This window comes from Micromys minutus (assembly GCF_963924665.1).
Source record: "Micromys minutus genome assembly, chromosome: 1".
In the NCBI taxonomy this organism is placed as follows: domain Eukaryota; kingdom Metazoa; phylum Chordata; class Mammalia; order Rodentia; family Muridae; genus Micromys; species Micromys minutus.
In genome coordinates, this window is record NC_137969.1 from 230,691,971 (window position 1) to 230,764,059 (window position 72,089).

Sequence of the window (72,089 nt, forward strand, 5' to 3'; positions counted from 1 at the left end):
TCCACATGCGAACACAGCTGAGCGTGGGAATGCTGGCCTCAAGTTAAACAGCTTAGGAGTCCGGTGTGAGCAATGCTGTGGTAGCACCAGATCGTGGTGATAGGACATATGCTTGTGGTGCTTTTTGTTCTTCTATGCGAAGGTTGAGGTTGCTCTCCCACGGGTGCAAGCAAAAAGGAAAAACTGGGTAGAAGGAAACTGACTTCACCCATCACTGAAATACTTCGTACCTGAAGCGCAGCCACCTTGGGAGAAAAACATGGTGGCGGCGCTTCACGGTCACCTGACTAAGAGCCTTGAGTTTGGTGCTAACTCAGAAGGAAATAGGCTGTCACTAAGAGCCCCCCCTACAGCACCTGAGCACTCACAGCCAAGTCTGGGCTTAGACCCAACAAACATATGAGAAAAGATGACCACCAGAGCCACCAAAAGGGTGGGAGGCTTGCTGTTGCCAGGTCCACCCTCGTGGATCACAATGACTGCATGAGATCATGGAATGTTGAAGATAAAAGGAAAGTGTCTCTTATGTCACAAAGTCATAAGTGGGTGGGCATCCTTTCTGACCAGGGTCCAAGGAATTGAGCTCTACTGTTGTCCCTGATGAGCCCCAGGCCTAGCTGGTGACTAATCCATACATGCCGGATTCCCATCAAAGCTGGCTCTCCACCAAGCTTGCTGGGATGAGAAAATAGTTACAGGTTCCCTTGGGATTCGCCCTCAAGAGAGCAGTGCTCATAGTTTGAAACAGAGCCTAATGGACAGGTGTGCATCTTAGGGAAGCAGCTACCAGGGGACAAGAAGCTGTCACCAGCCCCCAAGGGAGTCCTGGCAGCATGGACGACGATGATAATGAGCCTCTTGAGTACGAGACCAAAGGTGAAAAGGCTCCCAACTGTCACCCTTCCCTGAGTTGTGTCCAGTGATTTGTAGACTCCAAGCGCCCTTCTCTTTCTGCCCAAGTCTCTACAATGGGGATGGTGTGTGACATTAGGGACAGGGTTTAGAAATCAGGCAAATAGTGAGATGTGATGCTGGACTTGGCTTTGATGAGCTCTCACCAGTCTTAATTTTCATTTTGTGGACTGGTTGACATCACACTGTTAGAAACCAGCCACGTTAGAATTGTTTACATGACACAGATTGGCCGACGGTTTCTAATTTGCTAGCGTCCCCCAGCTGAGTGGAATTCTACAACTGTTTGAGGGGCTGGAAATTTTTCCACTTCTCCAGAGGAATTTAATTCAGTCCATATTGACTCAATAACCTGTAATGCCAACTCCATGGGACTTGATCAGTCTTCTGGCTTCCATGGGCACTACAAACACACGCACTTTGTTCTCTCTCTCTCTCTCTCTCTCTCTCTCTCTCTCATTGTTTGACATATAAAGAAACTGAGAGTTGGGAATTCACCCCTTTTCTCAGAGCACAGAGCCACAGACTGGGCTGCTCAGTAGCTGCGTCCTTCCTGACTCCTAAGCTGCTTCTTCTCAAATTTCCATGGAAATTCAAATGTTACATGGAAGCTTGTCACAGAGGCTTGGAAATGAATATTGGGACCTGACTCGGAGGAAAAACTAAGACAAACACCTATTTGATGTCATTAAGGAGTCCACCATCTAGAATCTGAATTGCGAAGGCGGGGGTATGTGATAATAGCCCACTCAACAAACAGACCGGCATACATGTATGAAATCCTCAAAGAATAAAAATAAAACAAATAGGCAAGGAGAAAAAGGAAGAGAAAGGAAGGAAAGAAATGGGCCTATCTGCTAGGCCTTCCAGAAGCACAAATATGACTTCTCAAAGCACTTAAGGCCTGTTGGTGCTGGAGGAATCATCTTTGTTATGTGTGGCTTTCAGGGGCCCATCACTCAGTGGCCCTATGAACAAACCACATCTCACAAGTGTAGGGACCAGTGTGAAGGACACTGTTGCTCTCAGCAGAGCCTCATTCAGTGAAGACAAGCATGCTTAACCATAGCAATGAACTTTAGCTCAGGAGACATCTTCAAACCTCTCCCTCTTGTCCCAGGAACAGTCCTGGACTTGAAGAGAAGCCAGGCCAACTTCCTAGAGATGTGATCATCTCCCTTGCTCTCCAGGACACATATCCATCTGTTTTTTTCCTTTGCATCTGGTCCCAGTTTCGACCTGTTCTGCCCTTCACCTACCTCCCAATGGCACAGTGTGTGACTATGAATAAGTCCAGGCTTTAGGATACACCCTTTCACCAGAAAGAGTAGCAGGCTCAACAGCAGATGCCAAAATCCTTCCATGTGAATGATGAGGGAGAAATGCTGGCAAGGATCCCACCAAAATTGGACAGATCAGAAAAGGGGACTTGGATGGAGCAGCCAGTTGACAAGAGGACACAAGGACTCCAGCAATTCAGTCATAAGAAGGTCTTAGAGAAGGGGACTTCTATGTGAAGCTATGGGACAAAGACAGCAGGCAAGACATGGGAGGCTGAAGAGAGAGGCAGAGACTAATGGAGTCAGTGGTAGGTGTCACTTAATAGACTGCAGGTTTAATTCCCAGAATGGGATATTCTTTTTGTTCCAGATGAGACTGAAGCCTCATTGGCACCTCAGAGCAGCGATGACACCCTCTACTGTGAAGCTGAAGCCCCTCTAAGTGTTGAGAAAGAGAAACCTACCCGGGAGGATTCAGAGACCGATCTGGAAATTGAAGGTGGGGTGACATCTGAGGAGAGGTGGGTGGCAAACCAGCTTCCTCAGAAACTGGAGAGATTGGGTTCCACCAGAATATTCCTGTCTGTCCTGCTGGAAGATTGTAGCTAGAAGGCTGTGCTCAGTTCTAGACCACCTGTCCTCCTGACTGACTGGAGACAGCAGACATGGCATCTTCTGGGCAGGACCCATATCAGGTTGTTGTTAAGATCTAAATCAACATGCAAAGGTTTATGATCCTCAAATCTCTCTCTCACGTGATTTTCTTTTAAAGTGTATGTGTGTGTGTGTGTGTGTGTGTGTGTGTGTGTGTATGCAAGAGTTCAGGTACTTTAAGAAGCCAGAAGCATCAGATCCCCACCTGGAACTGGAGTTACAGGCAATTTCGAGCCTCTTCACATAGGTTCTGGCAGTTAAATTCGGGTCCTCAGGAAGAGCAGTATGTGCTTTTAACCTCTGAGCTACCTCTTCAACACCACCTCGCCCGGCCCCACACAACTTGCATGATTTCCGTAGTCCCAGAAGGCAGACTTCATTACATCTTTTCTAGTGAGGGAACAGAGGCTTGGAGATTGTGAGAGTCACCCAAGGCCATCAAGGAGTTGGCCAGGACTACATAAGCTAATGCCATGTTTGATCTGTCTTTGGCATTCAGTGTTCCATGCTGTGCCCTAGAGTGTCTCCGTAGACCCCAATTCAGTGAATGTCTGGTCACCTGAGAGTTCTTATTTCTCCTACTTCAGAGTTCCAAGTTTTGTCTCAACAAATCAAGCATTCCTGGTTACCCTGAGCTGATGGAGTTCAAGCAGACACTGTTCTTGCAAACAACACCTTCAGCATCCCCTTCTTCTTAATATCCCTAAGGTGGGGGATGCCAAAAAGATCATTAGTGAGCATCTGTGAAGGGAGGGAGAATGATGCTGGTTCCATTGGATGAGAATAGCCTCCAGCTTTGCAAGCTTAAGCTAGCCCACACCACCCTTCTTTTGTTGGTTCTGTTTTATTGAGAGAGGGTTTCGTGTAGTCCAGAGTAGACTTGACTCATTACATCACCAAGGATGACCTTGAATTCTTGATTCCCCCATCTCCAAGTGCTGAGATTACTTCTATGCATTATTAACCCCCTCCTCTTGTGTGCTCTTAAACACAAATGGCAGGCAGTGATTCCTAGGCCAAAGGAACGGGGAGATGGAACAATGTGAATCTTACCCACAATATCAGTTAATAAGACCTTCCCACAAGTCAACATGTAAATTTCCTCTTCTACTCAGATCTCCTCCCCACTTGTGGTAGTTTGAATAAAAATGACCCCCATAGGTCCATAAGTCATCACACTGTTAGGAGGTGTGACCTAGTTGGAGTAAGTGTGTCACTGGGTGTGGGCTTTGAGATCTCAGATGCTCAAACCAGGCCCAGTTGTGTCTCATTCTCTTCCTGCTGCCTGATGATCTGGATGTAGAACTCTCGGCTCCTTCTCTGGCACCATGTCTGCCTGTGTGCTGCCATGCTTTCTAACATGAAGATAATGGACTGAACCTCTGAACTGTAAGCCAGCCCCAATTAAAGGTTTTCCTTTATAATGATTTCTGTGGTCATGGTGTCTCTTCACAGCAACAGAAACCCTAACTGCTCCCCAGAAATCCTTTCTTGCTTCTTCTGAACTTTAAGGCTGTTGTTAATTTTCGTTTTAAGATCTCATTTTACTAAATTGAAAAACATGACAGTGGATGTTTTGCCTGAGGTGCCTGGGTCTATCTTATTCCCTACCATCCAGGAAGGCTTGGTGCCCACTGACCATGGGCCAGGCTGGATTGAAGTCTAAGGATCAAGGAGCCCAAGGGCTTGCAATAGAGAGACAGGGTTCTCCTTCTGTTAGTAGGGATCAGCTATGTAGAATCTGTGTCTCCATTTCTCACTGGGGAAGTAGAATCAAAAGTGGGAAGTCCACCAGGATAGGAAAGTCCATTATGGTGCAAGCTTGCTTATTCTCAAACAATCTCCTGTTTTATACCTTGGGTTAATTTGTTGTCTTGAGACCGCTACCAGAGTTTTTAGGGTCAGAACCCTGGTCATTGGCAGCCCTGACCCTGATGACCTTAACAAGTGGGGGGGGGGGCGCTTAGCCACCCATCTTCAGTAGGTTAATTAAAGACACACTAATAGAAAAGAGCAGAAAAAGGGAAATGTGTTCAATGTGGCCACATTATTGAGAAGAGTAAATATAGAAATCTGATGGCCTACCCTTGCCAAATCTATTTTCAAGATCCTGGCTTAAGGTTTGGGTTTAAATAGAGAACAGGGGGTATGCACAGCTGGGTGATCCAAGGCCAGGTGTGGTCCAGCTACTCATCAATGTCTCTGCTCCTCTTTCCTACAAGGTGGTCTGACTACTGGTCAGAACTCTGTGACCTCTCCTTCCAACTTCTATTCCAGCTGGCTCCAGCTTCAACCTTTTCCTGATCCTTGCATGAGACTCCTGGAGAAAACGAATCCCACGGGGTTCAATGTTTAAATAATCTGATGGCTAAAGGGGAGGGGGTACAAGTGTCTCTTTAAACAACCAACTAGCTATCCATTTAAGCAGGTGCTTGCCCTGAATCTTTGACAACGCTCTATTCACAGCGCATGCTTTTTGTGGTGCTGGGGAATCAAGCCAAGGCCTCACACAGCCATGAGCCCACCCTAAGGCTGAGTTGCACCATGGCTTATGTTCTGTCAGTCCTAGCTGGAGCTAAAGAGATGGCTCAGTGGCTTAGGAGTCTGATTGCTCTTCCAGGGGATCCGGGCTCAGTTCCTAGCACCAACATGGTGGCTTACAGTTATCTATAACTCTAATGAAAGGGAATCCAACAGCTTCTGGACACCAGTACGCATGCAGTACACAGACATACATGCAGAAAAAAAATACCTATACACATAAATTAAATAGTAATAGTAAAACAAACGAACAATGCTAATCCAGGTGGTGGTGGCACATACCTTTAATCCCAGAACTTGGGAGGCAGAGGCAGGTGGATCTCTGAGTTCAAAGTCAGCCTGGTCTACAGAGAGAGTTTCAGGACAGTCAGGGCTACACAGAGAAACTCTACCTTGAAAAACAAAAAATAAAAATAAATTAAAAAAAAACATGCTAGTGAAACTAAAATGATAAATTCCTTCAGCCAACAAAAGTTAACAGTTCTGGGCCCCCTCCTTTGGCCTTCAGTGTTGCCTCAAGCACACAGAAACACACTGGATTCATCACATGTGTGATTATCTGTGACCATCACACCTTCGGAAACATTTACTGAGGTCAGTTTCTGGTGACCCCAGTGTTTCGTCACACTCCTGTATACACATCATCATCCACAGCTGGAAAAGTTGGGTTCTAGAGCACATACCCACAAGCCCAGATCCCAGGCAGAAGAGCACATCCCCTGGCACTAGAGTGGAAACCTGATTTCATTCTGCTTTTCTATGCAGACACAGAGAGATTCTTCAGCATCGGACAGAAGGAGCTGTACCTGGAGGCCTGCAAACTAGTGGGTGTAGTGCCTATCTCCTACTTCATCCGGAACATGGAGGAGTCCTACTTGAACCTCAACCACCATGGTCTGGGCCCCATGGGGACCAAAGCTATTGCTATAACTCTGGTGGTGAGCATGCTGGCCAGGAAAACACATTGAGCCTGACAGAGGATGATTAACAGGGTGGCTGGTTTGAGATTCAGAGGGAACCCTCTTTGGTGTCTAAAGAACAACCTACCCTGGACCTTTCTCAGTCATTGGACATTTTAGTCATTTTCCCTGTTAGCTCATGGAAGATGCTATGGTTTGAAGACTTTCCTAGTTGCAAAGCAAGTCATCGGACTGTGGGTCCTAGAAAAAATGTATGGGCTAGAACCAGACCCAAGAGTTACTGCAATTACAAAATGTAGGCCTGGGTCTCCATTCCAAAGCTGACTTTGGCCATGCATTGAGCCACTACTGAGCCACTCCATTTAATGTGTGCCTTTCACACTAACATTTTTAGACGTCCTAGTACAGAATAAGTCACATTTGTTTCCTCCTGGATAACATTATCTCTTGCCTTGCCATGATCAGACAAGGACCTGACCTTGACCTTATCACAGATTTTCTATAGTCGATTGTGTAAAACTGCCTACGCCACGGAGACTTTGACAGCTGCACGTCACTGCCTCCGTGTTTGTTCCCTTAAGAGGGTGAAGAGAAAGTCTGACTTCAGAGAAGCCCAGCAAAGTAAATAGGCAGATGTCCTTAGGAGGGGATACTTTAAAACCAGTAAGAGAGATGGCTCAGTTGGTAGAGTGTATGTCACACAAACATGAGCAGTGCAGGTTAGACTCCCCAATGCTCATTAAAAGCCAGGCTTGGTGGCATCTATCCGTAACACTGGCCTGGGTGGTACAGGGACCTGCAGATTTCTGAATCTCGCTGTATGCTCTGCAAGTCTAGCCAGTCATGAGCTCGGGATTCTGTGAGAGACTGTCAAGAGTATAGTGGCAGCTTTGCATGGTAGGGATCGCCTTTAATCTCAACATTTGGAAGGCAGAGGCTGACAGAGCTCTGTGATTTGAAGACCAGACTGGTCTCCATCATAAGTGCCAAGCCAACCAGGGATATACAATGAGCCCCTGTCTCAAATTGGGAAGAGGTGTGTTGAGCGATAGAGTAAGACATCTTGATGTCAACCTCTGGCTTCCTCGTGCTGTGGACACAGGAATGTGCACAACGTGTGTGTTCATACACGCACATGCATGCACATATATATGTACACACACTGGGCAGTGGTAGCACATGCCTTTAGTCCCAGTGCTCAGGAGACAGAGGCAGGTGGATCTCTGTGAGTTTCAGGCCAGCATGTTCTACAGAGGGAGTTCCAGGACAGCCAGTGCTACACAGAGAAACCCTGTCCCCAAAACCCTGCCTTTTCCCCCTACTGCCACCAAAAATACGCATACACACACTTTTTTAAATTATTAATAACACTGTATGGCAGCATAGTGCTGGTATAGTGGCACATGTCAGTAATCCAAGCACTTAGCAGGCAGAAGTGTAGAGATCAGGACTTAAAGGTCAATTTGGCTTAACAGTGAGTTCCAGGCAAGCCTGGGTCTATATGAGACCCTGCCTTAAAATAAAAATCAGTAATATCTCCACTGGCCATAGAAAGAACAAAAAAAATCAAAAGAGACTGAAAAGAAGAAATTCTTACAACATTCTGTTTACAAATTATCTGGGAGGAGAAATAAATCACAAGTTCATCAGGAACAAATTGTAGGGCAGTGGGGACAGAGAGTCTGACCAGTGAGATCGGTGTCAAGAGGGTGGGGTTAGCTGGATCAGTGATAGAGTCTAAGCGGGTGGTAGGGAAAGAAAGTAACTCTGGGCTTTGATGTCTATCACACTGCAAAACAACTGGCAGTTTTCAAAGTTTTGCAATGCACCATCCTTGTTTCTTGTGGGAATGGCACCACTGCTGAAAGCTACTGTGAAAGAAAACCACTCTAGCAGAGTTTAAAGGGACAGCATACCCTCTACACTGCTGCCCTCCTCACCCTCTGAACTCCTCAGAAGCCTAATTGACATGTTCGTGCCCTTTCCACTAGTCCTTACCCATTACTATAATACCTGAGGCTTGGTGATTTCATGTTTTTTAAAAAAGGGGGCAGAGGCAGGTGATCTCTATAAGTTTAAGGCCAGCAGGGTCTACAGAACAAATTCCAGGGCAGCGGATATATGAAGAAACCCTGTCTCAAACAAACAGAAAGAAAGGAGAAAGAAAGGAAGGAAGGAAGGGAGGAAGGGAGGAAGGGAGGGAGGGAGGGAGGGAGGGGGAAGAAAAGAGGTTTCTTTAGCTAACTAGGTTCAAGGGCTGGTGCCAGCTCTCAGACAATGACCTCATAGTATTCCTAATGTAGGAAATTAACTTGAGAGGAAGAAAGGAAAAGAGACAGGAAGGCCAGATGAGGCACGTACAGGAAGACCACCTTCCCCTGGGCCCCATTCCTTACTGCAGATTATTTTTGTTTTTAATTATGTGCACATGGAGAGGCAAGGAGCATGTGCGTGTCCATGCCTGCAGAGAGCAGAGGAGTCACATCCCGTGGAGCTGCAGCCACAGGCATCTGTGAGCCATCCACTGTGGTCCTGAGAATCCAGCTGAGGTCCTCTGCAAAAGCAGTGTACACTCCTAACACAAAGTCATTTCTCTGTCTCCTGGGTCCCACTTCTTAAAGTTCTCTGTGTGTGTATGTGTGTGTGTGTGTGTGTGTGTGCACGCGTGTGTGTGTGTGTGTGTGTGTGTGTGTCTGTGTGTCTGTGTCTATGTGTGTGTCTGTCTGTGTCTATGTCTCTGTGTGTCTGTGTGTCTGTGTCTGTCCGTGTCTATGTCTATCTGTATCTGTCTGTGTGTCTGTGTGTGTGAATGTGTCTGTGTGTCTGTGTCTGTCTGTGTGTCTATGTCTGTCTGTGTGTCTGTGTCTGTCTGTGTGTATGTGTTTACAGAGATTAATGTCAGATGTCTTCCTATATAGCTCTTACTGAACATGAACAGATTCAGCTAGACTTGGCTGGCCAGTAAGCCTCGGGGATCCACAGTCTCCTCCTTCCTCATACTATGATTACAGGCATGCACCAGTACATGAGGTTGACTGGGAGGATCTGAACTCAGGTCCTCTGCTTGCCTGGCAAGCACATTATCTATAGAGTCCTCTTTTATAGACACCATGGTCTCACTAACTCTTAAATATTGCCACACTGGAAACCAGGCCTCTAATGCAGCACCCTCTTGCATGGCTGGGATGTTCTATAGAGAAGTCAAACTCAACCAGAGGGGGCAGAGAACCAACGTAGCCACTAAGCACTTCCTTATCTTTCTTCCTCTCCCATTGTGATGACCAAAGTCCAATACCACGGTCATCAAACTGGAGCTAGAAGACAACTGCATCCAGAAGGAGGGCATCATGAGTCTGATGGAGATGCTGCATGAGAACTACTACCTACAGGAGCTGGTAGGGTACCCTGCTCCACGCGGAACCACTCAAGCCAAGCCAGAAACCCACCCCACCCCCATGCCCAGGTCAGCTTTGAGCAATCTCTAACCAGTCTGTGGGGGCCCTCCTCTCTAGATACAACTTCTCAGAGGAGTGCCATGCTTCAGAGGCTGGCTAAGGCACTGTACCGGGTGGCTGTGGGAAAAGCTGGAGAGCTATTTCCGGCTGTATAAGTCTCCACAAGGAATAATTTACCTGTGCTAACAGAAGTGAGCTTTCTTCTCTGGAAAACAGGGACCTGATGAGATGGCTCGTTTTCAGATTCTCCAAATGAATCTGCCTTAAGTTTCTAAACAACCAACACGCTTATCTGAAGTACCAAGGCTAAACTGAGGGAGAAGGGTGTCAGTAACAACAGTATTAGAGGGGGAAAAATGAGATATTGTGAGACACGTTAGAGAGTCCATATTGGGAACATGCTTTGTTTCCTTCTCTCTGTCCTTTGCATTGCCTAAGCCTTTCACACCAATCCTACTCTCTCCATCACCCCCTGACCAGCCCCAACTGGTTCTGAGAGTCTTTGTGTGAGTCTTTCCTGCACGTGTGTGTGTTCTTACCTCTCAGGACATTTCTGACAATGGCCTTGGTTTGGAAGGAGCCAGGATCATCTCGGACTTCCTCCAGGAGAATAACTCTTCACTCTGGAAACTGAAACTCTCAGGTGAGCCCATGGACGGGGAAGAGAGAACACTGAGAGTGAAAGGAGAGAACAGAGGTTTCCTAGGGTCCAGATGTACTAGGCCAACTTCTTTTGGTCTCAGAACAGGGTACTGTATCTTTTCCTTGCTGGAACAGGCAGCCTTCCCTTGGTAGGGCCACACCAGCTCCCTGCTCTCTTTGAAAGCATCTCTTTGTAGCACTCTAATTGGTCTTGGGCATCTCCGCCTGCCAGGGTCAGCCTATAGTATGTGCCTTCCTTTCTTACACCATTCATGTTTCACTCTCGAGACATCTTTTGTTTTGTAGATTTTTGAGACAGGGTCTCTCTACAGAGCCCTGGTTGTCCTAGAACTAGAGAACCTCTGCATCTGCCTCCTGAGTGCTGGGAATAAAGGCATATGCCACCACCACCTGGCTCATGTCATCCTTTAAAGAGACTTCTCTGATCCCTATCATGACAGCACTGTTCTGCCATCATTACTCCCCATCCTGGTTCTCCAGTTGCCATAACATTCATCAACTGCTTGATTGCTACACGTATACTTTGGAAACAGTGATAACCTATCCGTTATTGGGCTAACGGGGTCACTTGGATATTCCAGTACGAGACACACCCTCACTTAGGTTTGCAGATCTATGCTATCTGAAGGGCTTTTGAACTTCTGTGCCAAGAAAAGATTATAAGGAGTGGCCTTGTGCTGAACAATAGGACCTCTTTGGAGGACAAGTCTTTACCCAGATGATTTGGGATTCTCATAGATAAGTCCCAGTCCAGACATCCTGCAAAATTCCAAAGTTGACAAGGAAAAACTTTTAAAGTAGACCCTTGCACCAAGTGGTGGCAGTGCATGCCTTTAGTCCCAGCACTCAGGAGACAGAGGCAGGTGGATCTGTGAGTTTGAGGCCAGCCTGGTCTACAGAGTGAGGTACAGGACAGCTGGGGATACACAGAGCAAATCCTGTCTCAAAATCAAACAAGTTTGTTTCAGAAAGTAGAGCTCTCAGACACAGACTAGGTATCTTTTACATTTCTGTTGCTGTGAAAAAATATAGAAGAAAAATCCCCAAGTACCTGCTCACAAAGCATGAGGACCTGGGGTCAGCCCCCAGCTCCCAGGTGAAAGCTAGATACAGGTCGCATGCATCTGGAACTTCAGAAGGAGCGAAAGAGATGAGGGAATCCAGGGATCTTCCCAGCCAGCCTGGCCAAAATGGCTGGCTCTGAAGTGTTGTGAGACATCATATCTCAAAAGACAGATAAAGACCTTCAGACACTGCCCAAGTATGTTCACAAACATACACACATACTTACACACATTCATACACATCCATGTGCATACACATACACACAAATACACATATAAACACAAACATATGCACATGCATAATCATACGCACAAAATACCAAAATAAAATTCAAAAAGGAAATTCACACCTAAATTTGTCAGTGAAAAAAAAAAATCTTTTGAGGTACAAAGAAGTAGCTTAAAACATCCACATCTTAAAAGTATCCAGAAAAATTAGGATGCTTATTTTTAATACAAATCCTATCATGTGTCTGTTAATCCTTTCCCTTGTTTCCATCTAAATGCATCTTCCCTGTGACAGAACACACAGACCACTCTCATTCTCTGAATGGCACTTCATGTTGTAGAGAGACATCATATCTTATTAGCACCCTGATACTGGAGGGACTGTGATAAGTCCTGTCTGGTTTTCAAGCTCCCCATTAATGTCTCAAAGGACATTCTTGCATGCACATCTTTTGGGCATACCTTGGTACATCTAGATGGATACCCTATGGTGTAATGAGTGATGTACCCATGTTTGTGAAACTCAGTTTCTGCATTTCTCCTTAAGAAGCCTACAGCAGGTTACAGTTCGACCATGAACTATCTATCACCCTACTCTACTGGAAGAGGATTAACCAAGAGTTTTGTGAACCACATAGTCAAATGAGTAGGCATTAAAGTCACAGTGCATGGTTCTGAGTCTGGTACCTATCTACCCCTTTGTTCAGTTGGCCTCATTCTTCTCATGCATAAACCATGAACAACTATGTACGTCAGTGTAGACAGTGGTTCTGAGGACTAAGTGAATTACAATCTAACGTGTCTACAACAGCAGCTGGGATATTGAGATGCACTCATCTCTGGTAGTTCACATTGACATTAAGATGAAACATCTTTTTAGATGTCTGTTACTTTCTGTATTTCTTCTTCTAAGAAATGTCAGTAGATGGGGCTCCTATATAATTGTTAGGCATTCAGTTTTTGGGGGGTTGTTTTTTTTTTAACTTTTGTGTGTGGGTATTGTGCCCACATATATGTCTGTACACTACTTATGTGACTAGTGCCTGTGGAAGTCAGAAGAAGACATTGGATCCCCTAGAACAAGAGTCACAGATAGCTGTGAGCTGCCATGCTCAGAAATGAACCTGGCTCTTATGGAAGAACAGCCAGTGCTCTTCACCATTGAGCCATCTCTCTGGGCTAAACACTAGGCACTTTTAATACACTACAGATATTCATATTTGATATCAGATAGGAGGAAGGAGATGGACAACAGACTCCCCTTAGTCCTTGTGTCTACCTAGTTGTTTTAAGTACTTCAGTGCGTGTGTGTGTGTGTGTGTGTGTGTGTGTGTGTGTGTGTTTTCCATCAAAGGGAAAGGCTCTGGCAGACATGGGAGGACAAGGGAGCATGGTCATAAATACACTGCTAATAAAGCACCCTCACTACAGGAAACTGCTTCAAAGAAGAATGCGCTGCCCTTTTATGCCAAGCCATGTCGGTAAGGAGCATGTGGGAATGTCCCTTCAGAAGTCTGGGTGACCTGGGGATGCTCTGGGAAACTAATGTATAGTTTTGGAAACTAATGTATGTTTGGTCTCTGCAAAGACTTCAGCAAGTCATTGAGCTTGCTAGGTAGCAACAATTCTCCCAGAAACCATTAACAGCTAAATTTTAAAAAGCCATATGGGAACTCGTTTGCTTAGAACCCGAGCCCACTCAGCTTCAGGTCCCTAGGAGCCTTCTATCATTCTGCACCAAGGTTAATGGAAGGACTTGAGGTCAACCACTTGCTTGGACATGATGGCCCATGTTTGTAATCCCAGAACTAAGGAGGCTGGGACAGAAGGGTGGAGAGTTAATCCAAAGCCAGCCTGTACTACATAGTGATATCCTGTCTCAAGTTAAATAAAGTAGATGAAATTAACCTTTTCTTTCTACGATTTGTCCCTCTAGTCCAATTACCGAATTAGGTCACTGAACCTCAGCCACAATGAATTCTCTGATACCGGAGGGGAACACCTGGGACAGATGCTAGGTATGTCCCCATGGAGGGAAGAGGACTAGTCAAGGGGACAGGAAGGGACTGTGATGAAGGACTGGGAAGGAGACCACTTAGAGCTGGATTTCTCTTTTAATTATTTACTAATTTTTAATATGTACAGGTGTTTTGCCAGTGTGTGTGTCTGTGTGAGGTTGTTGGATCCCCTGTGACTTCCATAGCTCTTTCCCTTCATTTTTAACTCAGACTTGAATATTTCCTTTGTGGGGTTTGTTTTGTTGCTCAAAGTAATAAAGCAAAGCAGCTATCTGGATGTGAGAAGCAAAGCTCGCCAGGGATTAGCAGATCATATAGAGAGCAGCTTACATGAGGGCCGGAGAGATGACTCAGCAGATGTTCGCCTGCGCTCTTGTCAAGAACCATAGTTCTGTTCCCAGCACCCAAGTCAGGCAACCCCCCTATGACTCCAACTCTCGAAGATCAACACCCTCTTCTGGCCTCCCTGGTCAGCCACACACAAGGCACACACACACACACACACACATAAATAAGGAAAAAATAAATCTTTGGGCTGGAGAGATGACTCGGCAGTTAAGAGCACTTGCTGCTCTTGCAGAGGATCCAAGTTGAATTCCCAGCCCCCACAAGGTGGCTCAAAGCCACCTGTAACTCTGCTTCTGGGGCATTGGATGCCCTCTCTGACCTCCACAGCCACCAAGCGCACATGTGGTACACATACATGCATGCAGGCAAAACATTCAAAAGAAAAAAAAAACTAAAATGAATATGTCAATAAAAATTGTAAATTATATTCATAAAAAATAAATTAAAAGTTTCTGTAAGGCAAAGGACACTGTCAGTAGGACAAAACAGCAACCAACAAATTTGGAAAAGATCTTTACCAATCCTACATCCGATAGAGGGCTAATATCCAATATATACAAAGAACTCAAGAAGTTTGACTTCAGGGGCTGGAGAGATGGCTCAGTGGTTAAGAGCACTGACTGTACTTCCAACAGTCCTGAGTTCAATTCCCAGCAACCACATGATGGCTCACAACCATCTGTAATGGGATCCAACACCCTCTTCAGGTGTGTCTGAAGACAGTGTACTCATATACATTAAATAAATAAATCTTAAAACATATAAAAATAGTGTTTTTGCTGAACAAACCTCCAATTCCTATCCATCTTTAGGTAACTGGATCCACAAGTCTCTCCTCTCCTCTGAAACATCTGAAAATCTTATATAACCCAAGCTGGCCTAGAAGTTGCTATATATCTGAGGATGAACTTGCATTTCTGATTCTCTTACAGCCATTCACCACCATGCCCACTTTACGTGGTACTGAGGATCAAACCCAAGGCCTCATGCATGCTAGGCAAGCACTCTACCCATCGAGTCAGTGCCCTTAGGGTCCTAAACGACACTTAAGATACCTCACTGTATTTGTGACATCAGGGTAAACATCTGTGAGAAACGTCCTATGTGGTTCTTTTAGGTAGCGTCTCAGAGTACACACCTCTTTGTGGGAGAACATCAGTGCTCACTTAATATTTACTAGGTAGACCATGTCACCTACCCTCTGCACTGTGTCATCTTTCCCAGAATTAGAGGTCATTGTGTACCTAAGTAACCTGGCCGTGCATGATGGCATGTGGTTAATACCGGCACTTGGAGGGCACAGATGAACCTCTGTGAGTTGCCGGCCAGCCAGGGCTACATAGTGAGACTCTGTCTTTAAAATAATTTTTTCTTAAGCTATCAGCTGAGGGGGGTTCTAGCTTGCATACCCACCTCCAATGCTGGGGTGGGGGTCTGAGGCTGGGTCTTGGGGTAGTGGGGGATGCCAGGCTGACTCACTGTCCCTCCCAGCCCTCAACGTAGGGCTCCAGTCACTGAACCTGAGCTGGAATCACTTCAGCATTCGTGGAGCTGTGGCCCTTTGCAATGGTCTCCGGGTAAGTCCCCCTGAGAGGCAAGCGAAGCGCTTTCTTGTGGTCCCCATGGATTTGGGTCTACAGAGCACTCGGCAAGGGTCTTTTGAGTTGTTGGGCTTCCTTCTGTGATTCCTGGTTGTGCGCTGTTATTTTAGGATCGTCCCTACTGAGACCTGAGTACCGCCATTAGGGGCTCTTTCAGATGATGGTTTAGCTAAAGGGCTGGGAGATGAGACCTGCCTTGAGGACAATAATAACTCCAGAGATGTCTCTGCAGAAAATTCCTGAGCTCTGGGTTAAGGGAGGAGGAGGCTGAAGGTGAAAGTCAGGGTTAGGCTTGGGCTGGGCTGGATTAGGGTAAGAGTTATGGAGGGTGACGATAAGAGTTATGGTAGGGATGGAGATAAGGGTGGGGTTTAGATCAGTTAGGACCGGGGTAAGGGTTGGGGCTGAGCTGGTAGTCCCAGCGTTTTCCTGGGTAAGCCTCACTCCATCTTGACGCTAGTGTTCTCCCCCCCCCCCCCGGAGTCCAACGTGACCCTGAAGAAACTGGACGTGTCCATGAATGGCTTTGGGAATGAAGGTGCTCTGGCCCTGGGGGACGCCCTCAGACTCAACAGCTGCCTGGTCTATGTAGATGTCAGCGGGAATGGCATCACCAATGAGGGGGCCTCCAGAATCAGCAAGGGCCTAGAAAACAACGAGTGTCTCCAAGTTCTGAAGGTAGGCTCACCGTGCTGGCACCGGCCCCAAGCATATTTGTGTCTGTACGTCACGTGTATCTGCTTTCACGTCTGTGAGTGTGTGCTCATGAATGTGTGTGTTCATATATTTGTATGTATGTGACCCATCTGCCCAGCTGTGTGGTGGGGAAACGGGGTGATAAACCTGGACATGATACTGCTGGGGAGAATCACCAGCCCTCCAGTACTTCTGTGTGCACACGTTGGTGCTTGTGCTAGAGACCCGGGGCTGCCCCAGCTTTCTGGCAACACAAGTGCTTCTAAACATGTCTTCCCTCATGCCATCTAGGTCTCCCTCTAAACATGTCTTCCCTCATGCCATCTAGGCCTCCCTCGGGATTGTCTTCATGCTAAGGCCATAGTATGCTTTGGGGATACTAATCCTAGATCCCAGTGGTTTCTTGCACTGCAAGCCTCAGCTCACCCCTGTTCTCCATTGCTCTCCCTGGCCTCCAACTCCTCTTCTTCTTAGCACTGGCTTTTGTGCCTGCTCTGCTGAAGAGCATAGCACACAAAAGGTCTGTGACAACCTACAACCTCCTGAATGAGGGCACTGCTACCAAAACTACTCTCCTCTCCCTGCAGAACCCACTGTGATTCCCAACTATACTCCCATCTGAATGTGAAGTCTTCCCAAGGACATGGATGTTCAGTGATCATTGGCCATGATCATACCCTCATGCCCAGCATGGTGCTGGACACACAGTGAATTTATAGGAAGTGGATGGATGGATGGATGGATGGATATTTCATTATAAATTAGGTTACTTTGTGGAAACTATTTACAACACAGGCTTTTTGGATAGAAAACAGATGCAAGAAGACTTCTGTTCCTGGATCCTCTCTCTGGGCTCTTTCAAGGCACACCCTACATCAGATGATGTGGTAATTCGTCCATCAGTACCCAGTGTGGCCAGTTACCTCTGCCAGCTTCACTTTCCAAATGGGAGGGCAGAGGCTAAGTAACTCATTCAGACCACATTACTATGAAGAGAGTGGCCACTTGTATCTGGCTTTCTAAGGCCATTCTAACACTACCCCGCAAAGGGACAATGGCATGAGGCATGAGTAAGACATTAGGATCCTTACTTATAGAGGAACAGACATGAGAAAACTGAAGATGAGCCCTGCTGCTGAGGTGCTGGTAAGGGGACAAGAGGTTGCTGGATTCTGGCAGAGGGAGTATGGACATAGCTAATAGAGCCAAGCCGGCTGTCTAGGATCCATGGAAACCAGAGGTCCCAGCTGGGGTGGAACGGGACTGCTCAGCTCAGAGAGGTGGTCCACGCTGTAACTCAGCATCCAGGTGCAGTGGAACCTAGGATGGTTGTACAAACCTGAACCTTTTTAAAGGTTCTTTTGGCTAAGAAGTCAGGCTGGTAAGATGGCTCAGTGGGTAATGCCACTTCCTTCCAGGCCTAACGACCTGAGTTCAATCCCTAGAACCACAAGTTGAAAGGAAAAAAACTGACTCCCCCAAGATGTCCTCTGACCTCTACATGCACAGCATGGGATACGTGTATACATGTACCCACACAAACATACCTACACCCACACAGACATATACATACACACAATCACACACACGAACACAAATACACACATACATACATATATATGCAAACACACATATATACACAAACACAAATACACATACACAAATACACATATACACCCATGCGCAGAGACACATACATACACATACACACACAAATACATACATGCATACAAACGCACATACATACACATATACATATACATAAACATACGAAAAAAATTTTAATGTTTTAAATGAAAGAAAAGACTTAGAAAATTCCCACAGGGAATATCTACCGTTCTCCACACCCATTCCCCTCAATCCTTGGTCTTGGGAAATTGAGAAATTTCCCTGGGAAATGAGTCTCACAAAGGCCACATGCCAAGCTGCGCAAGCACAGGATTTTTCTCATCAGAGAGCAGCAGAGCCTGGGAAACTGGCCCACAGTAAATGCTCACTGAGACCTGTGGCTTCCCTCCTAATACCACCTGAAGTGGCTTTCAGTAGCAACAGCCACCACTCGTACACTGCTGCTGGCACTGGGTACCTCCTTGAATGCCTGGGATGAATTATAAGGTTGGGCCCTTGGAACAGTGAGTCAGACCCAAGGCCAATGCTTCCTCTTTCTAACTTCCATACATGCTGCAATGGCTCACTCACCCTCGCAATAACAACCTAAGCCCACAGGTCTGCCATGGTACCACCTTTTGTGGCTCTGCGGCCTCCTCTCTGATTCTGCTTACAGAATGTATGCTATTGTCCAACCCCCGTGCTGTTCCCACTTTCATCCTTTTCTGCTTTTTATCTCCTTTGCTGAATCTTTTCCTGGCTCTGCTCCTGCCCCCCCTTCAGCTATGATTAATACTCCCCTGCATCCCAGCAAGGCTTCCTCTAAGGGTCCCCTACTTGTGATAGATCTTTCTTTCTTGATTCTTACAGTATATCTGTCTGTCACTGATATATCATCCTATATTCGATGTCCTTTGCTTGTTTATCTGTGTCCTCTAACTAGAGTGACATTATCTGAGGGCAGACCCTTGTCATGTCTCCCTGGACTTAGTTCACTGGCCAATACACAGCAGGCCTCAATAGTTGCTGGAGTGTGGGTGTGAGTGGTGGGTGAGATGGATTGATTAGTAGGTTGATGGATGGGTGAATAGTAAGTAATATGGATAGATGCATGGGTAGATAGATGCGTAGGTAGGTGGATAGATGGATAGGTGCATGGATGGACATGGATGGATGGATGCACGGATGGATGCATGGGTGGATGGATGCATGAGGAAGATAGATGGGTAAGTGGGTAGATGAATGATAGATGCATGGATGGATGGGTAAATGGATAGATGGATGCACAGATGGATGCATGGATAGATGGATGGTTATGAAGGCATATATTTTCTACAACCTAATAAGGGTTCATCCTCCCCACTAGGCCACCACCCACCAGAGGCAGTGGGAAAGAAAGGGTATTAGGATATGGGAGAAGTGGACCAGTTTAGAAATAGTTCTTTAGGGTGATTCCAACCTTCATTGTTCTCAGTCCAGTCAACTAGCAAACACCAAACATGAATCAGCAGCTACAGTTCAGTTCACTCAGCAGACACCACACATGAATCAGCAAGGGTAGTTCAATCCAGAAGAAACTGAGAGGCTTGCCAATTAGCCTGAGTCTGAGGAAGCAGTAAGAAGCCACAGGAATCTCACAAGTTCTTTGGTAAATTTCTCTCTATGAAGTCACCACAAGCGAAGCTCAGAACACAATATAAGGCAAACCAATACATGCATGTCATCAGCAGAGACTAGTGAGGCCGAGCAAGGCAAACCAATGCTGGAACTCCCACTGTCTGTGGGGTCATATTTATATTCTTTCTAAACCTTACTCATCCTTTCACCTTTGCTATAGCAAAACATCCTTTCACCTGTGTCTGCTTCAGCAAAATATTTTTTCACATGAACGCATTAGTAAAATACCCTTCCAGCTGTCACGAGCAAAACATCGTTTGATACAGCTGACTTTCCAAAGAAACCAGAAGTCTCCACTTCATGGGTGGATGAATGATGAGAGAGAGACTGGTGTGTGGTGGGTGAATGAGTGGACAGACAGATGGAGAGATTAATTAGTGGATGCAGGGGCTGATGGATGGAAGGTGAGGTAGATTGATGAGTAGATGAGTGGGTGGGTGATAGATGGAGAAGGATGGATTTATAGATTACAGGTAAATAGATAAATGAGTGCTGAGTATTGATTGGAAAGACAGAAGGACCTATGGACAGACAGATGGACAGGAATAGATGGAGAACGTGAAGTTGCGAGCTAACAAAGCCTCTCCTGCCCCTACCTCAGTATCCTCCTCCTGATGTGCTCTTCTCCCACAGCTTTTCCTGAACCCCATGAGCTTGGAAGGAGCATATTCTCTTATCCTGGCGATCAAGAGGAACCCCAAATCCAGGATGGAAGACCTTGACATTTCTGTAAGTGATCAAATGCCAGTCACTTGCACCTGGCTCAGGCTAGTTGCTATTCTGCCACCAGCGCCACCAGTGCCACCAGCTGTGTCCTTCCCAGGCCCTCACACAAGAGGCAAGGGGCTGGGTGATAGAAGCAGCTCTTTAGTCAGTTTCACCACAATGTGAGATAATTTACTCCACCCTGGGAATCCAGCATATGAGCTCTCAAGAGTGTCAGTGAGGAAAAACCAAAGAGAGAGGTGGGGTGACTGCAGAACAGAGTCCATTCACTGCCCAAATCCATAATAAATGGACTGAGTCTCGGGATGTTCCAGGATCCCAGGATTATTTTTCCAGCTCTGGCTGGCCTGAAACTGCCTGCCTCTGCCTCCAGAATGCTGGGACTAAAGGTGTGCACCACATACCCAGCCAGAATCCCAGGAATTTTAGGACCCACCTCACAAATGTTCTTTGTTTCACAACTTGTGACCTGTTGTGCTCAAAGCTGCACCTATAAGTGATCCTTTCCTGAGCTTCTGCCAGGGACTTGCCAGATCACAAGGATGGCAGCTGGTAGTAACAACATCCTGTACTTTTGGTGCTTTTTGTTTCAAAGTGACTTTACTATCCCAGCTCCTTGAATGCTACTCTAGGAAGCTGGTAGGGTACTGTGATTATTTCCATGATGACTATACCAAAGTAACACAAATCACATGACTTACATAGCAGCAATGTGTTGCCTTCAGCTCTGGAGACCAGAAATCTAGGTGTGGGCTGGTGGGTTCCTTCTCTGGACTTGAGGCATTTGCCCTTGAATTCTCTCCTAGCTTCTGCAGTTTCTGGCCATCATTGACACCCCTTGGCTTGCAGACTTCTCACCCCAAATCCGGCCTTTTTCTTCTCTGAGCATTTTCCTTGAGTGTATGTCTATCTTGTTGTATTAGGTCAGGGTCCAGCCTAATGACAACATTCACCCCAGTGATGTCATTTTATTCAATGATGTCATTTTGTCCAGGTGACATTATTTTGCCCTAATGACTTGATTATCTATAGCAAAGAGACAATTTCCAGATGAGGTCATATCTACAGGGCTAAGACTTCGAACTCACTTAGCATAGTGTTGTACACCTTTAATTCTAGCACTTTGGAGGCAGAGGCAGGTAGATCTCTGGGAGTTCAAGGCCAGCTCTGTCTACAAGTGAGACCCAGTCTCAAAAACAAAACAAAAAGAAAAGGACTTGAAGCACTCTTGGGTGTGTTCTATTTGTTGCTGTTGCTATGATACACTATTCTGACAAAAAGCAATGAAAGAAAGGCTTGTTCCAGGTTACAGCTCAGGGTAGCACTGTCACAGTGGAAGGAGCTTGAAGCAGTTGGTCACATCACATCACAGTCAAGAGCAGAGAGAAATGACCACAGGAAAGTTTGGTGTTTGGCTAACCCTCTCTCCTCTTACATAGCCCAGAGCCCCAAAGCAGGGAATGTTCTGGGTCTTCCCATGTCAATTAAGGACAGGCAATCATGTACAGCCATGCTTATAAGCCAGTCTGACCTAGCCCGTCCCTCCTTCAGACCCTCTTCCCCAGTGAGTCTCAGGTTGTGGCAGGTTGGCATTTAAAACTTACCATCATGAGGACAGGAGCACAAACTCACTCCATAGTGCATACTTTACCAAGTTGCCCACTTTACCTACAAGGAAATCAGAAGCATGGCCATTAGGCCATTTGCCCAGGACCCATTAGCAAACTAGAAACATCTAGGTGTAAGCCAGGCCCCTGCCTCCTCCTCTAGTTCTGTGAAGGCAGTGCTGTGAGAATCCCTTTCTTTCCCTAAAGCTTCTCAGCGCTGTTTTGTGAGATTGCCCTGATGCTTGCTTGCAGTGATCTGAGTCATGCGTTGAATATCCAAAGCTAAATGCCTCTCCTCCGGAAGGCTCTGATGCTCTTCCCATTGCTCCCTCACCCAACCCTCCCTGCTCCTCCCACTCCCCAGTCTTTCTCCTCAGAGGCCCCATCTCCCCATACTCACACTATAGGACACAAAGCCCCCCTGTTTCCACCCACACTGCCCCAGCATCTCGGCCACAATCAGATTTCATAGTCATTTGCCCAGCTGACCGTGGCGGGTGGAAAGCATGGACCCAGGCTTGGTACACTTGAGAGAACCGTATAAATGCATTCTTAGGGCTTAGATGGCACCTTAGATGGCACAGGGGTCTATGAGCCATGGCCTAACTACCATTAAACAAGCCTGCCACACCAGTAGATAGTTAGCCAGGTACTGTCTTTCCTTATGCTGAGATGAAACAATTGGAACCAGTATGTTATAAAGACAGCAGTCCTATTTAGTTCACATTGCTGGAGGCTGAATGGCCCAGTAGCATGGCACCAGCTCTGGTGAGGGCCCTCTTGATCACCTAACCCTATGGCAGATGACATCATAATGGTCTTGCATACAGGAAGAAACGGATGCCGCATGGAAAGACAGGAAGCCAAAGACTCAGTGTTGTGTGCTGACGACTCCTCCTTTTTTATTTTATATTTAGTTAGTTTGGAGGGATGGTGCTTGTTTATTTGTTTGTTTGTTTTTGAGACAGGGTTTCTCTGTGTTGCTTTGGCTGTCTTGGAACTCACTCTGTAGACCAGATTGGCCTCAAACTCAGAGATCTGCCTGCCTCTGCCTCCCAAGTGTTGGGATTAAAGGTGTGTGTGTTCCACCACTACCTGGCCTGACAATCCTCAAACAGGTTCCCTGAGTATGATGCCTGTTCCTGTGAGGGTGGTAACCCCCATGTCCCAATCTCCTTCCTCTAAGCTCCACTCCTGAAAGGTCCCACTATTCCTGCTTCACGCTGCCACCCTGGGCACCAAGCTCTTGTCAACAATGCAGCTAGAACTCTAAAGAGCCCTGGAATCCCAGCTTTGTAGATGCTCCTGGGACCAGAGTCTCTGCAAAACCTTCAGCCCTTAAACTTAAGTCCGGTCCTTTGAAAAGGCAAAGGGTACTCAGAACCACACCTGAAGAAACCAAGGGTCACCCAGCAGACAGAGAGCACACTGAATCACTCTTCCAAAGCACACATTCTTCGGACCATGCTCCGAGTTCTTCCAAAAGAGTAGTTTCTTGTTCACTGTGAGCCATAGCAGGATGGTCGGCACCAGGGGTCCTGGGTACCAACTGAGTAACAGCATCCATCAGATGGGGGCACATACAGTCACCGTCTCAGAGAAAGTTGAGTTGACTGCATATGACAAGCCACCAGAACACAATGAAAATATTTAATCAAAATCTCCTAGGAGACCTGAGCATATGACACATGTCTACTGTCCTAGTGCTCGGGCATAAAGCAGAATGATCGCCATGAGTTCATATGCCCCTGTTCCATAGAGAGTTCAAGGCCAGCTCAGGCTACAGAAACAGGTCCTATCTTTATATACATATTCAAATATTTTGTGCATATTTGTATTTAATATATGTATACATATGTTTATTATTAATATGTTATGTATAATATATATTAAGCCTGGGAAACTTACAAGTCAAGTCACAAGATACATAACAGCAGATTGGTGCTGAGGATGTGGCTAAATTTGGTAGACTGCTTATCATGCACAGAGCCTTGGATTCTGCACCCAGCACCCCATAAAACTGGCCATAATGACACATGCCTGTAATTTCCTCACTTTCGAGGTGTAGACAGGAGGATCGTCATGAGTCTAAAGCTATATTCGATGACTTTTATGAATCAGTCACAAGGTAGAAAACACCAGCCACACCAGTTCAGAAGCAGAACAAACCAGAAAGGACCAAAGTGCCTGAACGTGGGTTGGCAGGGAGGGACGGGTACTCTGGTCATCAGGCAAATGGCTCGGTGACAGCACCCCCACCGTGCTCTTCTCTCCCTGCTGCAGAATGTTCTGGTATCAGAGCAGTTTGTCAAAGTCCTGGATGGGGTGTGCACCATTCACCCCCAGCTGGATGTGGTGTACAAAGGACTGCAGGGTCTTTCCGCCAAGAAAAGCATCCCCTTGGGGACCAACCCCATAAAGCTGATCCAGGTGAGGTCTGGCTCCCCCTTAGAGCTTCAGAGAGGCCTGGAAGACGCTGCCACATGGCCCAAATCATCTATCCAGCACTGGGTCTGAGTGTCTATGTGACCCTTTCTAAATCATCTATCCAGCACTGGGTCTGAGTGTCTATGTGACCCTTTCTAAATCATCTATCCAGCACTGGGTCTGAGTGTCTATGTGACCCTTTCTAAATCATCTATCCAGCACTGGGTCTGAGTGTCTATGTGACCCTTTCTAAATCATCTATCCAGCACTGGGTCTCTCTGAGTATCTATGTGACCCTTCCTTTACTTATTTATTTTTGTTGTTGGGGTTTTTTGTTGTTGTTGTTTTGTTTTGTTTTTGAGACAGGGTTTCTCTGTGTAGCCTTGGCTGTCCTGGAACTCATTCTGTAGACCAGGTTGACCTTAAACTCAAAGAGATCCACCTGCCTGTGCCTCCCAGTAATGGGATTAAAGGTGCTCGCCACCACCACCTGGGTGGATGAAATCCTTTCTAATAAGGTTCCTTGACATGGAGACCTGAAATATTTCCCCAACATATGGGGGTCCCTAAATACTGCTTCTCACCCAATATAGGCAAGTGCTGAGATCTGGTGGAAACAGGGGACGGAGACATAGGATGGAACCCGCTACTTGAGATCTGCCTTTGACTAGTGCGCCAACAAAGGCCGTCTCCGAGGCCTTCTGTGCCTTGTGTTAAATACAAATACATTCCCAACCATCTCTGCCCACTGCGGTTATAGTCACAAATCCCCCTAATGCGGTAAAATCAAAACTCTAGAGGCTTGTGATTTATCAACCAGCTTTATATCAGTAAATTCTCAATCCACAAAACGTCCACACAATAAACTCAGAGCCAGTTGGTATTAACTGTCCACCTAGATAAGACAAATTGTCCTGTAATAAGTCTCTTATAAGATAGTCATGGCTACCTGTGACTATTTAAAGCCACAGGGATCTGGGTTGTCCTCCTCTTCTTCCATCTTCCTTCCTCCTCCCTCTCGGTACTCCCTCCCGCCTCTCAAAGACTCTCAGCCCGCCCTCCTTTCCTACTGTCCAATCGTAGGTTCTAGCCTTGTCTTTCACCTGCCCGCACCTGCTTACAGACCGCAATCTACAGTGCCTCAGTAATTACATTCACCTGTAAAATGGGAACACAGTATAAGGGTGTCTGTGAAAGACCAAATTTCTTAATAGGTGTGAGGCGTTCAGAGCAACGCCTGGATCCAATAAATACCTACTGCTTGCAGCTTCTTTCTAAGGCTGGATCAGTCCACGCGTAACAGGGTCCTTTCTTTCTCAAAACACACATGGCTTGACTCCTTTCTTAGTTTGCCCCCATAAAATCCACAGTAAATAGGTACGATCATGAAATTTTAGGAAGCTAGTGAGTTTTGAAGCCAAAAGTAGCCCTGGGGGGGGGGGGGGTTCCCCTCGGGTATGGCTGCAGTTCCATTGGCTGCCACCTGGGGGCGCTGCGCAAATGCAGGAGCGCTGTGCAAATACAGTTCCCTGCGTTACACCCCCCCTTCCCCCCCCCCCCCGCTCAGGCTGCCTCTGGCCTCTGGTTGGTCTGCTCTGTGCCTCAGTTTCCAAAACTAAGTCTAAAAAGGTCGTGCATGAAATGTATTATGTGCAAAATTCTAGATGAAAGGCGTGGGGTTTGTTTAGGAAGGAGACGACTCCGTGGGAACCAGCGGAACTGAAAAGCTGGGTTCAGACTGAGAGTCCCACCCCTTGCCTTAAAAAAATGTGAATGAGCAGCCACAGAAGAGTCAGAGCCAGACTGACAGACCTCACGGGGTGACTCAGTCCCGCGATGTACTCAGGATACCTCTCTGGACTACAGAGCGGGCTCAAGGCCGGTATGGGCAACTTAATGAGACCCTGTCTCAAAAATAATAGTAAAAAGAAGGCCAACTAGGTGCATAGCTCCGTGGAAACACGTTTGTTTAACACGTCTATCAAGTCCCAGGTTCAATCCCCAACACCACAAAGAGAATAGAGAGTGTAGAAAAAATAATCTTTAGGTAGAAAGCAAATAAGACATCGTATTAAACTCTAGTTGGGAAGAGGCAGCCATGTGGGTGGAAAGATGGGACAGATTTAGTAATGACCAAAAGATAATGTCACAGGAGAAATATTACAAAAGCAAAGATGGCCACAAGCTTCAGAATCTGAAATATAGAGACATCGCAGGATAAACAAAAAGAGAGGGAAGACTTTCTGGCAGAGGTGGGACTTGGGGAAGGCCCCAGAAGAATCGGAAGGGTTAGAGTGAGCATGGGGCATCGAAGATGGTACTAGCAAGATGGTTTCTGCCGTCTTAGATCAGTGTAGGCAGCCTTCAGGGAAACGGGTGGGGGAGGGAGTAAACCACGTGAGTCGAGCTGAGGAACCCTGGGACTCCAGACTCATAAAGGAGCCTGGAAGGCAAAGCTGGCCAGAAAGCCTGGGCCAGATGTGGAATCCTCAAATTTCAGACCTCGAGCTGGGGGGGAGTGGGGAGGGAGCGTTGATTCCATCTGACATAGGGAGTCACGGGAACCGATGAGCCATCAAAGTGATTAACATCCACCAGGACCTTTCAGACAATGGGCAGTGACTCTGAAATACTACTAAATGCATGCATAAAATAGTAGTAAATAAAAATACTACTGTTAAGGTTTCCAAGCAAATGTCCCTGTGGACATTCGTGGGGAACTCTGAGAACCCTAGGAGTGCCTAGAGCCTGTCCAAGCATCATGCTGCAGAACTGTGGTTTAGTCATATGATCTCTCAGCTGAAAGAAGCCATACACACACACACACACACACACACACACACACACACACACACACACACACACACCATCCACAGAGCAGCAACTTCAAGAGTGTTAACAGAGGCCGTTTCAAAGCTGAATCACAGACTTAGATCTGGTCACCGCCCATACTCCTGTGATAGTGAGGCAGCCTAGCAACTTCGGTTGGTGTCCCTCTATGAAGTCAGGCAGCGGATGGAAGGAGTGAAGCCTCTGTTGGGTCGGGCTGAGGTTGCTGGGAACTGGGGAGAAAGAGGAACCCTCATCACCCCGCTGTCTGCACTTGGTACTTGCTCTAAAGCAGTGGCTATAGCAGATGCCTCGAGCCGGAGTTGCCTTCTTCCACCCTCCCAGCATTTCTGGGCTCAGAAGTTTGGATTGTCCTTTAGGGAACAAACGGGGAGGTGTGGTCGTGGTAATGAAACCTCGTATCTCCCGGTTCCCTCAGAATTATACAGACCAAAAGAAGATCCCAATAGTGGAGTTCTTCAAGAGCTTGAATCCTTCAGGATCGATGACAATGCCTGTAGGGGACTTCCGGAAGGCCATGATTCAGGTGTGCTGATTCCCAGACTCTGGGTAGTGTGAGGTGGAGGGTGGGCAGGCAGACATATGCTTGCATTATTTCATAGTGCCCTCTAGGATTGGTTAAAGATGCTGCCCTAGTTCTTCTAAACTCAGAAGGAAACACAACACCACATACACACTTAACTCCCTGATCTCTGTCATGTGACTCAATGCTACCCCTTACTCCAGGTGCACACGCACATCTCAGAGGCCTTTCCCCCATTACATTTAGCTCCTAGGAAGATAAAGGGGAGAAAAGACCACTGTAGCTCCCACATTCTGCCTTCAGCCCTACCAGCCTACCTAACCCTCCACATTCCCTCTTACTAATATAGGGACTAGAAAGAAGGTACTGGGGTCCCCTGAAATGTATTCATGAGGGGATCACTGTGACCGCACCCTGGGAAGGCCATGGGCCTGGGAGAATGTCTAGGGGCCTGAGCAGGGATGAATGCTTAGTTCCCGGGCCCATGGGGCAAGAGGGCTAGCTAGGACTAGGAAGTGGGGAGCAAAAATGTCTCTGCATGGCTTAGAGTACAGTTCCAGTCCACCTCAGCAGGCCACTCATCACATCCGCTCCTTAGCCCTTGTCTGTCCCCAGAAGCTGAGGTCCTCTGGAGGCAGGGTGATGTCATAGACAGTGGCAGCCTCCAGTACCTCCCTGTGGTGGGTGTAGCCACCTCCGAGCCCTCAGCTGCCACCCGAGGTCCCAAGAGGAGCGAGGCATGGTGTGGGTCACTGGGTGTGAAGGAGCAAAGGGCTCCAAGACTCATTACATCCACCCTCACAGCAAAGCAATATCCCCATGAACCGGTACCAGGTGAGGGAGCTGATAAAGAAGCTGAATGAGAAGAGGGGTATGGTGAACTTCAGGTGAGTGTGGCCCTCACTCAGCCCTTTACAGCACTTGTTAATGGGCCCTAGCGGGATGTGCATCAGCCCTGGAGCACCCGTCCGTGTTCTGTGAGATACAGAGACTACCTGCAGCATATCACATGCCTCGTCCCAGATCCCATAGCCAGGTCCCAAAGTTCACCTTCCTTCTCATCCTTAGTTCACTTGCATAAGAAGGACGTGAGCAAGACACTGGGACCCATGCTTGACAAACTCCAGCCCACGTGACAAAGGGACGATGCTCAGGACTCCAAGCTGAAAACAGGAAGTACCAGGAGAGGTATTCAGGGACCAGAGGGAGCCATCACTTGACACTGCTTCCTCTAGGGTCTGGTAAGATGTCCCGCTAGGGCAATTAGCTGCTGAGACATCTCACTGGCCTTTTGGTGTGTGTGTGTGTGTGTGTGTGTGTGTGTGTGTCACTCAGCAATTGGCTAAATGGGCTGGTCACCAAGCTTCCTACCCTAGCTCTAGCACTAAGGCACCACCACACTGGTTTTTCTGTGGGTATCAGGGATCCAAACTCAGGTCCTCATGTTTGCACCACAGACACCTCAGCATCCCCCAAGACCAGCACTCACTGTATCTTCTTGCCTTTCAGAGCAGTTTCTTAAAAGCCTAGAAGTCACAACAGCCAGTCAGGTCTGAAGAGAAGAGCCAATAAAAAAAAGTTCTGGCAAGTTGTGTGGCTACAAAGAGACTAAACCAAAGACCAGATGGATAGATGCCATGACCAGAGCTAAGTGTGAGCAAATAAAATCTGGCTTGATTCCGGGCATCTCTGTACTGCCAAGGTTGTTCTCTTTAGTCGGGGGAGCACTCTGGGTGATGTGGAAACTTAGGTCTTTGGAAAATCGGTTGTGTTGGGTGGCGTTTTGCTGGGGCAAACACGTGAAGGAACATCTCACTGAAGCAGACACAGGTGAAAAACTAAGGCAGACTCACAAAGAAACACTTTGCTGAAGCAGACACAGGAGAAAGGATGTTCTGCTAAAGCAAACACAAGAAAGGACACCTGATGAGAGATTCTTTGCTAAAAACATGCAGGTATTGGTCTGCCTTACCTTGCATAGGTGAGTTGCATTTGTCAGGACTCCATAGACAAAAACTTCTGATGATGTGCTGCAGTTTCTTGCCACTTCTGCAGATGCAAGCTGATTGACAGAGTGATGTCAGCAGAGACAGACTCACAAGCTGAGGCAAGACACATGGAGGGCATGTGATGTGTGGGGGCATATAAATAGGTCTTGACAGTGGCGGAGGCTGGGGCTTTGCTTGCTTATAGAGTTAACTGTGCGATGCTTGTTGTCTTTGATGATTTTCAATTCTCTGAGAGAGGCATGGCTGAGAACTTTTCTTGGTGTTCCTTTTGGCACTGGTCCCTCCTGCTGACTGGTGCGGAGACTGGGGACTGGCTGTCTCTGCTAGGTTGTATCACCACTGCCGATTCATGTTTGCTATCCTGACCCTACCGACCTGGACTGCTGGCCTAACCATGAAGTGTTTGCAAGTGGATTGAGCTGCTGCTGCTGACCTATGACCTCAACTGTTCGTTTCCAGGCAACACAGATAGGATTTGCTTCAAAGGACCATTTCTAAACAGGTCCACTTCCCCTGTATCCTTTCTTTCCCACTACTCTTGGTGGGTGGTGGACTAGAAGGAAGGTTAAACCATTTAAGAACCATCACTAAAAATAGGTTTTGAAAAAACTTACATCCAGGTTTAGTGACCATCAAGGGGACATAGTCTAGGTGGTCTCATTTATAGACATAAGGATTAACTGGAAATGCAGGATTGTCATACAGAAGGAAAAGAGCCTACGGGGACCCGGGTTAAGGCACAAATGAGTTAAAATTTCAAGCTAGCCCCACTAACCCTGCCTTGAGGACAAATATGTCTCAAGGCTGAGAACAAAAACCGCAGACCACCTGGTCTCGATAAGGTCTGACTCTGCAGTCCTGAGAAAAACTAGTATGAAGGTCAGTGTGCCCAAAACAGAGTGGTCTGGAGTTGAATCATATCCAAAATAGGCAGAGTGTGCCAACTTGAATAAACCAATAAAATTGCTATGTGCCTGTTGCTAACTGCCTATGTAATTTTCCCTATAAATATGTTCCCCTAATTGAGTTCGGGGTCGACTCCTCTATCTCCTGCATGAGATAGGAGTTGTCCCCAGAGCTCTGGTCTCTCCCCCACCCCAATAAATCTCATGCCTGATTGCAGCAAAATAGGCTCTCTGTGAGTTCTTGGGTTCGCATTCTGCCGGTACTAGAGTGAGGGGTTTCCCCAATTCGGGGGTCTTTCAGCACAAAAGCAATGGTCATGGGCATTATAAAACCTCGTCACATCACAACCTGGTCATGTGACCTTAGAACCTCAGTCGTCTCATCTGGCTAATGGAGCAGCAAAAATGAAACTTCTCAGTCTGCTCCTGAGCCCAGCATTCTGTGTTGCATCTTGCAATTTCTTGAGTGGGCCAGCAAGGTGGCTCAGGTGGCAAAGGTACTTGCTGCATAAACCAGGTTACCTGAATTCAGTCCTGGAACCAATGATGGAAAGAGAAAAGTCCTGAGAGCCTCTCACCTGTATATGCGTGCTGTGGCATACACACGCACACACATGTTTGAAAGGTATAAAATCCCCTGTTAGAATATGCTTGGTACCATCTCCCCCTTGAGGTGGATGGCCCGACATGTCGGAATAATTAAACTCCTCTTGCTTTTGCATCGATCACCGCCTCTGTGAGTCTCTTTCAAGGGGTCCTGAAAGAAGTCCAAATTTGAACCTCACATTGTCAGCCATCCCAGCTCTCTGAAAGCCAAGACAGAAAAGTCTAGTACCATAAGTTCGAGGTTAGCTTAGCCTACATAGCCTACTAGCCTAGGCTAGCCTCGAAAAAAACAAAAGGGGTCAGAGAGATGACTCGGGAGTTCGGATTGTTGTGGCATATACTCACCTGCACTCACAGACATGAACACAAAAAAAGTGGAGAGGAAAAGAAGAGAAAAGAAAGGCAGACCGCAATAGTTTAGCAAAAGGGAGAAAAGAAAGAGCTGTGACACACGTGGGGCTCTGGTGGGTTGGCCAGGCTTGTGACATGCTGAGCGATGCCAAGTATAGTGTGCAAGTTACCACTGTGGGGCAACCAGGGCAGACGGTTCACGTCTCTGTACATGATAATCAGACAGATGATTGACAGTTCAGCACCGCAGACGCTCGGCCCTCAGCTGAAGTTGAGTTTCCATTAGCTGTGTGGTAAAATAAGAGCTCAGGGTCACTAAAGTGGAAACTTCTAGTTCTTTGGGAAGTTATGTCAAATGATGTTTTGCTGGGGCACATGGGTGAAAAAATGTTTTCCTGAAGCAGACGCGAGTGAAAGGATGTTTTGCTACAGCAAACGTATAAATATGACCTCGCAGACGTCGGGAGACAAGCACTGAATATTGGTTTGGTTTGCTCCGCCTCGCTGTTCTTCGATAATGACAGGAATGTGTTGATTTGCCTTACATAGCACTGTTGAGCTTGTAACTTGTGGTAACGACGGCCATTTTGAGAAACTCCCCTAAAGAACTCCTTACGAGATTCCTGCAGCAGCTTGCCACTCCCGAGGCCTCACCTCAGACTGGTTGGCAAGCCTGGTCTTCTTCAGGACTGGACTACAGCTGCCTGGTGTGTGCCCTAGAGGATTGGTCTGCAGCTGCTGGATCATATTTAGTGTTTGCTACGGGACTGAACTGCTGTCCAAGAAGATGGAGCTTGCCCCCAAAGGACTGTTGCTGAGCAGGTCCACTCCCCCCATATCCTAATAATTTGTCTCTTCCACTACCTCTTCTGGGTGGTGGGTTAGAGGAGAGGTTGAACTCTTATTAAAAGTAAGTTGCAAAAAAAAAAAAAAAAAAAAAAAAAATTATGCCTACAGGTCACCAGATGGTGGAGAAAAAGCAAAGCAGAGGATGAGGATATATCGGGGTGTTCTGTGGCTGCTGGAACTGTCTCCTCAAAGAAAGCAGAGGTGTTTGAAGTCAGGGGACTTTTAAATCTTTCACAGCCTGCAAATTTAAATTGTTACAGGGCATGAATAACTCAGGGGGCCTAGGGGAACCCTAAGGTTTGTGTGGCTAAAAGAACATCCAAGTGTAAGGGACAAAAACAAAAATCAGAAGTGTTATGCGTAAATGAAAACTTCCTGGTTTTCTCTTCGTCTTGGTATAAAATTGAAAAGAAAGCAATGGTTATTATGGTTATTACAAACTTGATTTTTCTTTCAGGCTGACGTCTGGGAAGGATGGGGATAGAGAGCCAAATGTCTACCTCACCACATCCGGTCCTATAAGTCACCCTTTGACACTGATACTCCACCCCTAAGTCCCAAACCTTCCCCTAGTATCCCAATAGGCCTCCCACACTGTTTTTTGCAATTCCCAAAGGTGGCGTCATTCCCATTTGTAGCCACTAGATGTCACGTCAGCTCCAAAAGTCGCCACTTTCACTGAGCTCTTGAGAGAAAGTCCCTAAACTTGGAATCTCCTGTGCATTTCCTTCAGCATCCTGATCGTCTGGCCCCTGGAACGCAGCTTGTTCAGCCCCAGGGATCCCGCAGCCCAAACCTGCGCAGACCCCTCTGCGGCTCCATGTTCTCGCCGTCGGCTGGGGTTGTTTCGAGCTACCGTGTACCGCTGTAGTAAGGAAGAAAAGCTGGAACCTGAGCCTACAGCCCGTTCCCTATCTAGCCAGTTCACTAGGCAACGGAAGGTGGATCTGCTGGAGCATTGGCGAGCCTAGCCCACCCAGCAAGCCCGCAGGAGGCTGGAGGTGGGAGGGGCAGTGCGAATAGGAGGAACCAGCAGGAATAGCAGAGGCCATCAAGGTGAGAGACAGCGTAGAGGCCTAGGAAACAGCAGCTTGTTCACCCATCCTTCCATGCGCCAACTGGGCTTAGGGAACGGTTCTGCATCCTCCCCAAACTATAGAATTGAGAAGACTAGGGTGATTCCATGACAGGCTTCACATTGGCAGTTAAGGAGACTAGGGCTAAATCTCTCTCTCCAAGAATCAGGCAATTCCAGGCAAGTCCAGACCACAGAAGCTACCTGTCACTTGGCCTGAGGCAAGGACAATGGGTCAGCATCAGTTTCCAGACTTCCTCAGCTACTTCCTCAGCAACAGTTTCCAGCCTGCACACCCTCGTAGTGGAATGTCCGTAGAGATGGACCCTACAGATTAACATAGAGGTCTCCTACCCCGGAATTGCCTAATGTGCTTTAAATCAGACCTGTGAGCACACTTAGTTATCTCTCTGGGGTAATGGGAGGCCCCAGCATGCTGGACTTCTGCAGAATAAAACACTTTTTGAGTTTCCATACTGAGTCCAGGGTATCATTCTTGGGTGAAGCATGGACCCTTATAGAATGAGAACTGTTAATTCCTCAATAAGAGTTCAGTAACATGCCCACAATCTCCAAAGCAATGTGTCTCAACTTTCTCTGTCCCTCTGAGGCGGCCTTGAACCTTTGCACCACCAGGGGGCAGGGTAAACACGCTGTAGACATGAAAGTGGGAAATACATTGTTAAGGCTGGGATGAAGGGGGGAAGGGAAGGAGGGAAGAGAGAGAGGGGAGAGAGGTGGGGGGAGAGAGGAGGGGGAGGAAAGAAAGAAAAGGAGGGGGAGAGAGAGAAAGGCGGCTACACGAAAATACTCATACTTAATGAAAATACTTTATATACTCTGTCGTGGCCAAATCCTTACAGGGAAAGTTGATGAGTCCTGCCAATTCCCACCCCTGGCCTCTGCTCCCACAGGACTCAGCTACCCCGCTGGGGAAACTAAAGCAGCAGGAAGCTGAATGAATTCCTCTGTGTGTTAGGATCAACACATGTAAACTCTGAAATTTTGCAATTCTCAGGTTGCTTTATCAGTGATCATCTCTGTGGCCTTGAGCAGTGGATTTCATGTCTCTGGCCTCTGTTTGCTCATCTGTAAATGGGGGTGATGATAAAGAGAACCCTATGAAGAGATCGTGAAATAATGTATATGTAAACCTTTCTTGTCTTCAGGCCTGGGAGTAGCTTATAATTTACCAAAGCCCTTCATCCTTGCTACCCATGGAGAGTGAACTTCTCTCTCGCCCTCATGACCCTGGTGTTCCACTCCTGACTGAGAGGAAGCTACAGGACCCAAAGGTACAGACAGGGCCATCTCAACACACCCAAGTGCTGAGCCTTAAAAATGCTGTGGGGGAGTTTCAACCTCAGACTTAAGGCTGGTTTGCAAAGAGCCCATGCTCTATAAGAATGACAGGGATCACTCTTAATCCCAGCACTCAGGAGGCAGAGGCAGGTGGATCTCTATGAGTTCAAGGCCAGCTTGGTCTGCAAAGGGAGTTTCAGGACAGCCAGGGCTACCCAGAGAAACCCTGTCTTGAGGAGCTGGAGGTGGGAACTGCAATGCCAGGTCACATGATGGTTAGGCAGCACTGGCTCATAGAGCAACAGGCCCAGGCATCAGCACATCTGGACCGAGGGAAACCCCTTCATAAGCCCCCGGGGAAGGCGCAGACTCCAAATTTCGGAGCTTCCATCTTAGCAAGCAAGCACCATAGCCCAGTTGTTCCTCAGAGCTGGAGTGGTCATGGTACTAGTCAGGAAGGGGTGAGAGTGTTCATACAGGCCATAGCCGGTAAAAGCTCTAGTGTCCTCAGGAGACCAAGCCTGCCCTGCCAAGTTGGGGCTTGGGGTTTGTTTTTGTTTTAAACGAAAGAAAACAATGGCTGGCAAAGCTAGCCTGTGTCCTAAGACCCTGGCTCCTGATCAGGAGCCTTGAACCAAAATGAGGGGAAGGCTCTCAGGAAGCCTGTGTCACATTCCAGCTGGAGAGGAACCCAGGGCAGCTGTGGGAGCTTCCAGCCCAGCATGCCCCATGGGGAGAAGAGCAGGTGATGCTCAGAGGGTCTCCAGTCTCTGTCTCTGTGCGTTGTTCTACCCCTCAGCCCCCACCCCCCCCCACCCCCACCCCCTCTCCCCCTCTCATCTTTACTATAGCCCCGACTGGCCTCAAATGCTCTGCAATCTCTGTCAGCCTTCTGAGGGTTAGGCTTATGGACATGAGCCACAATGCCTGGTGGGGGAGGGGTGGCCTTGGCTTGCCCAGTTTTTGAGAGTGCTTAAAGATGCCAGGGTAACTGGCTGTCTGGCGCTATGAGTTCAAGATGCCTGGAACACAACATTCCTACTTATAAAAATGTGTGCAAATACCATTTTTAAAAACTAAAGACAGAAAGAAAATTGACATATGGGGTCAGGCCAGGATACAGAGACAGCCCCCATTCCCCGGCTTTAAAATAATAAGTTAGTCATTTTCCCCACTTCTTGGGCAAGAGTATCAAAAGCCTTGGGATTTCCTGAGAAGAAATGCCTTTGTTATGCTAATGATGGTTTCTACAACCCCCAGATGGCTCTGGGATGAGGACTGATCACCAGAAAGACCAAAGACTGGTCTTCCAGTCCAGACTCAGACATCTCCTTCCCAGGGGTGGCCTGGAGGTGGAGTTTAATTCTCTGGCTGCCTTCAGTCAGTCATGTTGAACTCATGAAAGTTTATAAAACTCAGGCTCTTGACATTCCTGGTGGTGAAAAAGTCACTGCAGAGAAGGGTATTGACGAAGGGAGGGGCCAGGTGGCAGCCCTTGGGTCCCGCTCTTCTAAGCCCACCTTCGATCGGCTGTCCTGGCGTGTGCTGTCATTATGAGTCTGGTTTATTTTTTATATTTAGTTTGTGTATTGTGTGTATGGTGTGTGCTTGTGGTGTGTGTGTGTGTGTGTGTTTCTGGATATGTGCATGTTAAAAGTGTGCACGTTAGGGTCAGAAGACAACCTCAAGTTCGGGTCCTCACATCCACAGTTTGGTGCGGACTCCTTCCTGCTTGCTGGTTGGCTACGTACTTCTGGTGAGCTGGTGGACAAGCTTCCTATTTCCCCCCACTTTACCATGGGAGGGGTACAATTACAAACCCAGACTACCCTATCTGGCTTTTGCATGGGCTTCCAGGATCCAAATTCAAGTTTCCAGGCTTGGGTGACAAGCATATTTAACCAACACGTCACCTCCCCAAGGTAGCCTTTATGAGGAAATTGACTGTTGTTGTACCAAAATCCAGGGAGGGAAAACGGGACCCTCAAATCTTTATATGGCCAGTCAGAAATGCAGACATCTTAGGGACCCATCCCGTTCGCAACCGGGCCCCTAAGTAGCAGTCCTGTGGAGGATTAACCCTTAAACGATAGGGATTTTGGTGCGGGGGGGGGGGGGGGGGTCCAGTATGAATAGGGTCAATAAGAATTACAGTAGATCCGTCGGTGTTAGAGCAAGTAGCAAGTTAATCGAGAAACACAAGCATGCTCATATCTGAGTTTGCCCTGTGTCCAGTACCCAAGCACGAGCTTGTCAGAGCCGGAAGCCCAGGGGAACTTGCCTCCAGGGGGCACCCCCGAGAGTCCTGTTGAGATGCTGCCTCGCTAAGCCCAGCAGGTGGCGCTCCAACCTTACAAGTTCTAGGTCTGTTTCTCTGAGACCCAGAAATTGGAAGCAGGAAAAAGAAAATAGAACTCCCAACTGACTCAGGAAAATTAGATTCCTATTAGCTATCAAAGAGAGATTGTGCAAGAGAGGGCAACAGAGGGGGAAAGAGGAAGGGGAGAGGGAGAGAAGGGAGGGAGGAAGGGAGGAAAGGAAGGAAGAAGGGGAGAGGGAAGAAGGGAAGGAAAAAGATGGAAGGAGGAAGGAAAAGGAATAGAAGGTAATCCTTGACATTGGACTCAATAGCAGCACACAGCATATTGACAGCTGAGGTCAGATCTTTAACCTCCCTGGGGAGCTGCTTCTCCACCTGGGTAGTTCAGATTCTCTGGGGGCAGAGTCTGGGGTGGGGTGGGGTCCTTTAAAAATGTAGGCAATGTCAGAGGATGAGAGTAGATGCTTTTTTAGAGTTGGGAGGTGGAGGTTGTAACCAGTGAGAAATTGCAAACACTGACAATGTAATGAAATCAAATCCTGAGGCCTTGGAAGGGGCTTCTTTGGGAAAACACACACACACACACACACACACACACACACACACACACACACACACGCTTGCTATACTGAGAATCCCACATCCTAGGAGCACCTCTTTATTTCCCAGCAAGGAGACCCAATTGTAGGAAAGGGAGCTAATGTCATGATCCACCCTGCCTAAGGCAAAGTCAGACTGCCTCCTAATCCTGCACTAGAGGCTGGAAGACCTTGGGCTCCAGCACCTCTCTCCAGAGAGAGGACATCTTGCCAACATCCCTCTCTTTCTGTCTGTGGCACAGCCAATGGTAGGCACAAAGTGTGGGATGTTGTCTCTTCCCCAGACACGCAAGGGGAGGTTGCCATACCAACCCATCTTTTGAAAGTTCTAAGGGCTTCTGTATCCCTCTCTCCTGGCTCGCACTTGTTCCTCCGTCTTCCTGTCATTTCAAGCTTAAGGATAATAGCCTCCAAATGCCTTTCCCAAATAAATAACTGCCCGTGAGACAGCAGTGACTCCTTTTTAAAATTCAGAATGTAAATCCTTCGAAAGAGGAAGAGGGAACAGAAGAGGCAGCTCTGCAGTTAAGAGCACTGGCTGCTCTTGAAGAGGGGCTCAGGTTTGGCTTTCAGCACCCACATGGAGACTCATGCTGTCTATAACTCCAGCTCCTGGGGATCAAACGCCTTCTTCTGGCCTTTGCAGGCAATAGGCAGACATGCAATGCATATACATATATGCAGGGAAACTTTCACACACATAAAAAAAAATAATTTTTAAAGAAGAGCAAAGGAGAAAGCTGGGTGTGGCTCACTCGGTGGAGCACCTGTCTTACATGCCTAGGGTATGTACATGATTGCCAGCACCATGTGGACATGGTAACACATGGAGGTGACAGCGGAAGGCTGGGAGGTAAAAGTCATCCTGTCAGAAGACAGTTCCTGCAACACTGAGCAGCTCCCAACTGCCTGCAATTCCAGCTCCAAGGAGGCCAACAGCCTCTATGGCTCTTTGCTGGTACCCAAAAGCATAAGTACATACATACACACAAAGATAAATACTCTTTCTTTTTTTCTTTCTTCCTCCCTTCCTTTCTTTCCTCCCTCCCTCGCTCCCTCCCTTCTTTCTTTCTTTCCTTCTTCCTTCCTTTCTCTCTTCAAGACAAGATCTCATGGTGTACCTCTGGCTATCTGGAACTTGTTCTATACATCAGACTGGTCTCAAACTCAGAGATCTGCCTCCCAAGTGCAGTGATTACATGTGTGTATCACCATACCTGGCAACCCTCTTTTCTTGATGCATTAGCAGCATCAACTATTTGGTTATAGCAACGGAAAATAAACAAAGATCACTCCCCTCGATCTTCCAAATGACTCAGGGGAGATTTACTTAGTGGTCATCAACAGAGGCGATAAGGTTACTCCCTGCTCTTCACCCCAGAACAAGATACCTGGCAAGTCCTAAAGTAAAGGAAAGAAAACTCAAAAAAGAGTCTTCACCCACAAAAATAAATAAATAAATAAACCAGCCTGGGGGCAGTGGTATACACACTCTGGAAGCAGAAGCAGGAGATCTCTGTGAGTTCGAGGCCAGCCAGGGTTACACAGAGACAACCTGTGTGATGGTTTGTATATGCTTGACCTAGGGCGTGGCATAGGCTGCCATGCCTTGATGATAATGGACTGATGATAATGGACTGAACTTCTGAACCTCTAAGCCAGCCCCAATTAAATGTCATCCTTATAAAAGTTGCCTTGGGGCTGGAGAGATGGCTCAGTGGTTAAGAGCACTGACTGCTCTTCCAGAGTCCTGAGTTCAATTCCCAGCAACCACATGGTGGCTCACAACCATCTGTAATAGGATCTAGAGCCCTCTTCTGGTGTGTCTGAAGACAGCTACAGTGTACTCATATTCATAAAATAAATAAATTTAAAAAAAAAAAGAGTTGCCTTGGTCCTGGTTTCTGTCACAGAAGTAAAACCCTAAGACATCCTCTCTCTCCCTCTCTCTCTCTCTCTCTCTCTCTCTCTCTCTCTGATTTATTTATTTATTATGTATACAGTGGTCTGCCTGTATGTATGCTTGCAGGCCAGAAGAGGGCACCACACCTCGTTATAGGTGGTTATGAACCTTCATGTAGTTGCTGGGAATTGAACTCAGGACCTCTGGAAGAACAGCCAGTGCTCTTAACTTCTGAGCCATCTCTCCAGCCCAACACTCTGTCTCAAAACAAACAAAATAAACCATGGATGAGGGAGTGAGGAGCAAGCACTATAAAATCAATGAAATAGCAGAAACCAATACCCAACTTTCCAAAATAGCTCTAAATATTAAATGGGTTCAATTCCTTAACCAAAAGGCACAAACTAGTGGATTCAGCCAAAAAGCAAAGTCATCTATCTGTTGCCTCCAAAAAATTAATCTCACCATTACAGATATATAGACAAATGCACACACATTAAAATAAATAAAAATTTCCACAATAATTACCAGCAGTGTTAGCTGTGGCACATTGAGACCCTTCACTGGATGGGGCAGGGTCTGGTAACTTCTTCCCACTCAGTGTCCACTGCCCTCCTTCTGTCTTCTACTGAGACAGAGTTGAGAGTCCCTGGGAGTTGGTTTCTCAGTCTTCTAGTTTGCTTCTCCCTTGATATTAAAAAAAAAAAAAAAAAAAAAAAAGTGACCAGAACCACTAAGGAGGAAATGGTTTATTTCCAACATGACCCCTCAGAGTCCCTAATAAAGGGAAGTCAGGTCAGGAACTGTCTTAGTTAGGGTTTTACTGCTGTGAACAGACACCATGACCAAGGCAACTCTTATAAAGATATTTAATTGGGGCTGGTTTCCAGGTTCAGAGGGTCAGTCCACTATCATCAAGGCAGGAGCATGGCAGCATACAAGCAGGCATAGTGCAGAAGGAGCTGAGAGTTTGACATCTTGTCCTGAAGGCAAACAGAAGACTGGCTTCCAGACAGCTAGGACAAGGATCTTAAAGCCCACGCCCACAGTAGCACACCTACTCCAACAAGGCAACGCCTCCTAATAGTGCTACTCCCTGGGCCAAGCATATACAAACTATCACGGAAGCTCAAGGCAGGAACTGAAACAGAAGCCACGGAGAAACACTGCTTACTACCTTGTTCCCCATAACTTGTCCAGGCCCACCTATGCAGGGGTGGCACCACCCACAGAGGGCCCTCCCCCATCAATTATCAACCAAGTCCCCACAGACATGCCATACAGGCCAATGAGATGGAGCCAATTCCTCAACTGAAGTTCTCTCTTCCAGGTGACTCTCTAACCTGTGCCACACTGACAACACCCAGCTTCCCTTGCAGCTAGTCACTCTCTTGCGACATGGCTAATTCAGTGGGATGTAAAGGGAGGCATACCAGGGACTTCCAACATAAGGACTAGGTACAAGAGGATTGCCTGCCTTCCACATCCAGTTGGCCATGACTGGGTAGGATGATGGGGTGCTTAGAACGGTGGCACCCATCTTAGAAACTGCAGGTGGTGTCACCAATCATGCTAAGGATGGAGGGGTAGAAAGACAACCATCTCTGCAGAGTCTTTGATGGCACCACTAAGTTGCTAGGCAACCCTACCCCACACCCTTTTTGTGAAGGGAGCCAATAAACATTTCTGGGCTACTTTGAGTCCAGTTCTCTGCTGCCTGTAGCCAAAAGTATCCTAGGAAATGCAGAACACACACATACAAACACACACACACAACACTCTCTTTTCATATGAACACCCTATGTGTTTGGAGTCTAGTGACGTCATTCTTCCTTATGGACTTGGACTTAGAGCCCCTTGAGTTCTGGCTCTGATTCCCTACTGTTGTGTCTCCATGCCCAGGGCCTTGCCTGAGACAAGGTTTTTCCCAAGAGTACCTACCTGGCAGTATCTACCTGACATACCCCGAGGATGAATGTTCTCAGATGCTCAGGATGACAGGGGGGATGGCCTAAATCACAGCCTGGATAGGAGGAAGCCCAAACAAAATTATGAGAACAATAGCTGGAAAGATAGCTCAGTGGTTACAAGTACTAGCTGAGGACCCAGGTTTGATTCCTAGCACCCCTATGGTGGCTTACAACTCCCTACTGCTCCAGTTCCAGGGAATCCACCCAATGTCCTCTTCTGACCTCTGAGGACACACCTTTACTTAGGCGCAGACACATAAACTTTTAGAATTTAACATGAAACTGTAAGAACAGACACTGCAGCTGCATCAGGATACTGAGGACTCGCCTTCCATGGGCAGGGCTGGGAGCACTAGGAGTATAGTAATCTGGTCCAGAAAAAGCAAAAACCTTTGACACCTTCCCCAGCCCTGTGTTATAGAGTTTGGAAGGCAATGAGTCAATCCAGGTAGACTCAGGGGTCTCCCCTGAAGTGGAACATATCTGACACCACAGAGTGAGGATGTTGCATGAACAGGGCTTTCTTCCTGCTTTTCTTAGATCCTTCTGCAAAGCCAGGCTCAGTCCTGCCCCCTTGCCCGTCCAGGCCCCATCCAGGCCCCCAATTGAATTTGTTCCTAGAACCTTTCCCGATCACAAAAATTTCTCAGGAAACACTGAGTGGCTGGTGAGGAAATGCTGCGTAGTGGTTAGGACGTGAGCTTGTCAGCAGTTGGCTTGGGTTGGATTATGCTAATTCTCTTATTACTGTATTCCTTATTATGTGCTCCTCATTATCTTACGGGTACCAGGCGTTGTGTGTAGCACCAACCTGGACTCCAGCCTCGGCAGCACTTCACAGAGGTGAGTGAATTCAGGTGCTTGCTCTCCTCTGTAGCATAGAGCGGAAAGCCCTAAAGAGGCATGTTAAATCAGTGGACACCCAAGCATCCCAAACAGTGGCCTCCACAGAAGAACTCACAGTCCAGGAGCCAGGCAGTGGCTGGGTGGACAAGCCGTTTGCTTGTTAATCTGAACCCCCACGGTGTGACTCCTAGGAGCCCGACTAAGCACCCGCTAATGGAAAAGTAGAGCGCAGGCCTGAAAGACTGGAATCAGCCGTGAGAGCGCGGTCTTGGAGCTGGTGATGGCCAGAGCAGCCTGTCGGAGCCAAATACTGGCCCATCTACCTGCAGGACCTCATCTTTCTCAGATCTGACTGTGCCCACCAGCACACTCTGGAGTATAAACCCAGGTCCTGCCTTCCCGGTTGCTTAGGGGACTTCACAGTTCCAAGAGCATTCGCTGCACCTGAATATGGAGCCCAGCTACTGTGTAGTAGCAGCAAGAACAGCAGTTGACAGGGCTCTGCAGACATTCATCCTGGGACTGGCCATAGCTTCCTTCCCTCTGGGAAAATGACTCTAATGGATAAGTGTAGACTGGCCTGGACTTTACCTTCACCAGAGCCCCACCAAGACCACCGATTGGCACCTGTCAGCAGCCGAGGGCCCTTGAACCCAGAGTCTGTCCCCAGCAGAGTCATTCACTCCCCAGCGGGAATGGGGGGTACTGCAAAGAATCAGAAAGCCTAGGGGGGCTCCCTGTTGCCTCCGTTTCCCTGATGTTCATAAAAGCCTTGCACTGAAGATGTGGTAGATGTAAGGGAGAGTAGTGGGTGGGTGAGTGCCCGCTCTACAGCCTTTGAAGTTTATCTAGGAAAGGGGGAGGGGTGGGGGAGGGCCGGGGATTTCTGCACTCTGCTTTATGGGTTCATGAGCCCCACGGTGAGTTTCAGACCCTGTTATTATTTTAAACATTCCTTTTCTTTTGTTCTTTCTTTCTTTTTTTTTTAAGACAGGGTTTCTCTGTGCAGCCCTGGCTGTCCTGACTGCTCTGTAGACAAGGCAAGCCTCGAACTCAGAGATCCTGCTTCTGCCTCCCAAATATTGAGATTAAATTTCTGGCTGTGAACCATTTTAATTTTTAAACAAATGACCTCCAAAATTATACAACCCATCCTGTCTGGGGGAGGATCGTTGTTTTGTTTTGTTTTGTTTTGTTTTAAGATTTGATCTCGGGCTGACGGGGATTAAAACAGTCTGCCACCACATCTGGTTTATGTAGGGCTGGAGAGCTAATCCAAGGCTTCTGTGCCTGCTAGGTGCCAAATCCCCAGGGCTGATGGGAAGACGAACATGGCTGCCTGGAGATCAGATTAGGGGACATGGTGACAAGCAGCACCTTTACCACTGTCCCAATCACGCACCATCCTCCAGCACTGGCAATGGTGGAGAGTGTAGCCAGGCCTCCTCCCGAATGTGACAGATGTCAGAGGTGGGGTCCAGGACTGACCTCAGCAGGTGGCAAGTACAGTCAGGGAGGAAGCGGAAGACCAGCAGCTCACCCTGGCATCCTGGGTGGCATCCTATCTTCTGTGTGGGCAGGATGAGTGTACCGCTGACAATCCCTGTGAGCTGGCAGCACCTTTGGAGGAGCCTGCAGAGCAGAGCGCCTGCTGAAGACGCAGCAAGGAGGACGGAGGAAGTGGTGGTGAGGCCTGGAGCCAGGAGGCTCTTCAGAGTCCCAGCCAGCAGGGCCAGCCCAGGCCTGCTCTGGCCTCTGGTCTCCAGCCAGTTGGGTAATTCAGAAATTCCTCCAGATTGCTGCTGGGGCCCGCTTGCCTTACTCCTCCTAGCTCAAACCTTGGCAGCCAAGTCGGATCTACCCTCCAGATATATCCCCGCGTCTTCAGAGCTGGTCCAGAGTCAGTCGGTACCGGGAACCTGAGCTGGTGGGAGGGGAACTGGCCTGGGGAGGATCCAGGTTCCACAGAAGAGAGGGAGAGGAGGCCCCACCCTCCAAGTGTGGGGACGAGAACAGTGAAGACAGCCTCCAGACCTGTCTTCAGTCCAGCCTGCATCCTGAAAGGATCTCGGAAGCCAGACAGCAGAAAGCCCGCCCTCCCTGGCATGAACCAGCCCGAACTGCAGCCAGGCCCTCAGGCAGCACCACCCAGTCTTCAACACCCACCTTCCGTCCTGAAGGCTGGGAACCCAGCCTTGGACTCCTCCCTTGGCATCTCCCAAGATGGTCTGACCGTTCCCCTCCCTGTTCAAATGCAAATTTTCCCAGAACCGAGAAGGAATTGATACACTGAGGTTCTTAGTCCTCACACTTGTGAAGAGGTGGGGGATGGTGAGGGCACAGCAGGGTTAGATTTGGGGAAAACAGGCCCAGAAATGTTCCATAGGGTCAACAGCTGAAGAAGTAACTACCCCAGGCAAGATTTCCTCAACCGTCTATGCTGAGCTCTCCAGGAACAGGCAGATCCCAGCTTGGTACTTACCACCAGTCACAGGATGCTGGACAAGCTGTGGTTCTCTCACTGAAAGAAGGAAGGGCTGAAACAAGGGTCTCCCTGGACCCGACCTTCTTCTAGCACAGTCTCCTGCCCCCTCCAACCCAACCTTGTCCCCACATTCCTGTAGCACAGCAGCAATCCTGGGCATTTCTTAGACAGGACATGTTTGCAGGTCCAAAGGGACCTAGGAGTCTTATGCTTGGGTGACTTCCCAAGATTTCAGTTGGAATTCTGGGCTGGCCTTTTCTAGAGTGTGGGGTGCTGTCTCCACAAACACAGAAGCTGCTCTGGTAACTCTAAAGGGCCCATTTCTGTTGTCTGTCACTGTTGAAAGAACTGAACCATATCCTCACTCTTTCTGGGAGTTCAAATCTCTCATTCTCACCTTTAAGAACAAGGAGTAGGGGTAGAGAGATGGCTCAGCAGTTAAGAGCACCGACTGCTCTTCCAGGGGTCCTGAGTTCAATTCCCAGGAACCACTTGGTGGCTCACAACCACCTGTAATGAGATCTGATGCCCTCTTCTGGTGTGTCTGAAGACAACTACAGTGTACTCACATACGTAAAATAAATAAATAAACCTTTAAAAAGAAAGAAGTAGTGGGAGGGACCATAAGAAGATAGCACAGACCTTTCATCTCAGCATTTGGGAGACAGAGGCAGGTGGATCTTGTTGAGTGTGAGACCAGATCCATCTATATAGTGAGTTCCGAGCCAGCCAGGATATACAGTGAGACCTTATTTCAAAAAAAGAAGAAGAAAAATAAACAAGAGGGGCAGAGCCAAGGTCTTGAGCCTCAGTTCCTACAGGGTCTTTTGGTGTCTGAGGGCCAAGTTTGCCCTCTCCCTTGCCTAAGGGGCAGCAGCTCTGCCATTGTTCCGCACTGACCAGAGACTGACTCATGTAAGACCCAAATTGAATCTCATTTATTATTTGAGGCTCCCATGAAGGAGACGAGAGATCGGGAATTGATGCAAAAGCAAGAGGTTTATTCGTCCCGTGCACTGGGGTGACCTAAATCCAGAGGAGTGGCGACCCCGAAAGGCTGTTGCAAACAGTTTTTATACTTTTAGGGGTACTGGTTACATCAGCAAGGTTATAATTTAAATTCATTGGCTGAGCATACTGACCTTTAAACCTATTGGTTAGTGAGCATGTGGGTCAGGACCCTAACTGGGACTCTCTAGAGGGTCAGATGGCTATCAGTCAGCACATTCTGCAGTTTTTCAAGAATGTTCCTGCTTCTCCCAAGAACTGTGGGTGGAAAACTTAGCCTAGCCTTGACCCGAGGTGGTAGGATTAAGTCTGGAGAAAGCCCCTAGGGTCCTTCATTCCCCCCTTTCTCTAGGCTACCATTTCAATCTTGAAATCAAAGGTCATCTTGTTCCACAGCCTTATACTACTGTTTGAGCACCATTATTTGCAGTGTTAAGGCGTTCCTTGATGAATGCAACTAATCAATTGAAAATGCAAGGACCAAATTTTAGGAGCAAGCATAGAACGATCAATGGTCCTATCAGAGTTGAAACTAAAGTGACACCCCCCCCGCCCCCCTGTAAAAACAATAGGGCTAGCCGAGGCGCCAGCTGAACTAAAACACAAAACGCCTTGGTCTGATTCAGGACCTGTGGATGTTCACAAGGGGTCAATCTTAAAGAGCAAGCCCACCACATATCCTCAGGGGGGATCAAATACCCATCTGCCAAAGTCATGAGTAGAGTTACAAAGAAATGTTTTCTCTGGGAGGACGGCGCCCATTCATAGTTAATTGCCCGGACACTTGTTGCAAGGTGAGAGATTATGGGGACCTCCACCGGCAGCCCTCATCTGTGTTGTTTGTCTTATAGGGCTCAAGGCAGCTATTCTCTCATAATATGGTGGAACTGTATCATAGCAGAGCTCACAAGAGGTGGTAAGGGAAGGCTTGGTTGAGTTTAGAACTCGAAAAGACTTTTCTATAAGGTTTAGAAGTGGGTGCTCATCGCCCAGGGTATTCTGATGAAAGAACAAATTTTCTATGATCGAGGCCACTCTGGTTACCTCAGTAACCCCAGTCACCACATTGGGCTGTACCGTAAGGGTTGGCATAGTGCCATAGTGGCATAGTCGAGAGGCCTGAGGTACCAGGACTATAACAGATTTAGGCTCAATGGAGGTAGTCAAGGCCTCAATCCACCAGTGGATGGTACAAAGAAGCCCAAGATCATAGCCAGACTGATACAGCCTTAGTCTCTAGGGGTTTCTCTTTTCTCAAGTACATGCTCTTTTTCCTGCTTCAGTAAATAGATGGAGAGGGGGTTGTAGGAGAAATTAAAACAGAGCCTTTCTCCTTCTCAGCTACCACTTCCCCGGGTGATGTTTGGGCTGGTGCTGAGGACCCCAAAGGACCCAGAGGCCCTACAGGTCCATGGGTTTTCGTAACAGCTGCTACGTGTTAGCCCCTCCACTGTGGGATTTCTTCTTACAGCAATTAAATCCCATGAGGAGTGGGAAGTGGTCTTGAAACTCCACGCACTAAAATGTAGCCATCAGCTCCTCTGCCCTATTCCACTCATTTCGGGGGCACACATAGACCGGGAAGAGGCATAGCTTACTTCTTAGCTGAGGGTACCCGCACCCTAATCCTCATCCTCCCAGACCAACCCCAGGACAGGGCTTCAAGGATCATGTGGGCTCACCCTTACATTCTGCTAGTCCTTCTCCCTGTTCCTGAGTGGGAATGTCTCATGAGACCAACCCAGCAGCTAATTTACACAAATCAGGGGTTAAAGTGGGCCACCAGGTGTAAGGGGATGACTCTTTAGACATGGGCCACACCTGTAGCTGATAGGACCTGACATGTGAGTCTAGCAGGGGTCTGGAGGTTGCTCACAGTTCAAGATGGCTTAGCAGTCAAAGTTGAGCGTACTGCTCGTGCAGAGGACCTGAGTTAGGTTCCACACAGAGCAGCTCATAGCTGCCTGTAACTCCAGCTCTAGGGTACCTGACACCCTTGTCTGGACTCCATGGGTACCTGCGCTCATGTGTGCACACCCACAAGGCACACACATTATTCACTTCATTTAAAATAAAAATGGGCATGCAAACTTTTAATCCCAACACTAGTGAGGCAGAGACAGATTGTTGAGAATATGGGAGAAACTGAGGTAGTTCCCTGACTCTCTTCCTCTACCCTAAGCCATCATACGAGGCTCAGCATCTCCTGCAAAGAAGTGTTGGGCAAGCCCATGTGTGTCTTGTATAACGCCACTGTGAAGCCTCCGAACTCGGGGCCTCAGGGCAACCGCATCCCAGCCAGGCCCATGGACCACTCAGAAACCCTCCTATCAGAGGTAAACCCACCTTTCCACATGGAGGCACAAGACCCAGGGTGAGCAGGACACACAGGAAGGAGTGGGAAAAGACTAGGAGACATGTCTTTCTAGCCTCAACTTCTTGCTCTGAGTGTTTTAGCTACTTGTCCTAGGCTGACCTCTATTTTGGATCGCCTCAAGGCATGGTTCCAGTCCTGCGATCTACACAGAGCAGAGAGTAAGAGGCATCTCACTGGCCCCAGACAGCCATTCAGCCCTCCTCCACTGCTGTCCAGGACAGGGACAGGCTAAGTGAGACCAGACATGCCCCGGAAATGTTTAGAAACTTCTCCAGCAGTGGGGCAGAATGGTTTCAACAGAACAAAAGAACTCCTACTTTGTATGGTGCTTTTTTAAATTTCATCTGGCAATTTCTTTGTATTCTTTATGAAAGATGCAGCCTGTGGGTGACCAGAATTAGAATAACACATTAAGTTCACTACACATGCCAAGAGACACTCTGCCTCAAGTGTCTTCTTGTCTGGCCTAAGCGACCTCCACGTCAACACATTACATTAAACGTCACTTAGAGGGACAGGCTGGGGGTTGCCCTCTGACACCAGCAATGTGCCTGGTCCAGGCTTGCTTGAACTCAGAGACTTGCCTGCCCCTGCCTCTAGAGTGCTGAGATTAAATGTGTGAGCCACCACCATCTGGCTTCAGCTCTCCTGTCTTAGCAGGTCAGCTGGGAACAGTCTTCCTCGAGGGGCCCTCTCTGCTAACCATCTCTCAGCACAATCTCCAGGATTCTCTGTCTCCAATGGTCATCTGGAAATTTACTCAATTAAAATATAATAAGGGAGTCCCAGGCTTGGTCCTTCAGAACCCAGCATAAACCTCCTGGAACTCGTGACACCTGTTTTGTGGCCTTTCCCATACTCTTCCTTTCTGCATGTGGAATCCTTGCCGTGTTTGCTACTTTTCTCCATGTGACAAAATACACAACAGACATGATTTGAAGAAGAAACTGTTGGGCTTGGCTCTCGGTTTGAGGCAACAGTGCACTATGGTGGGCAGGGCGTGACGTCAGAAGCTCAGAGTAGCAAGCCATGCAACCACATTCAGAAAACTGAGCTGTAAATAAATGCTGCTCCTCAACTGGCTTTCTCCACTTTTCCTCACCTCAAAAAATGATACCACTATACTCTCAGTAGGTCTTTGCCCTCAACTACTCCTCTCATGGCCCGCCCTCATAGACATCCAGAGAGAGGTATGTCTCCATGGTGATGCTAAACCCAGTCTGGTGTCAATGGTGGGCAAGCATTACACTTACCTGCTGATCACGAGGTTCAGGGCACCATGAAAGAGTTCACAATTCTCCCACATCACTCACTGCTGGCCACCCAGCACTGTGTGAAGTCAAGACAGACAGACAGACAGACAGACAGACAGACAGACAGATGAAGGGCAGGGGCTGTTGATGACAGCAGATGAGGAAAGAAAGAGCAGGGACTCCTTCTCTTCTCTGATTTGTTCCTAAGCACTGCAGCCTTTTGCATTGAGTGCACCAAATTTTATGCATGTGTTAAGTACACATGCTGGAGGGTGTACATGCGTGTGGTGCATGAGCATTTGTATACATATACATCATCCATGTCTGGGGATCATGGGCATGTGCCACCCATGCCCATGGTGGTATTCTGATCTCACAAACTCTGTGAGACACGTGCAGCTACAAACACATACATACATACATACATACATACACACATACATACACTAAACTGTGGTTTTAATCCCAGCACTCTGGAGACAGAGGCAAGAAGGTAAGTTCAAAGGCAGCCTGGTTTACATAGCAAGTGAGGAGTACATACTGTTTCAAAAACAACAGCTTAAGATAGATGTGGTGGCACATACCTTCAATCCCAGTACTTGGGAGGCAGAAGCAGGCAGGTCACTAAGTTCAAAGTTAGCCTGGTCTATAGAGCAAGTTTCAGGACAGCCAGGGCTACATAATAGGAAGGTCCTGTCTCCAAGATAAATAGATAAGTAGAAGGTCAGGGAGATGGCTCAGCTGTTAAAGGCTAACCACACAAGATTGATGACCCAAGTTCATTCCCCAGAACCCACATTTAAATTAAAACAACAAGAAAACTAAAGCTAGATGCACCATCACAAATCTGTAGTCCCAGCATTCCTATGACAGAACAGGAGAATCGCCCAGAAGCCCTCAGGCCAGACAGCCTACAGTACATAGTATGGTAGAAATAAGGAAGACCCTGCCTCAATAAGGCAGAAAATTGCCTTCTGATATCACATGCACCATGGGACATACACACACGTTTAAAATTTTATATATTTAATTTATAAGTTATTTGTTTATTTAATGTATGAGTGCTCTATCTGCATGTACACCTGAATGCCAGAAGAGGGCATTGGATCCCATACAGATGGCTGTGAGCCACCATGTGGTTGCTGGGATTTGAACTCAGGACCTCTGGAAGAGCAGTCGGTGCTCTCAACCACTGAGCCATCTCTTCAGGCCTCCCTCCCCCACCACTTTAAAGAATATAAAAGGTGGACAGTAGTTGAGGACAACAGCTGATGTTGACGTCAGACCTCTATGTGCACGCATGCTCACACTCATACACAGACAAAGGAAAGGCAGTGAGAGAATGTTCCCCAAACTACCCAACTGGCTGCTGCCGAGCAAAGCCACAGCACTGCTGAGAAAGAAGGATCAGAACAGCATTGGACAAGCCCTGGACAGCCATGTCTGCTAGTATCTGGGGGAAGGTAACCTGAAGCCATCTTCTGGGAGCATCAGACAGACCCCCAACTCCAAGTGGAACTTTGAGACATTCCTAAGCTCCTGAGCCCCCGTCTCCCATACAGATAAATGCCCGTTTCTTGATGTATCCAGAGAAATTACCAAACCCTCGTGCTGGGCAGATACTTCAGCAGATGCTGATCCTTCTCTTGTTTTCAGAGACTTCAGAGACTGCTCACGTGACTGTTTCTAGTTCTCTCTTCCCAGACAAACTCTTAGGATCTACTGAGAACAGCTCAGTTCCAGGAACAAGCAGAGACGCCCACTGTGCCGTGGCCACTCATTAGACAATGAGCCCGTTTCCTCTGGGCTCCGGGCTACCTTCTCTGAGCACTCTAGTAAGTTTGTAATTGTGGCACACGTGGAGAACTCTCCCTTCCCTCCTGTCCCCTCAGGAGAACACAGAGGGAGCTAAGCAAAGCCTTGTTTACAGAGCTAGGCTTCTAGTGCTCGTACTGACCCTTGGGGCCTCTGGCTTCCTGCCTTAGCTCTAGATCCTGAACAGCCTTCCAGATCCTCCAGGCATGGCCGAAGAAACTGGAACCCTGCGAGGCAAGGCTTACCACAAGGATCTTTATATAGTGGAAAATGGAGGCACAGAAATGTCCAAGAGACTAGGTCACAAAAGGACACTGGAGACGAGGACTCAACTCTAAACCCTGCAGAACACTCTTGCTCCATCTACTTAGCCCAAGATAGCCCACAGTGCTTCTTCATCCCCACCACACTCCACTCCTATGCTTCAGGAGAGCTTTGCTGTTCAGATTGGTGAGTTTGTCTCCAGCACAAAGAAGTGGAGGAGGGTGACAACACCAAACAGTGACCCCCCCCAAAGATGAGCATATTTCAACCCCTTAAATGCTGGATGTGTTAACATAATATCAACGGCAAAAGGGAATCACTTGTGTGACAAAGGATTTTTTTTTCCCCATGAGAAGATTGTCCTGCAATCCAGATGAACACTTATCACAAGAGTTCTTAGATAGGACAACAGTGGAAGGACATGGAACAAGGACAGACAGAGACTGAACCGCTCACTCTGAAATGGAAGGAAAGGGCTACAAACAGAAGAGTGCTGGCGATTCCTAGAAGCTCAACAAGAGGGAACAGACTCTGCTGGCTGTGTGAACACCAGCTCTTGACCTCTGCTTTCTAAGGCTGATTCTGAGCCAGGCACAGCTGGAACTTAGAAGAAGGCTTGAAGCAAGGTGATCTCGAATTTGAGGTCAGCCTGGGCTACAAAGCCTAGACCCGTGTCTTCAAACAAATACGCAAGGTTCATTTTGATTCCGTAATGTAAGAGTTCTAAGTGAACATTTTTTAGCCACTAAAGCAGAGGCTAAAAAGACAGGAGGAGGTAATAGACCCAGGGGGAAGAAGTCCAAGCAAGGACGGTGAACTTTGGGTCCACCCTAAGACCTGAAGATTTTCCCTGGGCTCCCTTTCCTCCCCCTCTCTACCCTTCCCTCAGCTCTAACACACTTCCCCTGGCAGCTTTACCTGAGCTAATGCAGCCTAGCAGGGCTCATTAAACCCTTGCCTGACACCAAGAGTCATCTGCCCATATCTCTGGATTCTAGAAGGCCCCCAAATTGATGGTCTAGTTTTCTGACTGTGTGTCTGCCTTAGCCTTTCATTATCTGGGGAGCTATTTGGGAGTGGGGCTATAGAAATGGGATTAATGGCGTGTGCTACCCCACCTGGTTAAGAAATGTCAAGGACAGGATGGGTGGCTTAGCAGTTAAGGACACTTGCAGCTAAGCCTGACAATCTGCGTTTAACCCCAAGAACCCACATAGTGAAAAAAGAGAATAGACTCCCACAAACTGTCCACTGACCTCCACAGATCACCATGGCGCCTCCCCCAAATAAATTAATGTTAAGGAAAAAAGTGTCAGAGCAGATATGGTTGTGTGAGAGTCATCATCTCGGGAGGTAGAAGCGGGAAGAGCAGGAGTTCAAGGCCATCCTTGACTTCATAGTGAGTCTGAGGTCTCAGCCTGAGATACACGAGACTCTCAAGTTCACAAGGGAAAACAAAACAAAATATAACTGCGTTAGATGTGATGCCAGCACCCAGGAGGCTGAGGGCAGGAGGATCTCCTCAAGATCCAGCTAGCCTGGGCTACATAGGGACACCCTGCCTTTAGAACTGTTAGGTGGAATAGATTGAAGACCCTCCCTCCCAACTTAAGACTGATTTCATTCCACCCCAACCCCCATTCATGGCTTCCCAGACCACAGCTCTCAATTGTGGACATACAGGTTTAGCTAGAATGATTTCTGGTTCTTTTTTATGTTTTTTTTTTTTTAAGATTTTTTTTTTTTTAGTTATTTATATGAGTACACTGTAGCTGTCATCAGACACACCAGAGGGCATCAGATCCCGTTACAGGTGGTTGTGAGCCACCATGTGGTTGCTGGGATTTGAACTCGGGACCTCTGGAAGAGCAGTCAGTGCTCTTAACCACTGAGCTATCTCTCCAGCCCCTATTTTTCTTATTTCATTTTATTGTGAGATAATGTCTTATATCTTGAGGCTTGCCTCAAACTTCCAATACAGTAGCAGATGACCTTCAATTTCTGATCCTCCTGCCTCCACCTCCCAAGCTCTAGAAATACAGGTGTGCATTACTGAGCCCTGTTCACATTGTGTGCTGGGCAAACACTCCACCAACCGAACTGTACCCAGCCCACTTGTCTGACAGTTGCCATGCATCTTGATTTGTTTTGTTTTGACTTTGGTTTTGGTTTTCTCTTGAGTCAGACTCTCACTGTGTAGCCCAGATTCTCCTGCCTCGGCCTCTCAAGCGCTGGCTGGGGTCATAGCTTTGGGCCACTGTGCCTGGCTCTCTGGGATGATTCCATTGCTTAGCACCCCCACACTCCAGGGACATTTGGCAATGTCTAAAGACATTTTTTGATTGACATAAGGGAGGTATGCTATCAGTTCCCAGGGTGTGGAGGCCAGGGATGCTGTAAAATGTCCTGCAGAGCAGAGGACAGTCCCTACAATGTAGTGGCCTCAAGTGGCATTAGAGCTGAGAAGCCCTGCTGAGGCACATCAGTTCTACGCGTTGTTCAAGACGTTCTTCTGTAACTGCTTTGTCTGTGTCCACCTCTGTTGCAGACCTCGAGGTTGCTTGGTTGAACTTGCTAAGACTGTGCAATAGTTTGAATAAGAAATGCCCATATTGGTGAACGCTTGGTCCCCAGTTGGCAGCATTGTTTGGGGAGGCTTCTGGAGGAAGTCAGAGGGCAAGATTTATAGCCTTTACAGTCTTTTCCAACTTCCAGTTTGTCCTCTCTGTTTCATGCTTTCTATTGAGGATGTGAGCTCTCAGCCACCACACCTGCCACTTGCTGCCATGTTTCCCCGACATGATGGATTCACATCCCTCTGGAACCATAAGCCCAAATAAACTCTTTCTTCTATAACTTGCCTTGGTCATGGTGTTTTATCCCAGCAATAGAAAAGTAACCAACACAAACTGGTTCTAAAACAACAATAAAGAGTTGAGAATTCAACCCCAAACGTTACTCATAAACATCAGACCCGTAGACTTTGTGATCCTGGCTCGGGTCCAATTAGGACTCCGTGTCCTTAATTGTGCCCAGGAGGTATCAGTGATGCTGGATCTTTAGAAGGTTTGTCCACACACAGAACACACCCTTCTCTGGGGCAGTAGTAACTGTTATGGTTAAATAAATGTCATGGTCATAATGGAGTTGAAATGCAAGAGCAGACACACTGAAGAAGAGAAGTAAAGAAGCTTAGGCCTATTCCACGGCCACTGGCAGAAAATTCTGGTGTGAAGGCCAATCTCTAAGCTTTATTCAGTACACCAAGAAGTAAACAAAAATGTGAGGTTGGATAATGAGGCTGAAGTTCCTGCTGTAAAGGATATGTTAGAAGCCAGTATTTTAGATACTGACTTGGGAAAATACTGGGCTATTAAACTGGCCACTAATGCTGCAGTCACTGTACTTAGAGTGGATCAGATCATCATGGCAAAACCAGCTGGTGAGCCCAAACCTCCAAGTAGGAAGAAAGACTGGGATGATGATCAAAATGACTGAGGAACTTGTCATAGGTGAAGAGTTGTGTTTGTAAAGTAGAACTTGCCTAATGTTTCCTTATTTTTCTTAAAGTATGTGGTTTGTACTCTGCTGGGTGGTACAATAAATGTGTTACTGTCTGGCAGAAGAAGAAGAAGAAGAAGAAGAAGAAGAAGAAGAAGAAGAAGAAGAAGAAGAAGAAGAAGAAGAAGAAGAAGAAGAAGAAACAGAAGCAGAAGAAGAAGAAAAAGAAGAAGAAGAAGAAGAAGAAGAAGAAGAAGAAGAGGAAGAAGAAGAAGAAGAAGAAGAAGAAGAAGAAGAAACAGAAGCAGAAGAAGAAGAAGAAGAAGAAGAAGAAGAAGAAGAAGAAGAAGAAGAAGAAGAAGAAGAAGAAGAAGAAGAAGAAGAAGAAGAAGAAGAAGAAGAAGAAGAAGAAGAAGAAGAAGAAAAAGAAGAAGGTCAGCTTAGGCCTGAGTGTGAGCTAGCCAAGCTGACCAAGGAGAGGCACGCCAGCCAAGGCTCTGGGAAATACAGATAAGCTCTTCTTAAGGTTCTGTGCAGCTCCCATGAAGACCACCCTCCTCTCCTGAGGAACACTGGGCAAGTAATCACACTTGTATGCATATGCTATTTTTAAAAAATATTTATTTATTCATCATGTGTACAGGATTCTGCCTGCATGTATGCCTGCATGCCAGAAGAGGGCATACAATCCCAATATACATGGTCATGAGCCACCAAGTGGTTGCTGGGAATTGAACTCAGGACCTTTGGATGAACAGCTAGTGCTCTTAAACTCTGAGCCATCTCTCCAACCCTGCATATACTTTTTCAATTAAATTGAATTTATGTATTTATTTATTTAGTCTCTCTGTGAGGGTTTCCACATGTCGTGTGGGGGTGGGGATGGGGGAGTGGGGGGGTGGGTGTGTATGTGTGTGTGTGCACATGCGCGAGCTCATTTGGGCATGTGGAGGTCAGAAAACGACTTTAAGGAGTAGAGCTTTACTTTCCACTATTTGGGTCGCCAATAGCTAAAGCACAGATAATCCATCTTGCTAGCTTCTTTATACATAGCATTGCATCTATGCATCTGATTGTTGACAGACTGAATTATGAGTAGGGATGGCTTCTAAAAGAACCTCTACCTGTTCCAGGAAGAAGACCAGTGTAGACATGCCCCCCACCCCTTCCCCAGATCATGACTTCCTAAGTGCAGGCGTCAGGGCCAGCAATTTACCTCACCTTGGAGAGCACACTTCACTTTTGCTTTCTTCCCTAACTAAAAACAGGGAAAGAAAGATCCCCTGTTTTCTCTAACGTGTGTGATTTCTTCTCCCTCAGGAGCATAAGAACAGAAACTACCGCTATGGCTGGGGTGAGAGGGAAATGGGGAGGAGGTGGCTCCCTGTCCAGTGCATTGGTGCCACCAGGAGGTTTCCGGATGCCTGATCAGTCCCTGGCAACGCTGCATTTTATGCACGTGTTCTGCATCCGTTGGGTCTGGCATCTTGGCTTCAGCTTCCCTGTGTTCTGGTTCCTGGCCAGACCCCAACTTCATTCTGCATTTGTCTTTGATACCCCAACTTGTCTCTACACCTCCTGTTCCCCTCCCTTTAGGAAGGCACAAAAATAATAAGTCCTTTTTCCCCTTCTGGGGTTTCCGTAGTGTTCTGTCTGGACAAGCAGGTCACACTGGTGACCTCTGGGCAATCGAGTTTTACCATATTTGGCCCTGGAATGTACCTTATACTATATACCATGTGCCAACACTTTGTTCTTGGCTCCGACTTGCTCATTCTAAATTCTTCAGGATTTCTTTGGTGGTAAGTGATAGAAATTAACTGGAGCCCGACTGAGCAAAATAGGAAATCTGTTGAAAAGACCCCAGGATTGTCACAGATCAGGTGCTGGACCTTAGGATGGTCTAAGCAAGGTCCTTCTCCTTTGTCTTTGCTGTTTCCTTCTCTCCCTCCCCATCTGGCCAGCTCCCTAGGGTATGCAGGGACTGGGGTGCAGGGCATGAAGCAGGATCAACAGCAGTGGAGAGCGCACATTTTCCATCCACAAGAGGGACTGCCGGGTCTCGGTCCTGAGTCTATATTCACCAGTCAAGACTGCCAAGGCAGGTGTGCGACAAAGCATGATGTAGTCATGGTGACCAAGAGGGGAGAACGAAAGAGCTTATCAAAGATGCATAGCGATGTGACAGCATATCCCGGCATCCCTAGGAGGTGAAAAGCAGAAAGATCAGGAGGTGGAGGCTAGCCAGTTCAAAGACAGCCCGGAATACATGAGACCCTGTCTCCCAGAGGACAACGGTAAAATCCAGTTAGTAAAGGGCAGAGCAGCAGACCACAACACATATGTGTGGCCCTGAAGGGAGTGTCGAGTATGACAGAAAGAGGTTCCCAGGGGACCCAGGACCACCTGCCCTTGGCAATGAGAGACGGGGTTGGGGCACACACAAAAGCTTGACTCCTTTGTTTCTTAATATGAGCAAATCAATGCGTGATGTGACTCAGTGCTCTGTGAGTGAGTCACTCAAGGCCACCCAGACAGTCTGTGGCTGAGCCGGATGTGACACCAGGGTTTCCATCCTCACCAGCTCTCCTGCCCTCTGTCTCAGTGAAGGATAGCTCCCAGATGGCAGCAGTGTGGTTGGTGCTGACAAACCTACCTTCAGGGTTAGAAGGAAATTCCGGAGAGCCAGGCATGGTGGTACATTCCTCTAATCCTAGCACTCAGAAAGGAAGACAGAAGGGTGAGGAGTCTAAGGCCAACCTAGGCTATATATAGCAAGTCGGAGGCTAGCCTGGGCTATATGAGACCCTGAAAGGGGGGCCCTCGAGAGATGAGACAGGAGCTAGTTCTGGGCACAGGAAAAAGAAACGGGTCCAAAGGACAGCTTCCGATGATGTTAGCCTGAAAAGAAAACATTTAAAACAGTAACAGCAGCAACCCTGAGACCGAGACACTCGTGGAGGATGTGGGACTGCCAAGTGGACCTGGAAGGAGCCCCGTGTGTCCATGGCTGGTTTATGAGAACCCTGGGAACAGTACCACAAGCACTATTGCTCTACACAGACTTTTGGGTTTTTTGTTTGTTTTGTTTTGTTTTTTGAGTCAGGGTTTCTCTGTGTATCCCTGGCTGTCTTGAAACTCACTATGTAGACCAGGCTGGCCTCAAATTTGGAGATCCGATTGCCTTTGCTTCTGGACTGTTGGGATTAAACGTGTGCCCCCACCACACCCAGCTTACCCACAAATATAGTTAATTTTAATAAACTGGGATGGAAAAGAAGGAAGGAAGGGAGAGAAGGAGGGAGGGAGGGAAGGAAGGAGGGAGGCAGAGAGGGAAATGGCCAGCCAAAGGAGAACAGCACTTCCCTAGATGAGACAAGAGAACACAAGACAACTTTTTTTCTTTTTCTTCAATACTACTTAATAGTGCCTGGCACATGGTCCTAAATTATTTTAACTAAATTAGATTTATAAGCTGAATCAATTAAACTTAACGTTTATTTTTTAGTTCTTTGCTATGTGTACGTATGTGCACAAATACAGGTGCTTGAGGAGGGCAGAAGAGTCAGATTCCCTGGTGCTGGGATTTCTGAGGGTTAGGAGCAACCTGACACAGATGCTAGGAACCAAACGTGGGTCCTTTGGAAGAACAGCAAGTGCTCTTAACCATTAAGCCACCTCTAAGCCTCTCGATAAAATTTTCAAGAGGAATTTGATTTGAAGAACCAGTCTAGTCTTCACTGCTGTAACAGAACACCTGAAACTATGTTGTTTATAAAGAACAAACATTTATTTTTTACAGTTACTTTACAGGAAGTCCAAGACAGTAGGATTGAATATAGGGAAGGCTTCTTGCTGTGACCTGATTGGAAGGGAGGGGACAAGAGGGGATAGCTTGTCACAGCCCTGACACCATCATCACCATAGCCTCTTCTCAAATCTTTCACTTTGCAGTTTAAGTTACCAATGTATGGGAGCTCAATATGGAGAGATGGCTCAGTGGTTAAGAGCACTGACTGCTCTTCCAGAATCCTGAGTTCAATTCCCAGCAACCACATGGTGGCTCACAACCATCTGTAATGGGATCTGATGCTCTCTTCTGGTGTGTCTGAAGAGAGCAACAGTGTCCTCACATACATAAACAAAAAAGAAATAGATAGATAGATAAAAATTACCAACACATGTTAGGTATGATAATACAAACCTGTAATCTCAGAACCCCAGAGGCTGAGGCAGAAAGATCTCAAGTTCAAGGCCAGCCTGGACTATGTGGGTTTATATATAGTGACTTAGAAGCTACAGTCTTGAAACTTTATCTGTCTTAGTTAGGGTTTTATTGCTGTGCAGAGACACCATGACTAAGGCAACTCTTATAAAGGAAAACATTTAATTGGGGCTGGATTACAGTTTCAGAGGTTCAGCCCACCATCATCCTGACAGGAAGCACGGTGGCATCCAGGAAGCATGGTGCTGGAGAAGCCACGGGTTTCCTATCTCCATCCACAGGCAGCAGAAGGGGAGACTGTGCTTCATACTGGGCATAGTGTGAGCATATTAAGACCCCAAAGCCCACCCCACAGTGACACACTTCCTCCCACAAGACCACACTTCTTAATAGTGCCACTCCCTATGGCCAAGCAAGCACATAAATCTATGGGGGGCCTTTCCTTATTCAAACCACCACATTATCTAACTTTAAAATTTTTAATTTAACATAATTATAGAAGATACATTCAAACCATAGCAAGGGATGATGGGTATTTTTCCTTCGCCTGTGAGGTTCCCCATCCTTCAAGGTCCTTCTCTAATCCTGACCCTCCCTGTCCCCATCTCTCTATGGGATAAGAAGTGAGACTTTCTTTCTATCCCTCTCAGAGCTCTATGCATAGGACAATCAAATGCGTGAGGTGTCACAGGCTAGTGACCCGTGTCACCTTCTCTGCCACCCCACAAGAGCAGGGGGAGAGGTCTCCTGGGGAACTGGGAAGTGCCACAGCCTGGAATCTGGGACTGTTAAACTACATTCCCACGTTTTCTCTGAGCATCATGAGCAGAAATCCAAGTTCAATGACAAATGGTGCTGTTTGGCACAGCCCGGGATGTATGAAAGCTTGTATGTGAGGGTGAGATGCTTGAGAGTCAGTGACCATGAGAAGGTGCTCGAGAAAATGTCCATGTACGTTTGGGTCTCCGACATGTGTTTTCCATTTGGAGCCATCAGAATCTACAACCTAGTTGCTGGAAGCTGATGCCAAGCTGAGGGCTGCCTTTAGTTACCAAGGGCTTATAGGCCTGGGACTAGTGAAAGTGGAGGCTGTGTTGCCACACCAACAGCTGGACAGAGAGGAGGCCTGGCTGTGAAGCAAGGGCCCTGTCCCTGGCCTCAGCAGCCCAAATCGTCTCTCCACACAGGCTTACTTACTTCTGGGCAATTATGTGGCAGATGTAAGAGGCTCCTAGGTCAATCTGCTATCCTGAAAAGCTATGTCTTTGACTGTCAAGGGGGAGCCTGTTGGCTCAGTGTGTGTTGAGGATCTGAGCAGATGACCTTGTTAGTGGTTGGTATGGTGGCACTCCTGCTGGCCAAGTTCATTGACATCAGGGGAGCTCAGCCAAATTCCAAACACAGCCACAGAAGTTGGCTTGCACATCCGTCCAGTCCCCACCAGATGCTGGTTCCTCGTCCAGGGTCCAAGACTAGCTTTCAAGGCTGATCTGCTGCTGGGAACTGAGCAAAAAAAGTTGCATACTAAAAATGACAGTCTTGCAGAGACTCTGGGGCCATCAGAGGAGGCAAGATGGACGCCCTCCCCAAGCCACCAGAAGAATTTGTAGGGAAGCAATTGAAGAGTCACGCTGAAAAAACATAGCCCGGGCACTACACCAAGAGCTATGTCATTCACCAGAGCAAGAATCTTCAAAGCAATGGCCAAGGGCATAGGGGCACTGGATGGCCCAGCCAAGAGGAGCTCGGAAAGTAGACATGGCTTCCTTGTTATCACACAGCTATTCATCAACAGAGCCAGGATTCAAACAAGGTCAAGAATGAGGTAGAAAATGTTAGTGGATGGGTTAGATAAACAACGGTTTATTTATGGATTCCTACTGACATTTCTTTGTATAAAAAAAATTTGTTTTGAATGGCCTATAAAGATGATCAAGATATGGAATTTAGTGCATATTACAAAACAGCACAAACAAAAGAATTGTTTAAACAATTAAATGCAGGTACTGGAGAGACGATGTAGGTGGGAAGGGCTTTTTGTTCTGCAAGCACAGAGACCTGAGTTCCAATTCCCGGCACCCACACAAAACACCAGGCATAGTTGTGCCTACCTGTAACCCCAGCATCTGCAGGCAGAGATTGGCAGAACCTGAGGGCTCTCGGCCAGCACAGCCCAAGTGATAAATGTCCAATGTCTTTCTCTGACCTCCACATGTATATAGAAAGGTAAACAAACCTGTACATTCATATGCCACGCACCACACAACACAAATGCATGCACATGAGTGCATGCACACACACACATGCTCACTCACAAACACACTCACAGAAACGTACACCTAAATACAATACAGTATTATATAATACAATAGGTACAGTACAGCAGCCAGGGTTAGTGACACACACTGGGAATTCGAACATTGGAGTCTGAGACAAGAGGATTATTGTGAGTTTGACTGTGTATCAAGATCTTGCCTCAAATATATGTGTGTGTATGTGTGTGTGTGTGTGTGTATGCATACATACATACATACATACATACATACATACATACATATATACTGAAGAGATTGTTCTGGGATTAAAAGTATGAACTGCCAGAGCTCAGCTCCCAGCCCCCATATCAGCATATGGCAGAGGCAGGAGATTTTCAGGATTGGGCCAGTCTGGTCTACACAGTGAGTTTCATGACAGCCAGGGCTAGACGGAGAAAGCCTATGTGGTGGTTTGAATAAAAATGGCCTCCATAGGCCCATAAGGAGTGGCACTATTAGGAAGTGTGGCCTTGTAGGAATAGGTGTGGTCTTGTTGGAGGAAGTATGTCACTAGAGGATGAGTTTTGAGGTCTCAGAAGCTAAAGAAGGCTTAGTGTGACTTTCTCTTCTTGCTGCCTGCCAATCTGGATGTAGAACTCAACTCTTTCTCCAGCACCACATCTGCCTGCATACTGCCATGCTTCCTGCCATGGTGACAGTGGACTGAATTTCTAAAACTGTAAGCCAGCCCCAGTTAACTGTTCGCCTTTATAAGAGTTGCCATGGTCATGTCTCTTCACAGCAATAAAACCCAAACTAAGACATCCTGTCATGAGAAACTATAATAGTATTAGTTGTCGTTGCTGTGGTAGTAGCACTAGTAGTGACAGTAGTAGTAGTAATAAACGTAATAAAATTTTAGCTGGTCGTGGTGACAGAAGACATACTCAGGAGACAGACGCATGAGTCTTTCTGTGTGTTGGAGGCCAGCCTGGCTGTTCTGAAACTTGCTCTGTAGACGAGGCTAGCCTTGAACTCAGAAATCCACCTGCCTCTGCCTCCCAGGTGCTGGGATTAAAAGTATGTGCCACCATTGCCCAGCGAAAGACAAACCTTTAAGGCAGTTAAATAAAACGAGGCCTTTTAAGTACTAAAACTGCATATAACATACAATAAATCAAGTCTGATTCCCAAATGTGACAGTCTCAGCAAGCAGGGTGTCAGTGACAACAGGAATTAGCAGATTTTTATTTTCTCTGTGCTTTTGTCCCAAGGGCAAACCTGGTACTGTAGGGTCTGAAGAGTGAAGTCCTGAACCAATGCATGTTGTTAACATGGACTCCATGGTCTCAGATAGTGGGAAACTGACAAAACCACCCCCACTCCCATCCCAGAGTAAGACTCAGAGGGAACTGGAAAAGTCTTCCCTGGGGGAACTAAGTACACTCATTGTCAGTGTACAGAAAGTGTCCACTGTAGCTTCCTCCCCTGAGATAGTTACAGCCTAAATAAAGATCGTTCCCCACAGAGATGGTGCCTACCTAGATTAGTTAAACCTTTCTCCTAGTCCAGCAGTCTACCTTAAGCCCTGCCTCCTTTTTATTTGTAATAACCCTGCCTCCTCTCCATTCACCTCTGTGTAATAAATATACTGACTTCTGGGATGCCGCAGCTTGGGCATGCCCATTAGAGATTCCGGTCCACCCAGTCTTAGCTTTTCCGTGTGTCCATGTGTCTGTTTGCCTGTCGTTTCTTTATTCTCTCACCATCCCCAGCCAGGTCATTGCCCGGGAAGCGATCTAGGATGCAGCCTCGCACTTGGGCAAAGAGAGGTGGGATGGGACTTAGAGATGGGAGCTAATCAGGCACAGCACCATCCCTAGGAAGACATGGCAGTTTGGGTTGAGGCATCCATGCGCATCAAATTCAGCAGACTCTCAAAGCCCACTGCCAACCCCAACAGGGGCCTTTCAGACCCATGCAGGGATCACATAGTCCTCACCTAGAGACCCACCACCTTCTTGATGATCTCCCAGGCCCAGAGCCGTGCCGGCCATTTTGGAGTCTCCATTGGCCTCAGTGAGCAGAGGATTGAGTCAGGAGTGGCTCCTAAATAGACAAAGGGTAGCCAAGATTTATGCCTTGCACTGGTCAGTGAGGAGCCTGCCGCAGTCCCCTGCCGCAGTCCCCTCCCTGCCTCCAGCTTGGCTGAGATGCTCTGAGGAGGGGAGTTCCCAGACAACCCTTTGACCACTGCACTTGGCTCTTGATTAGAATAATTAGAGATGGAGCCCAGAATGATGTCATGCCCCTGTAGGAGGATGGAGGAGGATTTTGAGTGTGGCCTTGGCGACCCAGTGGGAGGGACTGCGTTCCTGCATGACATCCTGACTTCAAGACAGGATCTTACAGGCATGCTTCTATAAAAGGAGTGTGGCAGCCTGTCCCCTTTCTCCAGCACTGTCGTGCTGACACTTGTGTTTTTTAAGACAGCCACCAACTTAGGATGACCTTGACTTTCTGGTCCTCTCCCTGCCACCTCCCCGGTGCCGGGATTACAGGTATGCACGGCCATGCCTGGTTTATGTGGGAATAGGTTTGTCGTGGTGAACACCAAACCCACATTTGCACGCTGAGCAAATGCCCTACCTTCTGACCTACAGCCCTAGCCCTGGCTTCATAGGTTGAAGCTTCCACCCACAATGTGACTGTACTTGAGGACAAGGTCCCTGAGAGGGAACTGAGGTTGGATGAGGATAGGAGGTTCGGGAACCTCCCTAGCACAAGAAGATCAATAGCATCCAAAGAGGAGGCTGAATTTGCCCCTCCCCAACACATGTACATGCAAGTAGGAGGAAAAGTCATCTAGGCACACAGAAGAAGGAGAGACGTTGTTCTGGGTCTCAGGCCCCCAGCCTCCAAAAAGTAAAGGCCTCCTTTCAACCACCCACTGTAAAATCATTTTGTTACGGCAGCCCAAGTTGTTGCACACACCATCCTTGTCCCAGCACATCTAATCATCATTATACAACCCTTTGACATAATCTTTACACAGACGGGAAACTGAGGCACAGAAAGGTTATGAACCCGAAGTCAGACAGTAGTCCTACAGGAGTGGATTCAAACCCCAGTGGTAAGAATCCACCATTTGTTGATACTGAGAGACCAAGCAAAGATGTCATAGGACGGCTGCTTACCCAACCTGAGCACCAAAAGGGTTACCCAGCTTAGACACAGGCCAGTGCTCCCAGGTTAGCCCACAGTACCAGGATTGTCACCATATCACTGTGCCCTCTCTGGGGGAAATGACACATATTCGGTGGCTGTGGGGACTTGTCTCAGTCATGTCATTAAAAAACAGAAGGTAGGTACCAGGCCTGCTCAAGTGTTTCCTGCTGACTTTGAGCTCTAAAAGCATGCTGGCACCATGCCTCAGTACCCACCCCTGCAGGGGCAGTGTTACAATGACTCAGCTGACTTGTCCCAGGGAAAGGGTATGAAACAAGACTCAGGAATTCTCAGGGATTCTCCCTGAGCAGGGCAGCAGGAACTGCTTCATTTTCACACATCTGTGTGTGTTGACAGTGGGGCTCACTACCAGCTTGAGGACCTTCCAGACATTCTAGAGAACAGAACCAACCCCCAGTGGCCAAGGAAGGACTGGCTATCACACCCTCCTAAGTCTAACAAAGCCTTGAATCTTTGCCAGACTCATCTTGCTCCAGTATTTACAGGGACGGGAACACTTGGCTCAGAAGAAAATGGTAGATGTTAAGCCCCAGGGGAACGGACTGAGCTAGCAGTCATCAGGCTCTGGGTGAGATTCTGCCAATGGCTTACCTCGATACAGGCTTCAGAGGCCTTCTTGTTATAACATGCACTGTCCACTGGGTGGTGCTGTGGGATGGCAAGATACAGGTGATATGATTTGTGGCGTGAGTGATGGGGTGTGTGTGTGTGTGTGTGTGTGTGTGTGTGTGTGTTCTCCCAGCATCCACTCTCAGGACAGGGAGACTTAGTTGTACAAATCAGTGATGCAGTTTTCCCGACTTCAAAGCCAGCCAGTTGTAGACTGAGAACAGGCATGCTGTAGTCTATCAGCCTAAAGACAACGGAAACCTCCATCCATCTATTACTCAAGTGAAACAGGGACGACAAAAAGGTAATCAGAGCACACCCTCTCATCTCAGAAAGCCCCCAGTGGGACTGAAGATTCCTCCTACTCTCTCTGGTAGTTCAGAAAAGGACCTGGGGCCCTGTCTAACTGACTCTCCCAATATACACCACAAATCTGAGAGAGATGTGGGGTCTACACTACCATTCCTCAATCGCAGTCAGCATAACCTGACTCTAAACCCCAAGCAAAGCAGGCTCAAAGCCAGGCATGGCTGAGGCTAGGTCAGATGCCATCGCCGGCCTGTGAGGGCATGTCACCCAGAAAGCAGTAGGCCCCAAGTCTGTCTTCCTTCTTGAGGGTGTGGTGAGGCCGGAGATGTGTGAGAAGGAATGCCAGGTGTACCCCTCACACCTGCAGGGAGGAACTCTGAAACTACTAATTATCAGATCACAGAAGGCTTTGGGCACGTGGGGGTGCAGGTCTTTAATCCCAGCACTAGGGGGCAGAGGCAGGCGGATCTCTGAGTTCTAGGCCAGCCTGGTCTACAGAGTGAGTTCCAGGACAGCCAGGACTACACAGAGAGACACTATCTCTGGGTGGGGAGGAGGATTTGAGAACAAGAAAACCAGTGAGAGGCCCCATCTCAAAAAAGGGCAACTTAGTCAGCTAATGGCAGTGACTCCCAAGGCCCACACATAGGAAACACACACAGCTGCACACACACAAAAACAATGACTTCCAGAGTCCTGCCCAAGTTACAGGTATATCCATGTGACTCTTGTACTGCTCGTGAACATGTGTGCACATGTGTTCATATGTGTATGTGCGTGACCTGGCATATCCATCACCCCTGTTACCTTGTGCTTGGGAGACTAGGAAGAAAACAATATCCCAGAATGGCTGCATGTCACAACAGCCAAGGAACTGAGGACATGTGAGGGTGAGGCCTGTTCTACAGAAAGGGATAACCTACAGCGGGAGCAAGGGTCAAGGGACTGACCCTGTAAGGGTCTGGTCACTTCGTGAGCAAATAACATAATGAAATTGGCCAGGTGAGGTCTCCAAAGGTCAGGGGCAGAACATTGAAGGCAGTGGACTATCAGCCAACTAAGGTGACTCAGCCCTGGGATCCCAGCTCTTGGGAGGTAGAGAGAAGGAGTTAGGATTTCAAGGCCAACCCAGACAACGTGGATCCTCCACCAATACATACATCAATAAAGAAAGAATAATACAGTAACTATGCAAGCCAAGGAAAGAAGTGGAGATCACCTTTTTCTCCTCTGCTGTGCCAGTTATGGGTAAAGGTTGACCCGTAGTGTGGGCGACCAGCAGAGGTCATGAGAATCATGCCTGAGGTCCAGGTGCTGGCTTCTACCTTTTCCAATTATTTTTTGTTTGTTGTTTGGTTGGTTGATTTTGGTTTTGTTTTTTAGACAGGGTTTTCTCTGTTCTCTGTGTAGCTCTCTTGACTGTCCTAGAACTCATTTTGGAGACAGCACTGGCCTCGAACCCACAAAGATCCGCCTGCCTCTGCCACCTGCATTCCGGGGACGAAAGGGCCGCGCAGCCACCTTCGTCAGTTGGAATCCAGGGCCTGGTTCTTGCTGGTTCTGTGCCTCAGTTTTCACATCTGGAAAACTCTCTCTAGAGAGTTGAGTGGAGGGATCTTATCAAACTCTTTTTGAATAGATCTCGTTTTGATCATTCTCTGCATTCTCACCAGCAGACCCCAGTAAAGCCACGTCATCCGGGGACCGCCGCTAGGACCCACACCCGGCCTCCTGAAGCCTTCCAGCTCTAGCCTGTGACTTGACAGAGTCCCAAGCTCCAGAATGCTAACACGTAGCTCTCGCCACCTGCAGGCAGATGCAAGAACTGCAGGCAGATTGTTCGGTGCCCAGCTTTGTCCTAGGGCTATGGCGGCAAGAAGCTGAATGAGCACTTTGGGGGAGCAGGCTGATGACCCGGACTGAGGACAGCGGCGCTCAGGACACTGCAGTATGTTTCTCTGCCACTTGTCCGACTGATAGTACTATCGTAAATCTGCATCAGGCACTTACTGTTGACAAGCATAGACAGCTCTCCGTTCGTGACACTGCTGTTTTTCTCATCTACTTCACTCTTACTTTCCAAAGTGCCACCCCCGCCCCAGCTGCCCGTATCACCGAATGCTCAAACAAGCCGAAACCGTGGAGCCAGCCTTGTTTTCCTTTAAGGATAAGAAGCCTCCACACAGATACTTCTCTTGTGGCTATTGGACCTTTAAAGTACTTGCTGATTCCAGACTGTTCACAGCTCACCCCTTGAGGGTAGGTACATTCATACATAGCCTTCCCTAGCAACATTTGTGGCACCGTGGTAGAGCGCGCTCCAGGGATCTGGCCCTGGAGTGAGTCCATTTAAAGAAGCCACGCATGTCTGGCATATCTGGAAAGAGGGAGAGAGGGAGGGAAGGCGGGCAGGGGGAATAAGTATGGGTTATGGTCTTGCTAGAATGACAAAAGGCTGTCACTTGACTCCTTCAAGAACCTGTGTCAGGACCCACAAGACAGCTCTGCAGGTAAATGTGCTTACCACCAAGCCTGGGTTCAATCCCTAGAACCCATACTGTAAAAGGAGAGAACTAACTCCCTAAACATCCTCTGACTTCCATGTGTGCACAAGACGAAAATACACAATATACATTTTTTTTATTTAAAAAAACACTCGATTTTATTTCCGGTATATGATTGTTTTGCCTGTGTGCGTGTGTGTGTGTGTGTGTGTGTGTGTGTGTGTGTGTGTGTGTGTGTGTATAGCATATGTGTGCCTCGTGCCTGGAGGCCAGAAGAGGGCATCGGACTCCCCGGAACTGGAGTTGGAGTTATGATGAGGCAGCAGATGGGTACTGAAAGCCAGGCCCTGTCTCTCCACAAGAACAGCAGCAAGTGCTCATATTTGCTGAGCCCTGTCTCCGGATCTAATTCTTTTAAGGTGAAAAAAATTATGAAGAACTCAAGCCAGCACTGGAGAAAGAAACAGAGGCAGGAGGATCTCTGTGAATTCTAGTCCAGCCTGGTCCATGTAGGGAGTTCCAAAACAAACAGAGCTACAGAGTGAGACCCTTGTCTCAAAAAATGAAACAAAACAAATCAGAACTCAATACCAAAAGCCCACGTCTGGTGCACTAACACATGCTAAGTCCAGTTCAGAGCTTGGCAGATTCCATAAGCACTCGAATTTCAACAAGAAAAATGAAGGCAGCAGAGCCCAGAGTGACTCAGGTCACCCACACTAAGGACAAGCTACAGGTTCTGAGTATAGAGAGAACTAAAGGTAGAAGGCCCCCACCAAGGCCCCCCAGCACAGAGAGAGGAAGAACAAACATTTCCCAGCTCCGGTCAGAAGCAGAGCCCAGCACTTTGCACACCCAAGTCCTTGAGGCAGTGTCTGTCCTTTCTTCTGGGGAAACAGAGGCCCTGGGGCTCCCCTGGAGCACCCTTGGCAAATTAGGTCCAGACCAAGCAAAGCTCTCCAGCGACTCAACTCCCAGGGAGGCCTTGAAACACCAGACCAGACATTGAAAAAAAAAAAAGAAAGAAAGAAAGAAAAAATCTGGCAGGATTCAAGAGAAGGGATTAGATCATTGCAGCAGGATGAAGGAAATGAGGAACCTAGGGAGGGGAGGAGGGACGGGGCCAAGAATGTCTCAAGACAGCCCCAAACGCCTTCAGATTAAAGCAGGCTCATGCGGCAGCAGCTGAGGCCACTGCCAGGAAGTCCTGGCCTCATTCAGCTCTTTAAGGGTGGGGTAAAAATAATCTCGTCCATACACTCACAGATCAGCAAACAAAACCTGGGGAGGCTGTGAGAAAGGTAAATACATTTGGGCACTCTGTGTGTACAGACAAAAGTCAACCACACAGACACAAGTGAGCAGAAGTCCGGGCCTGGCGTGCAAGCCCACGGGAGTGCATGTGTGTATGTTTGCGTGCAGTCTACAAACATGTTTTCACAAAGCTCTAGGGAGAAGCAATCATTCATCTCCCAGGAATCTTAGCAACAGCCATCCCCAGAAAAGGCTCTGCCAGCTGGAGCCGGGATGAGTCAGCAGAGGGCTGGTGGGGGAGGGGCAGCTCCGCCCCTGGCCTGGCCTCCCGCTTCTCCCGGGAAGGTCTCCAGGCCTAGCCTGGCCTGGCTGCTGCTCCCGGGTCACTGCCTTGGCACTGGGGGCTGTGTACACATTCCTGGAACCGGCCAGCACAGACGGCTAGAGGGCTTTCCCTCCTCCTTCTCCTTCCCCCTCCAGTCCCGCCCCACACCCGCCCTTTTATTTTTCCTTCTTGCTGCAGAACCAAAACACCGTGTTCACGAGCCCTGGAATGGGAGCCAAATGGCTAGTATAGAGCTATTGGACACAGGAGCTGCCAGACCCAGGCAGGCCAGGTAATGAGGACACCTCCTGCCAGCAGCCCAGGGCCCAGCGAGGGGGTGTCATACTCCGTTTCCATCTACGAGGGCAAAGGGTCATTACTCGGGGCTTCTGAGAACAGGAGTTCAAGGTGATGGCTGCTGGGGAGGTAGGCTTGTCACTCAGCCTGGATGGCTGAGGCTGAGGCTGCTAACACGGGAGGGGAGGGTGACCGACGGAACAGAACAGGAGATTCATCATGACTTCATTGCCTGAGAGCATCAAGTTCACCTTCACTGCGTGCTCTGGAGAGGCAGAGCGGTCTTTTACAGATGGCGAGATGAAGATGCAGACAGCAGAGGCTTAGGGCCCAAGGTCATCAGCAGATAAAGCCCAGGTGCTAGAAGAAGGGAAAGCAGGCTACGGCCCACTTGGATTAAGGACAGGCAGCCCTTGCTTTGTTCCCTAGACTCCACCTACCCCTAGTGTGCCAGGTCTATACAAAAACAAACAGAATAAAAACAAAACAAAGGGCTAGCGAAATCTCATCCCTGTCCTCAAACAGATTTTAGCGAAGAAGAGCCTGCGGCAGTAACAGCCCTGTCTCTGCAGCCTTTGGTGAAGGTTGTCGTGAGCTGGGGCAGTAACAGCCTGGCCCAGCCCAAATCCCAGGCCTCTTTACTGGAGGCAGGAAATGAATAAAAGCTAAATGAGTTTGGAAATGCCAGGAGGCAGTGTTTATCCCCTTCCCCCACCCCCTCCCCTTGGCAAGGACCGTGTAAAGTTACAGTTTAATCTTGGAAATGCCAGACAGCTGTTCCCCGTTGCTAAGAGACTGGCCCACATTATGCAGATGTCAGAGACCTCAAATGTCTGCCGGAAATTACTGATCATGTTGGAGGAGGGGCCTTCTCTCGGCCCGGGAAGCGCAGCAGGAGACCCCCTGGGGATAGTAGAAATAAGGAGCCCACCCCTCCCTGCCTCTTCCTCAGATTCTCTGGAACCTTGGCTTCTGGGCTGGTCCTGACTCCTGGGCCCCCTCCTTTCAGTCTCCTCCTACAGCTTTACCTCTAACCTTCCAGGACAAAGTAGACTGACCCCCATCTACACCCCCACCTCCAGTCTTTCTTGGGAACAGCTTTCTTATGTTCGGTGTCCCTCTGTCTTCTGGTCTTCTCTGCTGTCCCAGACTGAGGAGGGAAGCAGCCGAGGCTGGAAGAGGGTGCTCTCCCACACCAAGAGCCCCCCTCACCTGGAACTGGAAGTGAACACAGAGGTGATTGTGTGTGCACAGAACACATTTTCCCCAACCTTCAGCATCAAGAGGAAACCCAAAGGGAAGGCCATCACCATGGCTACCAAGCTGCTGCATCACTGGTCCCTAGGGAAGGAGGACTGCTATCTGGGCGAGGGGTGGAGAGGAGCAGAGGAAAGCCCTTTCCCACACTCTAATCAGAACCTTGATTGAAGGGTCAGCAGTGGAGGTGACCGGAAGACTAGCAGGTGACCTGGCTAGAGATGGGCACAGACTGGCTGCCAGGAGGGGCCAAAGCAAGCCATGGCACCCCACTGGGTTTTCAGAAACACCTCTAGGTATTGCTGGGTTAGGGAGGGAGGAAAGGCTTGGAAGCCTGCATAGGGTGGTGCCAGGCCACTGGTATTCTCCTAAGAGCTCACAAAGATGCCCTGAGGGCAGAAGTGACATCTCTGCTGGTGCATGCAGGTGCTACCTGCTGTCCCTACTCCTAGCTATGTGACCTTGGCTTTTCATCAGCCAGAAAGCATCAATGTTATAGAATGAATACAGGCATACTTTGTGTGCTGTGAAAAACCTGTCTAGAAATAAGAATGGTGTGTGTGTGTGTA

General features: G+C 47.8%; 1 protein-coding gene across 1 annotated transcript; it reads left to right on the top strand.

Moving 5' to 3' along the window:
• Positions 1 to 833: 833 nt before the first annotated feature.
• Positions 834 to 28,689, top strand: LRRC74A (leucine rich repeat containing 74A; the record flags this gene model as incomplete). Its single annotated transcript, XM_080923817.1, has 13 exons — positions 834 to 876; positions 2,563 to 2,691; positions 6,153 to 6,325; positions 9,595 to 9,702; positions 10,309 to 10,405; positions 13,149 to 13,198; positions 13,654 to 13,735; positions 15,575 to 15,660; positions 16,168 to 16,362; positions 20,299 to 20,394; positions 24,282 to 24,428; positions 27,694 to 27,801; positions 28,603 to 28,689. The coding sequence occupies 13 exons, from the start codon at positions 834 to 836 to the stop codon at positions 28,687 to 28,689; spliced, it is 1,401 nt and encodes a 466-aa protein (XP_080779943.1).
• Between the last annotated feature and the right edge of the window lie 43,400 nt (positions 28,690 to 72,089).